Source organism: Arachis stenosperma, chromosome 3, assembly GCF_014773155.1.
Source record: "Arachis stenosperma cultivar V10309 chromosome 3, arast.V10309.gnm1.PFL2, whole genome shotgun sequence".
NCBI classification, from domain to species: Eukaryota; Viridiplantae; Streptophyta; class Magnoliopsida; order Fabales; family Fabaceae; genus Arachis; species Arachis stenosperma.
This window is the reverse complement of record NC_080379.1, coordinates 165870847-165941486: the sequence shown is the minus strand read 5'-3', so window position 1 is coordinate 165941486 and position 70640 is coordinate 165870847. Positions and strand designations below refer to the sequence as shown.

General features: G+C 33.4%; 7 protein-coding genes and 1 non-coding gene across 17 annotated transcripts; 4 read left to right on the top strand and 4 right to left on the bottom strand.

The window, feature by feature from the left end:
• The first annotated feature begins 484 nt into the window (after positions 1 to 484).
• Positions 485 to 6666, top strand: LOC130969657 (E3 ubiquitin-protein ligase RGLG5-like). 5 transcript variants are annotated; one of them, XR_009081903.1, is made up of 13 exons: positions 485 to 790; positions 878 to 1186; positions 2125 to 2209; positions 2296 to 2436; positions 2542 to 2655; positions 2749 to 2846; positions 2962 to 3041; positions 3110 to 3215; positions 3307 to 3434; positions 3533 to 3719; positions 3815 to 3871; positions 3969 to 4104; positions 6456 to 6666. XR_009081903.1 is itself a non-coding variant. In XM_057895493.1 (12 exons), exons 1-12 carry the CDS (start codon positions 779 to 781, stop codon positions 4047 to 4049), a joined length of 1398 nt encoding a protein of 465 aa, XP_057751476.1. In that variant the 5' UTR covers positions 485 to 778; the 3' UTR covers positions 4050 to 4501. The 5 variants fall into 5 exon arrangements, 1 of the variants encoding a protein (XP_057751476.1); XR_009081902.1 differs by lacking the exon at positions 6456 to 6666 and adding an exon at positions 4716 to 4935; XR_009081900.1 differs by lacking the exon at positions 6456 to 6666 and adding an exon at positions 4196 to 4501.
• On the top strand, positions 5315 to 8066 carry LOC130969656 (glycosyl hydrolase 5 family protein). The gene is made up of 4 exons (XM_057895492.1): positions 5315 to 5918; positions 6456 to 6703; positions 6789 to 7309; positions 7384 to 8066. Exons 1-4 carry the CDS (start codon positions 5517 to 5519, stop codon positions 7887 to 7889), a joined length of 1677 nt encoding a protein of 558 aa, XP_057751475.1. The 5' UTR covers positions 5315 to 5516; the 3' UTR covers positions 7890 to 8066.
• Positions 8067 to 8566: 500 nt separating this feature from the next.
• Positions 8567 to 11438, top strand: LOC130969658 (protein SIEVE ELEMENT OCCLUSION B-like). The gene is made up of 7 exons (XM_057895494.1): positions 8567 to 8784; positions 8928 to 9032; positions 9129 to 9577; positions 9665 to 9774; positions 9854 to 9996; positions 10090 to 10587; positions 10666 to 11438. The coding sequence occupies exons 1-7, from the start codon at positions 8599 to 8601 to the stop codon at positions 11290 to 11292; spliced, it is 2118 nt and encodes a 705-aa protein (XP_057751477.1). The 5' UTR covers positions 8567 to 8598; the 3' UTR covers positions 11293 to 11438.
• A 1940-nt stretch (positions 11439 to 13378) lies between these two features.
• On the bottom strand, positions 13379 to 13529 carry LOC130972393 (small nucleolar RNA snoR137). The gene has a single exon (XR_009083573.1). It is a non-coding gene; the product is annotated as a small nucleolar RNA snoR137 (small nucleolar RNA).
• Positions 13530 to 36121: 22592 nt separating this feature from the next.
• LOC130969813 (protein JINGUBANG) lies at positions 36122 to 37815 on the bottom strand. The gene has a single exon (XM_057895706.1). The coding sequence runs from the start codon at positions 37659 to 37661 to the stop codon at positions 36342 to 36344; it is 1320 nt and encodes a 439-aa protein (XP_057751689.1). The 5' UTR covers positions 37662 to 37815; the 3' UTR covers positions 36122 to 36341.
• A 17708-nt stretch (positions 37816 to 55523) lies between these two features.
• On the top strand, positions 55524 to 57683 carry LOC130965829 (3-ketoacyl-CoA synthase 4-like). 2 transcript variants are annotated; one of them, XR_009081237.1, is made up of 3 exons: positions 55524 to 56455; positions 56594 to 56695; positions 56788 to 57683. XR_009081237.1 is itself a non-coding variant. In XM_057890592.1 (2 exons), the coding sequence occupies exons 1-2, from the start codon at positions 55923 to 55925 to the stop codon at positions 56837 to 56839; spliced, it is 585 nt and encodes a 194-aa protein (XP_057746575.1). In that variant the 5' UTR covers positions 55525 to 55922; the 3' UTR covers positions 56840 to 57683. The 2 variants fall into 2 exon arrangements, 1 of the variants encoding a protein (XP_057746575.1); XM_057890592.1 differs by lacking the exon at positions 56594 to 56695 and having other exon boundaries at positions 55525 to 56455.
• Positions 57684 to 57906: 223 nt separating this feature from the next.
• Positions 57907 to 61345, bottom strand: LOC130965828 (50S ribosomal protein L3-2, mitochondrial-like). Of its 5 annotated transcripts, none has more exons than XM_057890587.1 (9): positions 60990 to 61345; positions 60466 to 60675; positions 59900 to 60004; positions 59604 to 59712; positions 59060 to 59484; positions 58894 to 58970; positions 58755 to 58802; positions 58522 to 58671; positions 57907 to 58261 (listed from the first exon to the last, which is right to left on the bottom strand). In XM_057890587.1, the coding sequence occupies exons 1-5, from the start codon at positions 61308 to 61310 to the stop codon at positions 59384 to 59386; spliced, it is 846 nt and encodes a 281-aa protein (XP_057746570.1). In that variant the 5' UTR covers positions 61311 to 61345; the 3' UTR covers positions 57907 to 58261; positions 58522 to 58671; positions 58755 to 58802; positions 58894 to 58970; positions 59060 to 59383. The 5 variants fall into 5 exon arrangements, with proteins under 5 accessions (XP_057746570.1, XP_057746571.1, XP_057746569.1 ...); XM_057890589.1 differs by having other exon boundaries at positions 57909 to 58261; positions 59060 to 59162; positions 59599 to 59712; XM_057890590.1 differs by having other exon boundaries at positions 57910 to 58261; positions 59060 to 59162.
• Positions 61346 to 62988: 1643 nt separating this feature from the next.
• On the bottom strand, positions 62989 to 65168 carry LOC130967227 (protein terminal ear1-like). The gene is made up of 5 exons (XM_057892041.1): positions 64457 to 65168; positions 63737 to 64178; positions 63535 to 63660; positions 63320 to 63461; positions 62989 to 63239 (listed from the first exon to the last, which is right to left on the bottom strand). The coding sequence occupies exons 1-5, from the start codon at positions 64971 to 64973 to the stop codon at positions 63036 to 63038; spliced, it is 1431 nt and encodes a 476-aa protein (XP_057748024.1). The 5' UTR covers positions 64974 to 65168; the 3' UTR covers positions 62989 to 63035.
• Between the last annotated feature and the right edge of the window lie 5472 nt (positions 65169 to 70640).

Below are 70640 nucleotides of genomic sequence, written 5' to 3'. Positions count from 1 at the left end.
CCAAATATTATTTTCTAATGAAGTTTGTCATGCCACGTGTGTTGAAAATAACATAAAAGAAACCTACTCATTATATTTTCTAGATGTTTTACCGTGTGGCCCCTTTTTCTAACAAAATTAAATAAAACAAGTCAACAAATTGCGGTTGAAGAACAAGGAAAGAATAAAAAAATTGACCAAGACATTGTATAGTCTATAGTGTGTATAGTAGAATCATATTAGCCAATAGGTGGCGTTTCCGGAGATGGGTCACTTTCTTGGGCGTCACACATCCTGGAAAATGTACTGGTCAACTTAGACATAGTATAAGTCTTTCTACATTTCCTTTTCACCTGCAATACTGGGAAGGATCCATGAAATATACTTCGTATTTTCCGCTTGTTTTTTAATAAATTAACTTTGCGTGCCAGTTTGTAAGTCAATCATTGTTGTTTTCTATTGCGGATAGAGCCTATGTATATAATTATATATAGATTCTGTATCAAAATATTGCTTAGGGATTGTTGATGGTTTCAAAGACTTTCCTATATTTTAGTGTATATATAAAAATAAAAAATATAAATAAATTGGAATATATGTTTGATTAGGAGGAAATGGCTGAAAAGTTTGTTGTACTTGACTTGACCTTGCTCTAGCTTAGTTTCCTTCCAATTTCTACATCTTCTCTCGATAGATCGATCTATTAATTAGTTGAACAAGGAGAAAAGAAAAGCAAGTCTAATCTACGTGATTAGCGTGAGACATCGATAGTTGTTAATTTCATCACAATTCATCTGCAATGCATCTAGAGGTATGAATGAAGTGATAACCGTTCTTTTACATTTGCAGTATTGAATTGTATTATAGCTCAAGATACATATGATTTTGGAATTTGTAGGCGGAGACTTGGACAGCGTTGGTTGTGATATTGTGTTTCCTTGGTTTGATTCTGAAGGAGTCAATTATGGGAGGTAAGAGTTCAAGAGAATCTGGCGGTGATAGGAGGCATGTGCCGTCGTACGGTTCTGGTGGTGCTTCATCTTCATCTTGGGACAATTATGGATACTCGCAACCGCCACCGTATGCATATCAACCGTCAATTCAACACCGGCCACCCGCCGCTCCGTATTACGATTATCAACAGCCGAAAAGGAGGTTGGATAGGAGATATTCCAAGATTGCTGATAATTACCGTTCACTCGACGAGGTCAGATTATTCATTCATGAATAATGATTTCGTATATATAATTGTGTGTTTAATCATTTTTTGATTGCTAGTATCAATGCCATCGTCTCATGGATCATGGAATCTTGTTAAAGTACTGAATTTTTAAAAGAATAAGTATAGAAAATTAATTTATAAGAGTTTAATTTTAATGCACCTGTAAAACTGTTTTATACAAATAGTCCATCAAAATTAAATTTAACTTTTAATTAGTTTAAATTATCTAACTTTTTTATTGTAAAATTATATTTTTAATCTTTATTTTTTGGACAATTTTGAATTTTGAATTTAGGATTTAGAATTTTAAATTTAGAATTTAAGATTTAGGGTTTAAAATTTAGGATAAAAGGAGAATTTCAAAAAGTTAATTGAAAAATAGTTGATTCCCTTAAAATCTTTTGAAAATATTCTGGACCCAGGTTAAAATCTTTTTCAAATAAAGTGAAACCTGTTCTACTTCCTTCTTTGTAAGATTTGTGATGTTAGCACTAAAAGGTTAAAAGATAACACTTGGAGACCTCGCATGACCAAAAAATTCAAGCTATAGACAGTACAAGGAACAGGAAAGCTGCTAGATGGATCATTAAGAACTCTTTCTAGAATATTTCCTATCAGTATCAGATGTTATCAATTATTATGATGATTTTGGCTACATATGGTCAAAAACTTTAGTCAGTAACCAGTTCATTGCCTAGAACAAACTAGTCCTAGCTTGTAACAAGCTAAGGTTGGTTTTTCATAAATTATATGGATGAAACTAACTGCTGAATTTTTATCGCTTTTCCCCTCAAATTTCAATATATTAATTTACATATTCATAACAAGTATTATTATAGATCTATCAGTATCAACTATTCTTTGGGTTGATCTATTTCACTCAACAAAGAAAACCATTCTGAATGTAATTGTATTGGACACAGGTTACTGCTGCTCTTTCACAAGCTGGCTTAGAATCTTCTAATCTCATTGTCGGCATTGATTTCACAAAAAGCAATGAGTGGACAGGTTTTATATCCTATTTACTTCTTGATCATTGAATCTCTTGTAGTAATTTGTAGTACTAAATTTATACAATTAACTTTGAAAATCAGGAAAGAGATCATTCAACCGAAAAAGTTTACATCATCTCGGAAATGGCCATAATCCTTATGAACAGGCGATCTCCATTATTGGGACAACTCTATCTGCCTTTGACGAGGATAACTTGATTCCATGTTTTGGATTCGGAGATGGTAATGCCACCCAGATTTACAGATAGATCTTCATGTTTTTCCCATTGCTTGCATTTCCAAATTGCAAACTTGATTTTCTTTCCTGTGTTTCTCTCCCGTTGTCAGCATCAACACATGATCAAGATGTCTTCAGTTTCTACCCAGATGATAGATTCTGCAATGGATTTGAGGAAGTTTTGTCAAAATACAGAGAAATTGTTCCTCGTCTCAAACTAGCAGGTGTTGCCCTCACCAGTTATCTTAGTTCTTAGATAGCATTTTTGAATCAGGCCAAGTAGTATGTATAACTCATTGCATTTAATTATGTGACAGGACCCACTTCTTTTGCACCTATCATTGAGATGGCAATGACTATTGTTGAGCAAAGTGGTGGCCAATATCATGTCTTGCTAATAATTGCTGATGGACAGGTAGGTATCTTTCATACATATGTATGTATGTATGTACTTCCATTGCTAATTTTTTGTTATGAATGTTAAGCATAAACTCCAATTTGCATCGATGATACTCAAAATGTTGGCACAGGTGACCAGAAGCGTTGACACAGAGCGTGGCCAGTTAAGTCCACAGGAACAGAAGACAATTGATGCAATTGTAAAAGCCAGGTGATTATTTTTGCTTTCTCTCTTCTGTAATTCCCATTCTCCATTCTTATATTTTTCACAAATTGCAGTGAGTATCCACTGTCAATAGTTTTGGTGGGAGTTGGAGATGGACCATGGGATATGATGAGGGAATTTGATGATAACATTCCTGCTCGAGCCTTCGACAATTTCCAGGTCTTGTAATTCACTTAGACTTGGCCTTAACCTTACTTCCCAAATTTCATATGTTCATAACTATAATGACATGTGTTTTATGTCCTGCCAGTTTGTGAATTTTACTGAAATAATGTCAAAGAGTGTAGATTCAGAAAGGAAAGAGACAGAGTTTGCTCTATCAGCTCTGATGGAGATACCTTCTCAATATAAGGCAACCATAGACCATGGCATATTGGGGTATGAAAATATGGTACCACTACTCCTCATAGTCTTAGTTTGATATGTGTATGTACATGTTTCCCTGAATCTTGTGTTGTTTTAATTGATGAAATTAGTGCTCGGAGGGGATATTCACCGGACAGGGTTGCTTTACCTCCACCTCAATATGACAGGGCTTCCAGCAGCAACAACATATCTTTTCGCAGTAATAGTTTTCAGCAGAGTACTCCTTCGCATACTGTCTATGATAATGCAGTTAGTACCAGTGCAGAATCATCACCGGGTGGCTTATATGATCATAAGGTATTAACATCATTCTATTTAACCTCAGATTCAACTTGACTAGCATATTTTAGTGATTTGATCATCATGATTCATGATCTAATGGTGAATTGCAGCTTTGTCCAATTTGTCTTACTAATGGGAAGGATATGGCCTTTGGTTGTGGGCATCAGGTAAGCAATTATATAATATGGTGATATATAAGTAAACTTGATTATAAGACTTTATGAAATGTTCTAATTCACATATCACCTTTTCCTCACATGACAGACTTGTTGTAACTGTGGAGAGAATCTTGAATTCTGCCCCATTTGCAGGAGCACAATCGATACTAGAATAAAGCTTTACTAGTTAACTTGGCTCAAACCCTTGTTTCTGTGGCACATGCATACATTGTTAGAACAAGGTTAGCTCATATATCATTCATAAACTTAGCTTTCTATTGATGGCATTGAATAAGTAAAAAAAAGTTAACTAACGTGACAGAGTATATGCAGGGGACCTTGATCGATATGTAGTTAGCCTTGTACACAAAACTACGTTCACGATTTTGAACTAATGTTCCAACTTAATCATACTTGTTTATAGAGAGAGTGGGTTTCCTCCTTGTATATATGAAGTTTGATTTGTGTGTTGTGAGAAAAGGACTTGGTTCATCTAGATTTATTTTGACGTATGTATAATAGTATTTGTTTTAGCTTTCTTTTCTTGCGTCTGATTTTGGTTGATGTATCCCGTAGAGAATCAGAAACTAGATCTGTATTACTTGATTTAATTTTATTTGATTAGTTGCATTTCATGAATTTTTAGCATGATATATCCACCTCAGACTACATTCTCAACCTAATAAAAAAAAGGGGTATATATATTTGCACTTTAATAACCATGAAAGACAACTGCCACATGAATAAATATACTCCTGTACTCGATGATTGTGAATAAAGAAGTTAATTTAAAGCATAAGCCCCTGTAGGAAACAAAATAAAAATAAAGGTGTATTCTTTTCTTTTAAAAAAGGTCAGAGAGAAATGAGAGATCAGCAGAGAAGCAAATACACGGATGATGGATGCATGTAGAAATCAAGTAAGAAAGAAAGAATACAAGACGAAAAGGAACGTTGTAGTAGAAGCAATAATAGTCGTATATATGCTCCAAAATAAAAAGCAACAACCCACTGATCTTTCTCCTTCTCTTGAAGCAAACAATTAAGAGTATAAGATGCAAACTACTATATTGGCATTTTCTGAGACGGATGCCATGTTGATGCAGGTCTTTTTTCTTTAACAAATTATATATAGGTTGCGTCTCATATTATTAAGCTTAAAACTAACTGGATGGAGTCACGATACGTTCTGTGAAGTTCTAACATGACATACTACACTTAGCTCTTTTCTTAAACACTTCAGCTTATTAGCCCAACTATATACATTTTCTTTGACGGCAAACATCGTTAATCAATAATTAATCTATTTGAGAAACTGTTGCTTTTACGTCATAACAATATTAAGAAAAACCATGCAGCACTTGCTAGAGTAAGTAGTGAACGGCATCTTATCAAATATACGGTGTGCGGCTTCAATTAATTTGTTTAGTAAAAGAAAAGATTCGGGATTTAAAACCTACCAAACTTATAGATGATTGTAATGAGTTTTTTCCTTTTGTGTAGCTTAATAAGTTTCTTATTTTTCTAGTAAGAAAATAATGATAGGATAAAGTTCAATAAAGAAATGGTGCGTGTTTTATGAGTCATCGAAGTCATAATAAATAGATGGGAAGCATATCCGTCCTTTATTTTCCCTCAAAGAAAAGAAAGAAGAAATGGGAAGGAGAAGATGCTCCACCTTTTTGGTGTTGTTATTGACACTCCAAGTGGTGAAGGCTCTGACGGAGGAGGTTCCACTAAGCACGAATTCACGGTGGATAGTAAACCAACAAGGGAAGAGGGTGAAGCTTGCGTGCGTCAATTGGGTGTCCCATCTAGAACCCGTGGTGGCGGAGGGGCTTAGCAAGAAGCCCGTGGATGTGATCTCGAAGGGGATAAAGTCCATGGGCTTCAACTGTGTGAGGCTCACTTGGCCCATTCTGTTGGTCACCAATGACTCCCTCGCTTCTCTAACCGTTAGACAATCATTTCAGAGCCTTGGCCTAACTGATTCCGTTGCTGGCATCCAAGCCAATAACCCCTCCATCATCGATCTCAATCTCATCCAAGCTTTTCAGGTCTCTAACCCATTATAATATTCCTTAATTTGTTCCCACATGATGCTTTTCTATTATTTATTTATTGCTACAAATACATGCTGACATGCGTGATGCTTATGTGATAGCGATATTCACTATAAATTAAATTTCCTTGTGGCAAGTGGCCACTAATAAAAACATATTATATATCAACAATTATACTCCCTGCTTATTCAACTATGTTTTGTAACATAGTTTAAGAGCTTAATTAATTGGACTACTCTCTCAACCACCTAACATATTAAATACACGATTCGTTTAGTGGGAGGCCATTTCATTTTTTTTATTTCTTCTCATTTAAATTTAAATATTACGTGTGTTTCTTAAGATGGTTTCGCCTATTTTTGACTTACACTTATTTTTTGAATTTAAATAAACAAAAAAAAATTGTAGTAATGTGTAACAGTTTGTTAGTATCAAAATCAAAAGATAGTGTGTCATTTATGTATAACTAATTATTGAAATTGAATAGATGCATTTACTGTTTTGAAAGAATAACAATGTATTGCAAATCAGGCAGTGGTGAAGAGTCTCGGGGACAACGATGTGATGGTGATCTTGGACAACCACATAACCGAACCAGGTTGGTGCTGCAACAACAACGATGGCAATGGCTTCTTCGGCGATAAATATTTCAACCCAGACCTCTGGATCCAAGGCCTCACCAAGATGGCCACTATTTTCAACGGAGTCACCAACGTTGTAGGCATGAGCTTAAGAAACGAGCTTCGTGGCCCTAGACAGAATGTCAACGATTGGTACAAGTATGATATCTGTAAATAACTCTCTTTTAGGGTTTTGAGATTTGGAATTTACGTTATTGTCCTTGCGTTGTTTGTGAACACGAAGGTATATGGTGAAAGGAGCGGAAGCGGTTCATGCAGCGAACCCAAATGTGATTGTAATCTTGTCTGGCTTAAGTTTTGACAAGGACTTATCGTTCGTTAGGAATAGAGCAGTGCAAGTGTCTTTTAAGGGGAAACTAGTTTTTGAGGCGCACTGGTATGCCTTCACGGATGGTCAAGCTTGGGTTCAAGGGAACCCCAACCAAGTGTGTGGACAAGTGTCTGCAAACGTCATCACCAATTCTGCTTTCTTGCTGGACCAAGGATGGCCCTTGTTTTTCAGCGAGTTTGGGTTGGACTTGAGAGGCACCAATCTTAATGATAATAGGTACATCACCTGCTTCATGGCTCTCGCAGCTGACCTGGACTTCGATTGGGCCTATTGGACTCTTGTTGGCAGTTACTATTTTAGACAAGGCGTTGCTGGAATGGAAGAGTTTTATGGGCTTCTTACTTGGGACTGGGCCAATGTTAGAAATACTACGTTCTTGCAAAGGATCTCTTCCCTACAACTTCCCTTCCGAGGTAAGCAAAAGCCCACTGATTTGGCCCATCGAAGTGTGTTTAGGTGTTTAATTTATATCTTGTATTTTATGTAGGACCAGGCATAACACAAGGTAATCCATACAAAGTGATTTACCATCCTTTGACGGGGCTTTGTGTGACAAGGAAGTCAACACAAGACCCATTGAGGTTGGGCCCTTGTTCTAACTCTGATGGTTGGAAGTATACGCCTCAAAAGATACTAAACGTAATGGGAACTTACTATTGCTTACAAGCGGATCAAGAAGGAAATCCTGCAAAACTTAGCATAATTTGCTCTGATTCTAACTCTAAATGGGAAATGATCTCAGACTCAAAGTTGCACCTCTCCTCTAACCTCACCGATGGTTCTAAGGTTTGTTTGGATATAGATTCCAACAATAATATTGTGACCAATGCTTGCAAATGCTTGAGCACAGATCATACTTGTGACCCTGGAAGCCAATGGTTCAAACTTGTTGACACTGGAAGGTCAACAACCTCATCCATGTTGGATTTACCATATGCTTTATGGGATTCATTATTCGAATTAACAAGTCTGCTTTCAAAGGCATATTTGTAAATTTATTTGACAATTTGTACTCAAGTGTATTGGCATTACAAAAATGACATTAATTATGTAGAGTCTTGCTTAGCAAATCATAAATGTACGATAAAAGTATGAAGAAGCAGAAAAATGGGTTGGGGGTGGTGCTGCAACACATGTAAACTAATCATTACTGAAGTGTTGAAAGTTAAATAGTCTGATTCCTTCATATCATAAAAAGTTGTGTGAATTTTATACCTTTCTTATATATCTTAACTTGTAAACATATGATTCCTTCAGTACTAGTAACTTTTGCAAGGTGTGAATCCAAAAGTTTGATCGAAGAATATATAGAGCACTTAGTTACTAGATTACTAATGAAGAACATTTAGCAAAACTTTAAGTTACTCATAAAGTACAACGATACAAATTAAAAAGCTTACACCACTCGTGTGATAATCCATTAATCTTACAAGCGTTTAGCAGAACATACCAACTACAAGAAAGCCATAAAATAAAGATGATCGATACTGGCAAGCCTTTATCTGAAATCTCAGATTCTCCATGGTTACTTTATAGAGGAGTTAAACCCCAGAACAAGCAAGGTAGAAATTTAATAAACTTGGAATGAGTGAATAATTATATATAAGGCTTAGAGGTAGCTAGCTACCATTGCTCCTAACTAGTATCTGTTAAATTCCACTGTGCCTTTTGCTGCAGCAGCATTACTTGAATCTTGTTGAAGATGGCAATGGTGCCCAGGAAGTTGCAATCCCACTTTTTTTCAGCATCAGATGACAGTACAATGACCAAACAAATTCGTGCCACTCATGCTCCTGTTGATGATGAACGCATTGATGTTAGGCCTCTTCTTAATGTGGTTCAACACATTTTCAACTCTGCTGCTTCTATCATCCCTGGCATTGTTCAGGTATATCTTATTTAAATAGTATTCTTTTAAGATTATCTTATTTTAACAAAGACACTTTTCTAATATAATATATGAATATCTTTTGATGCATCTTATTAAAGTATAGTTATTAAATATTTGACTTGTGCTGAAACTTCACACAGGGAAAGCCAGCAAAATTGGATGGCTTAATGGATAGCTTCCAACAATCTGAGTTAACTGACATGCTAGATATCACCTCCCACACAATTAACAAAGTTTCTTGCGAGGTTTTGTTTTTATTTTTTTAATTTTTGAAAAATAAATTGTTTCATATATGATTATATATACACTCAATTCTCTTAATGCCTTCATGGTTGTGTCAGATATCTTGCAAGTGTTTGAGTGGTGGAGATGCACATGCCACAACCATGGGGATACTAAGCATGCTGTCAAGGTATTCATGGGAGGCCAAGGTGGTGATAGCATTGGCCGCATTCGCGACCAACTTTGGCAAGTTCTGGCTTCTGGCTCAGGTTCATGCCACCAACCCTCTTGCCAGGTCTGTTGCAATGTTGAAGCACATCCATGAAACGCTGGAACAAGTGAATGAATTGGGACCCAAGTTTGAAGCAATCAGCCACCTTCTCAAGGCCATGTTGGATGTAACCAACTACATTATGCAGTTCCATGAGCTTCCCTCTCAGTACATTGACCCTGAAGCACCAGAGACACTAGCTGCCTCCAATCTTATTCCAAGTGCTGTCTATTGGACCATTCGGAGTATCATCGCCTGCGCAACACAGATTCTAGGCATCATTGGCCTTGGTCAAGGGTATTAATCAATATAAAATATCCTAGCAGCTCATGATTTTTGAGATGAAATTCAAATTCTGAATTAAACTTGTCTTTTTTGTCTTAGATTCATGTCATCAACAATAGAGACTTGGGAACTTTCAAGTTTGGCTCATAAGCTCAGTAACATAAACAGCCACCTTCTTAAGCAACTTGACCTCTGTCGTCAACATTTAGGTATGCCAGTCTTATTTGCTTATTCACAACAATGATACATATGTTGAGGAAACGCTTGAAAGATCATGTTATGATGCAGATGATAACAAACAACGAGAAGCATTTGAAACACTTCAGATCCTTTTTCAGACATCCCACCCTGACAACATGAAGATTCTCAAAGCCTTGATTTACAATAAGGATGATATGTTGCCATTGTTTGATGGCTCTACCAAACAACGGGTTAACCCTGATATTTAGTTTATGATCATGTTTGCTCATTAGTTCTTACACCATTAGATGTAGTAATGCAATCATCCAATGCTTCATCTTCAGGTTAGCATTGAGGTGCTGCGGAAGAAAATTGTGTTACTCTACATAACAGACCTCCATCATATTTCTGATCAAGAAATCATGATCATTGAACAAATGTATCAAGAATCACGCCAGGAATCGAGCAGGTTTGAGAGCCAATACGAATTAGTTTGGATCCCAATTGTGGACAAGGGAACCCCATGGACAGAAGAGAAACAAAACAAGTTTGTGAAGCTGCAATCTATGATGACTTGGTACTCACTCTACGACCCTTCCATGTTGGAGCCAGCAACCATCAGGTACATAAAAGAGGTGTGGCTTTTCAATAATGCCAAGCCAATAATTGTAGTTCTGGATCAGCAAGGAAAGGTTGTTAACCTGAATGCAATACACATGATGTGGATTTGGGGAAGCTTGGCTTATCCTTTCTCCAGTTCAAGGGAGGAAGCATTGTGGAAGCAAGAATCATGGCGGCTTGAACTGTTGGCAGATACAATTCATCCATCTCTCTATGATTGGGTATAGTATAGTCCTCCAATTCTTTCTTTAGATAATTTCATAATGCACTTCCATGTATGATTTTTAAACTCCTTCCAGATAGCACAAGGCACATACATATGCTTGTATGGAGGGGACGACATAGAGTGGATTCGGAAGTTCACAAGGAAGGCACGATCACTGGCAGAAACTCTCAAGTTACCACTGGAGATGATCTATGTAGGGAGAAGCAACCCAGGAGAAAAGGTTCGAAAAATCAACACGGTCATTGAAGAAGAAAAGTTAAGCAACACACTCCCTGACCCTGCGCTTACCCTTATATGGTTCTTCTGGGTTAGGCTGGAGAGCATGTGGCACTCAAAACTGCAGCAGGAAAAGAAAGTGGAAAATGATGAGATAATGCATGAGATAATGAGGATTCTAGGCTTTGACAACAGTGAGCAAGGGTGGGTTGTGATGAGCAGAGGCACAGAGAATATGATGGCAAAGGGAAAGGGAGACACATTCCTGAATTGCCTCAATGACTATGATCAATGGAAGGACAAGGCAGAGGACAAGGGGGTTTTGCCTGCAATGGATGATTATATTCAAGGATTGCAAACCCCACATCATTGTAACCGCTTGATACTGCCGGGAACCAATGGCAGAATCCCAGATAAGGTGGTTTGTGTCGAATGCGGCCGTCCCATGGAAAAGTTCTACATGTATCGCTGCTGCACAGACTGAAATATCAAATCAACTTCATATTTCATATGTATGCTTACGCCATTTGAACCCCCTTTTTCTTGTTAATTTAGACCCAAGCACCATACAAAATAAAAGTCTACTCTCCAAAAACGTGAGTCAGTAATATTTTTCAATTTAGCATGTTCAAATTTAGACTCCAAGATGTACTTCCATTTAGTCCTACTGTTTTGTAAAGTTTAACCTCCAAACACTGATCAATCTATTGTTGTTTATACTTGATTCCATCTGCATCTATGGCTCCATTTTTTTGGGGGGTTTTACAAGACAAAAGATTGTTTTACTTTTACATTAAAGAACAATGTGCTAAGCTCTAACAAGTAATTAAGAATGGTAAAATAAGATTAACAAGGCAAATAAATGGTCATTGTGGAGTAGATTTAGTGGCAGTGGTAACAGAGTTCCATATCTGTGCAAGAGGGGCAATGATAGCACCCATTCCTCTAAGTGTGGCAGCAGAGGCAACTCCAATTGCAACAGTCTCAACATAACAAGGCTTTGAATCAAGCTTCATGTAACATATCACTCCGGATCCTCTATCCATCCCTTGGGATTCATATTGTGATATCAGCTCCTTTGGCGACGGAATCTTCCTTTTCGGGTTTGGTTTCGATGAGGGTGATGATGCATTTGGAATTGGTGGCTTTTCCATCTCTAAGAGCTCTTCACAGTTAAGTCACCAGAACCTGTGCGGATCCAGTGTCATGAAATCATCAGAAAGATGTCACTTTTGCTACAAAGAGTCAAATGCTAAAGAGTAAAGAGCAATACTAGGTGAACATCAAAATTTATTATTTTTTGTCATCATTTAACTAGTAATAACTTGCATTTATATTTATATGTATTTATATATAAAAAATATATAATTTACACTTATTTTATCAAAATTTACACAAATAAATAACAATTTAATATTTGTGATGTAATTGTAAAAACCAAACCGATCGATTCGATTGAAAAATTGGTGAATAGAATTATGAACCAGTTTAATTCGTTCTTTGGACTATTTAAAGATGAAAATCGACATAAACCGAAAAAAAACCGGTCCAATTAGTTCGGCAACGGTGGACTCTATAGTGCTCCATAGCATCGCATCTTTACCTGTGATCCAGGGCATCCTACGGTCCTTCAACGTGTCACTTGTCCATCTGTTAGCATTTGTTAGTTTGGAAAATTCCAAAATATTAGAAGCAGGGTTTGAACAGAAATCTCTTGAGTGCAATTCACCGCCACTTTGTCAACATAGTTCTTATTCTTATATGTGATAAACATTAATTATATAGTAAATTTTTGAATTAAATAATTATATAAATATCTAATTTAATTTTAATTTTGTATTTTTTATTTTTTGAATTAATGATATTTTTAATTATGTACTATTATTAATAGAAATATAAACTTTACTAAAAATTTATTAATCTTTATCTATTTTAATGTTAGTATTGTGATTAAAGTTATTTGTTTTGATACTAATATTAAAATTTACTGGTATTATGGATTGGTATTCTTATTGTATCAAATTAAAATACTATTGTAGTAGTACTAACTAATTTTATGTCTATATTTATATTAATTGTCTTTAAAATTTGAGACTTATTTATTCTTAAAATATTGGTGAAGATGTGTATTTTAAAATTTTTAAGATTTTTGACTATTTTTTAATTACATATGACCGATTTTACCGATTTAAATAGAGATTTATCGGTTGAACTAATAAACCAATAAAATCGATTCGGTTCTTTTGTGATAGTTAAATAATGGCCAAAATTATTAAGATACCCCCTAGAGTTTTTTAATACTAGAAGTAACATTTTTCTGCATTTAAATTTTGAATTTAATTTTTTTAAATTTTAAATTTTTATTTAAAAAATTAAAATATAATTTTTCATTTATAAATATTTTTTCTTTGGTCTTTTTTTTTTTTAGATTCTACCTATCAAATAAATGATATATTTTTTCAATCATATTTTTTTATATTAACTATAAAATAAATAATAAAAAATTACACTTTATTCTCTAAAATAAAAGTTAAAAGTTAAAGAATCCAAATCACAAATAGTCATACTTTGATTGTACCAGTAGACAGGTAGCATAATGTAACTCAAAAAATATTACAGCACGCTGTTTAAAACTGTTTAATTAAGAAAATTTGATATAGACTTCGAAAACATGAACATCCCCAACTTCAATATAAAAAAAAATTTACCAGAAGAAGCAACCATACAAAAGAAAAGTAAAAATACAAATAAGTGAATGTGTGTAAACAACACGACCGAGAAAGAAACTACGATAATAAGAATGCGTAGTTAATTAGTGGAGACATGAAAGACTCAAAGAAGTTTTCGTTGAAGATTGATATACGCTTTCATTGACACGTCTTTCTGCAAAAACAATTTAGACGAAAAATGTAACGCCTTTCAAAAGCGACGACAAAGAATGTGAAATTTGGAGCTCCTTCTGATTCCCATGCCATAAGCCTAGGGTTGGTAATGAGTAGGGTAGAGTTTGAACTCTACTCTAATTCTATTCGCGGGTTGAAAATTTAAAATTCTACCTTACCTTACTCGCAAATTGAAAATCTCTCAATCCTAAGCATATCCGCACCCTAAAGTTCTAAACCATACTCTATCAGGTTTTATCCGCAGAAAAATAATTTTCCAGCAAACATAAAATTCAACCATTCCAAATTTCATACATATTAATAAAATGAAAAATAAAAAACTAAGTTCAAATTAATAAAATCTTAGAAAAATCCAACATAATTTTATAAATAATATGATCATCAACTAATTTAGTGATTATTTTAAATTTTTATAAGAGAAAGATTGTGAGTTCAACACTCACTTTCTTCATTATATATATAACTTTTACATATATATTATATAATGTATTTGGGGTACGGGTATGGTAGAATAGGGTATACCATACTCTACTTTATCTGTAGTAGATCGAGTAGACAACCCTACTCGAACGAATTGCTCCAGATTAAGTACTCACAGGTAGAATATATATTGCCAGCACTACCTAAACCTTGCTTTGCCCTACCTGCTCCTCTTTGGGCTTAAGCCCTTCTTCTAATCGGGCCTAACGCACTACAAACCAAACATATCCAATACCATTGCTCTTAGAGAAAACAATAAAGAGAAAAACCAACAAAAAGAATACAATTAACATTTAAAATAAACATAGACAGTATAGAAAATTAATTTCTAAGTAGTTAATATTATCCATTTTTTATTTATAAAATTATTGTTTTAACCTTCAATTTTTAGATGATTTAGAATATTTAAAGTTATATTTTAGAATTTAGACTTACTAAATAAATATAGACTTACATTTTTTCTAACAGTTATTATCTTTCCAATATTTGGATGACATGCTGATGGAATTACGTGGAGTTTAGAAAATGACATCCTTCTCCAGAAGTTTGATTCTGCCAATAATTTCGTGTATGTTTAGTAATTTAGTTTAACGTTCAAAAAGTTTACACGTTTAAAAGTGTTAAACATTAGATTAAATTTGTTTGGATTATTTATTTAAAAAAATTCTAAAAAATTAATTTTATTATAAACCAATTTAATTAACTCTTTTTTATTTTTAGTTTTGAAAATCCAAAAGATAGGAATAATAAAAGGTTGTTTTATCTTTTTTTTATGTAACTAGTATATTTTTCAATTAGTTTACTATAATTGGTTATATCCTAAATTAGTTTTCTAGTAAAATTCTTTTTTTAACATGATTTTTACTCTTAAACATATTTTTACTTGAAGCAATATATTGTAGTTTTTATTTTTAGTTTTTATCATTGATAATTGATTGCAAAATTTATTTTTTCATTTATCCTTCTTCACTTTCTTCTTTTTATACATACACCGTCTTCTTCATTTTATTTCTCAACTATCATTCTTCACCTTTTTCATCTTTTCTACATATAAGATTATCTTTATTTTGTTTTTTAACTATCTTTTTTTATTTTTCATCTTTATTTTATTTTATGCATCTTATTGTTATTTTTGTTTAATTTATAAACCTGTTTGCCTTTTATTATTATAGTTTATAATTATTAGATATTATCAGTTATATATATATTTAATATTATGTGTAATTTCTTATAATATGCATATAATATTTAAGATGATATTTTATATAATAATATATTATAATTTAAAATGTTGCAATATAAAAAATAGTTAAAATAATAATATTAAAATTTTGATCTAATTTTTACTTTTTTAATAATTTCACATCTAAAAATATTTTAATCATTATTATTCAAATAATATTTTATCAATTATAATTATTTTTAAATTAAAATATTTAAATATAAATCACATTAAAACAAACTCAACTTTAATCAAAATCAATTTTACTATAATCAAATTAAATTAAATTTCAATTTACAAAAACTAAATCAAACACACGCTATTGGGATAAAAGCATGCGCAAGGTGCTTGCAATTATTGGCCTGTTGATGCAATTGCAAAATTTAATCTCTAGTAGTATGTTTTCTTTGTATTTATTTCGGGGGCACAGTTGACTATATAGGAAAGCATTGAAAATTTTTGTCCATTAGCGAGTAATTTGTTAATGACAGAATCTTTGCTGAATTCAGCAGGCATCACTCAAATTTGAATACATGTATACATTATATATTTAAATGTGGAATCAGTCTTCGGTAGAAAAATCTCACTCAATTATAGATAAACATATTCGTCAACTGCTATGCTGCTAATAATATATAGTATATGTTACGGTGGGTAAACGGAGATTGATGGGCTGGATGGCGTCGGTTGGCCTAAACGTATGAAGGAGGAGGCTTTCAAGTGGGTCTGCAACTCGGGGGCCTCCGTCCGACTTGTGTTCGTGAAGGAATGGGGGGTGGTACCTGCAAAGACACTCTGATGCCTAAGTTAGCAAGAGTGTAAGCAGGTCTAGAGAATATTGGGACTTAGAGATACCTGAGGGGTGTCAGTGTATTTATAGTGGTGAACCAATAACCACCGTTGGAGTAGTGCCATATTTTTAGGGTGTTAACCGTCCCATTATCTTAGGGAGGTTAGGATATGGCTCGTGGAAGTGGTTAGAGAGATTCTAGGGGCAGTTACTCATTTGAATGAGTGTTTATCCGCCAGCTAACCCTCGTGCCCGACTTCTTTAGAACAAGTCGTAGTGAGTACTGACTTCGTAGGATGAAGATTGGTACTGGTGAGGCCCAACCCTTTGGATTAGGTCTTTTGCTTGATCCTGGGCCTTTATTATTGGGCCAGGGTATGAACAGTGCCCCTACTCGAGCCCAATTTTTTCAAGATTCGGATTCGAGTATTCTACTCGGGACCGTAGCCGACTTGTTGGAGGGCCGACGTGATGGTCTGAAACCGACGTGACTTTCCGTGTCTTTTTGGTTCTGACAGTTACGTCTAATCAAGCGTTGTGTCCGTTAAGGATGTGCATAGGGATTGATGGTCTTGGTAACAGTGCATTCTCATTAATGACTGCCCCGCTTTTACCATTATGCCCCTTAGCATGTTTATAAATACTTTCCCTCTCCTTCATTTTTTCGTTTCTGCGATTTTTCAAATTTCCTCTTCCTTCGTTCGTACTGCACTCTTGTGTTTCGGAGACTTCTGCTTCTTCCAACCTTCATTTTTTGGATAAAGGTTAGTTTTTCTTCTTTCGTAACATACCTTATATTTGCATGCTTTTATTTGTAGATAGATAGGTTGGTTTGTAGACTTTAGTTCCGTATTCCCTCCCTTTAGAGACCGTGTTTTTTATTTTTCTTTTCTTTTCCTTTGTAGGTTTTTGTCACCCTTTTTAAGAAAAGAAATGGCTTCCATAGATGTTCTTTCTCTGTGGGTTGATGTCACGGTCCTAGGGGAGGAACCTTTGGTCGATACCGAGTTTATCACTCATCTTCGTACTCGCCACAGAATTTGTACCTCTGAGGAAGACGAGCCGAAGTATGAATTGGTGGTCCCGGGTCCGGAAGACCGGGTTTGTTTCGGGAGGGCCAATGAGGCGGCCCCTCATTTTTTCTTTATGTATGAGTGTATGATCACCCGTTTGGGTGTTTTTCTTCCTTTTTCAGATTTCGAGATGTCTGTTTTGCATCACTGTCGAGTTGCCCCTACTCAGCTTCACCCCAACTCTTGGGGTTTTTTGAAAATTTATCAATTTATTAGCCATGCTTTGGAGTTCCCGACCTCTTTGAAGATTTTTTTCTATCCTTTTCATATGACCAAACCCTTTAGTGGGCTAAACAATAAGCAACAGTAGGTGTCTTTCCGAGCCATACAAGGTCGGAGAGTTTTCACCCTTTTTGATGAATCTTTCCATGACTTCAAGAATTATTTTTTCAAAGTGCAAGCTGTAGAGGGTCACCACCCCTTTTTTCTGGATGATAATTCTTCTCCCCGCTTTCCTTTATACTGGCTGGAGGCCTCCCCCTGTGAGAAATACGGTCTGGACGACCTGGATGAGGTAGAAGCAGCCATTGTGGGGTTCCTCCGAGAAGCGTGGGGGAGGGTCCCATATTTGAACACTAAAAAGTTTCTCCAGGGGTCTCCGACCTTTGTTCAGGCACAGCTAGGTAGCTTTCATTTGTTTGTTAGGTTTCCGACTTGTCTGACTGACTTTTCCGACTTGGCTTAATCTATCATCTATTGTTTTTTCAGAGATGGCGAAGACAAATGCTCAGGAGTCTTATCAGAGAGTCCAGGAGGCTAGAGCAAGGTCTCATGCCAGGACTGGTGGTGCTAAGGCAGTTATCTCTCCTCCTCCTCCTCCTCGGAACGTTGGGACTCCTTCCCAGCCCATTGTGATTTCTTCTTCGGTTTCCTCTCAGCCGCCCCCTCCGCCTGACCTTCTCCTGAGCCAGAGAAAAAGAAGCGCAAGACCTTAGAGTCTGGCTCTTCCTAGGTTAAGGCGGATGCTCTTGCATTTGTTCGAAAGAACATCTACCCCCATGTTTGCATAAGCATGTATGATGTTTCTGTTCGGAGCCACCTTACCACTCTGGTTGAGGAGAGCCTTAAGGCGGCGGGGGTTTGCGGCAAACTCTTAGACATTTTTGAGAAGGTTCCCCTCAGCTCTTTGGGAATGACCTCGAAGGTCGAAGAGCTGGAAGAGGCTTCTTATGTTTCAAGAGCATGAGAGGGAGTTGAAGGAGGAAGTCGCCAAGTTGAAGGGGGAGAGAGATAACCTCCGGGAGAAGGAGAGGAAGTTGCAAGCCCGATGCAACATAGAGATGGACTTGAGGAAGACAGCGCAGGCCAGCTATCAAAGTTTATTTGAAGATCTTGTGTCTGTGAAGAATGATCTGCTGAATTCTCGGAAGGCCTATACCGAGTTGGAGGACTCTATTGCTGATGGCGCCGAGGAGGCTTGGAGGATTTTTAAGGAGCAGGTCGGAGTCATTGCCCCTGACTTGGACCTTTCTCCTTTAGATCCGGATAAAGTTGTCATTGATGGTGTCATTGTGGATCCTCCTGCCCCCGTAATCGTTTCCGAGTCAGAATTGAAGACTCGGGGGCAGAGGATTATTGAGTCCCCTCCTCGTTCTAAGGACGCTCCGAGCTCTTCTATCGTTCCTCCGACTTCCTCTTCATCTCCTATGGATGCCTCTCTTCCCGGTCCTGGTGGCGCTCTTCGTGACTCTGGTGGTGGTGATCCGTCTACTCCTCTGCAGAAATAACTTTATATGGCTATATGGGGCTCGGCCTGTGGGTCTCCCCTTTTTTAAACTCTTTATATTTGTTTGTTGGTGGTGACGTTTGTTGAACAATTTTTTTTGGCCTTTTAAGGCCGTAAACAAAACATTTAAAAGTACCCTTTCTTAATAAGGGTTTAAATTAACGAAATAAATACCCTTTTTTGGATAAGGGTTTAAGTTACCTTATGCGTGCATGCTTTTCTGATTTTGATTTTTCGGAATCCTTTTGATCTTTTTCTGAAAACCTTTCCTTTGACTTGTCCGTTTTTCTGAGCCTTTTCGTTTTAAGAACTTTAGGATGGCCTTTAAGCTTTTTCCTAGGTTTTTTCGATCTCTTTTTTGTTATTCCTTATACTCAACTTTGTTTTATTGAGTTCTTATGACTTAGGTTATTTTTGCGATTCGTTTTCTTTTCTACTCAGTTTTTCCTTTCGACTTATGAGTCGGGATGTCTCCGAGTTTCTCATCAACTTTTATAACCTCTTTACACCGACTTGTACCTCGTCGTTTTATCCTGACGACCATCTAGGTCGGTTCATGGGATTTTTAATAGCCTATTTTCCCTTAGCCTCTACTATGATGCCTCGTTAAAAACCCTTCTCCAGAAAAAACCCTTTGATTTTGGAAAAAAATCATGAAGTTGGGAAAAGAGTACATCAGGGAGTAGAGTTCGCTTTTTAACTGTAGTACCTTTTCATATTACAAGCATGCCACGACCTTGGAAACTCGGTGCCGTTCAGGTCGGTCACTTTATAATAGCCTTTTCCTAAGACCTTATTGATTTTGTATGGTCCCTTCCAATTAGCGGCGAGTTTTCCTTCCCCTAATTTGTTGACTCCAATGTCGTTTCTGATTAAGACCAAGTCATTTGGGAAAAATGTTCTTCGAATGACTTTTTTGTTGTACCTTGTAGTCATCCTTTGCTTCAACGCTGCTTCTCTTATCTGGGCTTCTTCTCAGACTTCTGGGAGCAAGTCGAGCTCCTCTTTGTGTCCCTGTATGTTTCCGATCTCGTCATAGAGAATTACCCTTGGGCTTTGTTCATTGATTTCTATTGGTATCATGGCTTCTACGCCATAGACTAGTCGGAAGGGCGTTTCTCCAGTGGCGGATTGGGGCGTTGTCTTGTAAGCCCATAGCACTTGGGGGAGCTCTTCAGCCCAAGCTCCTTTTGCCTCTTGTAATCTTCTTTTTAGCCCTGCCAGTATGACTTTGTTGGCTGCCTCGACTTGTCTATTGGCTTGTGGGTACTTGATGAGCGGATAATTTGTACGCTTTTTGGCATTGTTTTTAGTATGTTTTTAGTATGATTTAGTTAGTTTTTAGTATATCTTTATTAGTTTTTAATTAAAATTCACTTTTCTGGACTTTACGATGAGTTTGTGTGTTTTTCTGTGATTTCAGGTATTTTCTGGTTGAAATTGAGGAACTTGAGCAAAAATCTTATTCAGAGACTAAAAATGACTGCAGATGCTGTTGGATTCTGACCCCCTGCACTCGAAGTGGATTTTCTGGAGCTACAGAAGCCCAATTGGCGTGCTCTCAACGGCGTTGGAAAGTAGACATCCTGAGCTTTCCAGCAATGTATAATAGTCCATACTTTTCCCGAGATTTGATGGCCCAAACCGGCATTCCAATTCAGCTCAAGAATACCCGGCGTTAAACGCCGGAACTGGCACAAGAATGGGAGTTAAACGCCCAAACTGGCACAAAAGCTGGCGTTTAACTCCAAGAAGAGTCTCTACACGAAAATACTTCAATGCTCAGCCCAAGCACACACCAAGTGGGCCCGGAAGTGGATTTTTATGTCATTTACTCATCTTTGTAATTCTTAAGCTACTAGTTCCCTATAAGTAGGACCTTTTACTATTGTCTTTATCATCTTGGTAGCTATCTTTAGTCTTATGCTATCTTAGATCATTTGAGGGCTGGCCTCACGGCCATGCCTAGACCTTGTTCTTATGTATTTTCAACGATGGAGTTTCTACACACCATAGATTAAGGTGTGGAGCTCTGCTGTACCTCGAGTATTAATGCAATTACTATTGTTCTTCTATTCAATTCAGCTTATTCTTATTCCAAGATATTCATTCGCTCTCAAGAACTTGATGAATGTGTTGATTATGTGACGCTCATCATCATTCTCACTTATGAACACGTGACTGACAACCACTTCCGTTCTACAAGCAAACAAGGCTCTAATGTTTATCTCTTGGATTTCCTTAACCGGAATCTTCGTGGTATAAGCTAGAATTGATGGCGGCATTCAAGAGAATCCGGAAGGTCTAAACCTTGTCTGTGGTATTCTGAGTAGGATTCAATGATTGAATGACTGTGACGAGCTTCAAACTCGCGATTGTGGGGCGTTAGTGACAGACGCAAAAAAATCACTGGATTCTATTCCGATATGATCGAGAACCGACAGCTGAATAGCCGTGCCGTGACAGGGTGCGTTGAACATTTTTACTGAGAGGACGGGACTGTAGCCATTGACAATGGTGATGCCCAACATACAGCTTGCCATGGAAAGGAGTAAGAAGGATTGGATGAAGACAGTAGGAAAGCAGAGAGACGGAAGGGACAAAGCATCTCCATTCGCTTATCTGAAATTCTCACCAATGAAATACATAAGTATCTCTATCTTTATCTTTTATTCATATATCATCCATAACCATTTGAATCTGCCTGACTAAGATTTACAAGGTGACCATAGCTTGCTTCATACCAACAATCTCCGTGGGATCGACCCTTACTCGCGTAAGGTTTATTACTTGGACGACCCAGTGCACTTGCTGGTTAGTTGTGTGAAGTTGTGTTTATGCCATGGTATTGAGCACCAAGTCTTTGGGGCCATTACTAGGGATTATTTGAGTTGTGAAAAGTAGTGATCACAATTTCGTGCACCAGTACTCCACCGAGGTGAACTGGTGTTTTATTTTCATACTGGCTACTAGGCTTCTGAAGGTAGAATCGGTGAATTGGGTTCCATTGTCTGTAGTAATGGAATAAGGTATCCCATATCTTGTGATGATATTTTTGTAGAGGAACCTCCGACTTCTTTGAGCAGTGATGGTGGCCAATGGTTCTGCTTCTATCTACTTTGTGAAGTAATCTATTCCCACGATAAGGTATTTGACTTGTCCTGGTGCTTGGGGAAAAGGACCTAACAAATCCATTCCCCATTTTGCAAAGGGCCATGGAGAAGTGATACTGATGAGCTCCTCTGGGGGAGTCATGTGGAAATTTGCGTGCATCTGACATGGTTGGCACTTTTTCACAAATTCTGTGGCATCTTTCTGCAAGGTCGGCCAGTAGAATCCAGCTTGGATTACTTTCCTGGCTAGTGACCTTGCTCCGAGATGATTTTCGCAGATTCCACTGTGGACTTCCTCCAACACCTCGGTGGTTCTTGAGGTCGGTACGCACTTTAACAATGGTGTTGATATCCCCCTTCTGTAGAGAATACTCCTCACCAAAGTGTAATGTTGTGCTTCCCTCCGGATTTTTCTGGCCTCTTTTTCCTCTTTTGGAAGGATGTCAAATTTTATGTATTCGACCAAGGGGTTCATCAATCCGAGGTTTAAACCGACTACCTCAAGGACTTCTTGTTTGTCTTCTATTTTTACCACTGAGGGTTCCTGGAAGGTTTCTTGGATCAGGCTTCTATTGTTCCCTCCTGGCCTGGTACTTGCTAACTTGGATAGGGCGTCTGCTCTGCTGTTTAGATCCTGAGTTATGTGTTTAACCTCGGTTTCTACAAAGCGCCCAAGGTGCTCCAGAGTTTTTTCCAAGTACCTCTTCATATTTGTGTCCTTTGCCTGATACTCTCCGCTTATCTGGGAGGTCACCACTTGTGAGTCGCTGTATATCATCACCTTTGTAGCACCGACTTCTTCTGCCAGCTTCAATCTAGCAATCAAGGCTTCATACTCTGCCTGATTATTTGAAGCTGGGAATTCAAATTTTAGGAAAACCTCTATCTGGGTTCCTCTTTCATCTACTAATATTATGTCTGCACTGCTTCCTGTTTTGTTGGAGGATCCATCTTCGTAGAGTTCCCATGTAGTTGGTTTTTCCTCCTGGTCCCCTGCGTATTCTGCAACGAAGTCGGCGAGGCATTGGGATTTAATCACCGTCCGAGTTTCATATCTTAAGTCAAACTCGGAGAGCTCTATTGCCCATTGAACCATTCTCCCTGCAACATCCATCTTTTGGAGGATTTGCTTCATGGGTTGGTTCGTACGGACTCTTATTGTGTGAGCTTGAAAGTAAGGCCGTAGCCTTCGTGAGGCTATTACTAAGGAGTAAGCAAACTTCTCTAGTTTGTGGTACCTTAGCTCAGGGCCTTGTAGAACTTTACTGATGAAATATACTGGATGTTGTCCGACCTCATCTTCTCTTATCAGGGCTAATGAGACAGCCTTGTCTACTACAGATAAGTATAGGACGAGGTCTTTTCCAGATACGGGTCGGGTCAGAATAGGAGGTCGGCTTAAGAACTTTTTGAACTCCTGGAACGCCTCCTCGCATTCAGGGGTCCATTCAAACTGACATCCCTTTCTCAATAAGGAGAACAGTGGAAGGGATTTTAGTGCGGATCCTGCCAAAAATCTGGAGAGGGCTGCAAGTCGGCCATTCAGCTGCTGGACCTCTCTCAAACAAGTCGGACTTTTCATCTCTAGGATGGCTCTACACTTATCGGGATTGGCTTCGATCCCTCTTTGTGTTAGCATAAATCCTAGAAATTTCCCTGCATCCACCGCGAAGGCGCACTTTGCAGGATTTAGTCTCATCTCGTGCAACCTTATGGTGTCAAAGACTTGTGAGAGGTCTGACAAAAGGTCGACTTCTTTCTTGGTCTTTACCAGCATGTCGTCGACGTATACTTCCATTAGGCTCCCAAGGTGAGAGGCAAACACCTTATTCATCAACCTTTGATATGTGGCTCCTGCATTTTTCAATCCGAATGGCATGATCACGTAGTAGAAATTAGCTCTGGGTGTGATGAATGATGTCTTCTCCTGGTCTGGCTCATACATTGGGATTTGATTATATCCCGAGTAGGCGTCCATGAATGATAAGTATTGATACCCCGAGCTGGAGTCCACTAGGGTATCAATACTTGGCAGTGGATAAGGGTCCTTGGGACATGCCTTATTTAAGTCGGTATAGTCGACACACATTCTCCATTTGCCATTTTGTTTTTTAACTAGCACTACATTGGCTAGCTATGTTGGGTACTTGACTTCTCTGATGAAGCCAGCTTCCAGGAGCGCCTGTACTTGCTCTTCTACTATTAGGACTCGTTCTGGGCCGAGCTTGCGTCTTCTTTGTTGTACAGATCGGGATCCCGGATAAATCGAGAGTTTGTGGGACATGAGCTAGGGGTCTATCCCAGGCATGTCGGAGGCCTTCCAGGCGAAGAGATCGGAGTTATCTCTTAGGAGCTTAGTCAACCCTTGTTTTAGGGTTTCCCTTAGGTTGGCTCCTATATGAGTATTTTTTCCTTCCTCTTTGCCGACCTATATCTCCTCGGTTTTTCCTCCCGGTTGTGGTCGCAGCTCTTCTCTGGCCCTTGCACCGCCGAGCTCTATTGTGTGAACTTCTCTGCCCTTTCCTCTCAGATTTAGGCTTTCATTGTAGCATTTTCTTGCCAACTTTTGGTCTCCCCTTACCGTTGCTATCCCCGCTGAAGTCGGGAATTTCATGCAAAGGTGGGGAGTGGATACCACTGCTCCGAGTCAATTAAGGGTAGCTCTGCCGATTAAAGCGTTATATGCTGACCCCACATCAATGACTATGAAGTCTATACTCAGATTCTTTGATTTTTCCCCTTTTCCAAAAGTGGTGTGGAGGGGCAAAAATCCCAGTGGTTTTATTGGCGTGTCACCTAATCCATACAAGGTGTCGGGGTAGGCTCTTAATTCTTTCTCATCCAACCCTAGTTTGTCAAAAGTGGGCTTAAAAAGGATGTCCGCTGAGCTTCCTTGGTCTACTAGGATTCTATGGAGATGGGCATTTGCTAGGATCATAGTTATTACTACTGGATCATCGTGTTTAGGGATTATTCCTTGCCCATCCTCTTTTGTGAATGAAATGGTAGGGAGGTCGGATGATTCTCCTCCGACCTGGTAGACTCTTTTGAGATGTCTTTTGCGAGAGGATTTGGTGAGTTCCCCTCCCGCGAACCCCCCTGAGATCATATGGATATGTCTCTCCGGAGTTTGCGGTGGTGGGTCTCTTCTATCCGTATCATCTCGCTTTCTCTTTCCATGACTGTCCGACTTTTCTATGAGATACCTATCAAGCCACCTTCTCTAGCCAGCTTTTCTATCACATTTTTAAGGTCGTAGCAATCGTTTGTGGAGTGACCATATATTTTATGGTACTCACAGTAGTCGCTGTGGCTCCCCCCTTTTTTTATTTTTAATGGGTCTAGGGGGCGGCAGCCTTTCAGTATTACAAATCTCTCTGTATACATCCACTATAGAAACTTTTAGAGGAGTATAAGAGTGGTATTTTCTTGGCCTCTCGAGACCGAGTTCTTCCTTTTTCTTGGTTTCCCTCTCCCTCTCTTTTGTTGAGGGAGGGTGCCCAGGTCGCCAACTCAGGTCTCTCAGCTTAGCATTTTCCTCCATGTTGATGTACTTTTCAGCTCTTTCCTGTACATCACTTAGAGAGACGGGGTGTCTTTTAGATATGGACTGTGAGAAGGGACCTTCTCTAAGTCCATTGACTAACCCCATTATGACTGCCTCTGTGGGCAGGTCTTGAATCTCTAAACATGCTTTGTTGAACCTTTCCATATAGGCTCGTAAGGATTCTCAGACCTCCTGTTTTATTCCCAGGAGGCTCGGTGCATGTTTCACTTTGTCTTTCTGGATAGAGAACCTCATCAGAAACTTCCTTGAGAGGTCTTCAAAACTGGTGACCGACCTCGGGGGGAGGCTGTCGAACCACTTCATCGCTGCTTTTGATAGAGTGGTCGGGAAGGCTTTGCATCGTGTAGCGTCTGAAGCATCAGCTAGGTACATCCGACTTTTGAAATTGCTTAAGTGATGCTTCGGATCCGTGGTTCCATCGTAGAGGTCCATATCAGGAATTTTGAAGTTCCTCAAAACTTTTGCCCTCATTATGTCCTCGCTGAAAGGATCCTCCCCTCCTAGGGGCGGTTCTTCTCGCTCGTCACGAGAGTTGTGACCTTTGAGGGAGGATTCTATCTTCAAGAGTTTTCTTTCTAACTCTTTTCGTCGTTCCATCTCCTCTTTTAGGTTCTTTTCAGTCTCCTTTTGTCGCTCCCGTTCTTGTTCTAGCTGTTCCAGGCGACTGTGGACTAATCCCATGAGTTCAGTTGCATGGGATGGTCCCTCTTTCTCTGATTCACGCCCTTCTGAAGAGTTTACCTTTGGATTTTTTACTCCGGAGGTACCTTCCCTGTGTTGATCGTTGGTTCCCTGGTGGAGGGTGAAGTCTGCATCGTTATTACCTGTGTCTAGATTCTCTTGTTCAGAATCTGACTCCATATGACCCTCTTCGGGGGATCTGTCCGCCATCACTGGTTGATCTCTCGGGTCCCCGGCAATGGCGCCAATGTTACGGTGGGTAACCGGAGATTGATGGGCTGGATGGTGTCGGTTGGCCCAAACGTATGAAGGAGGAGGCTTTCAAGTGGGTCTGCAACTCCTCCGTCCGACTTGTGTTCGTGAAGGAATAGGGGGTGGTACCTGCAAAGACACTCCGATGCCTAAGTTAGCAAGAGTGTAAGCAGGTCTAGAGAGTATTGGGACTTAGAGATACCTGAGGGGTGTCAGTGTATTTATAGTGGTGAACCAATAACCACCGTTGGAGTAGTGCCATATTTTTAGAGTGTTAACCGTCCCATTATCTTAGGGAGGTTAGGATATGGCTCGTGGAAGTGGTTAGAGAGATTCTAGGGGCAGTTACTTATTTGAATGAGTGTTTATCCGCCAGCTAACCCTCGTGCCCGACTTCTTTAAAACAAGTCGTAGTGAGTACCGACTTCGTAGGATGAAGATTGGTACCGGTGAGGCCCAACCCTTTGGATTAGGTCTTTTGCTTGATCTTGGATTTTTATTATTGGGACAGGATATGAACAGTATACTTATAGTAATTATTAATTAATGATCTATAACTATTAGAATTTAGATCTTACGGGAGCATTAGTATAATTATATTGATTAAATTAATTATATAGATTATACAATGTGATGATGATGATTGATGAGACGAGGACAGCACCATCACTCCTCGTGCTCAACTTGCATGTCAACTTGAATTTCCAATTCACACAGCAGCTTCCTTCTAAGTTGTCGTCCGCAGATCATGCATATACTTTGAGGAATAATCTAGAACATGTATACACTCATTTACATCAAATTTGACTTATTAAAATTAGAGTCTAGTTAAGGTGTTTAATATAAAAAGAATTTTTGAAAATAAAATTTTCCATGTTTTTGTAATCTATTTATTTAAAGAAAAAAATTAAATACTTTAGATAATCTATTAACAAGTGCAAAATACCATTAAAAAAATACTCTAAAACACTGTTAAAAAAATTAATTATTAAAAAAATTTTGATACTAAAATTATTAAAAAAAATTAATGTTTATAATAGTTAAAAAAATAACCAATTGTTTTATAAAAAGATAAATATATCTTTAACTATTTTTTATAACTTTTATAATAACAATAAATTTTAGAAAAAAAATTCACTTCCCTCTTCTGAAAGATGTTAAAATAACACTCTTTTCTTCTATATTTGTAAAATGTACATTTTTCTTCTTTATAACTTTTAAAAAACTTTTTTTTAATCCATTTAAAATTTTTTTTGTACTAATGTTAATTTTATCCATTTTTCAAGAAAAATAAATTACTTTTTACAAAAATACCTTTTAGTAAAAATTTTATTTTTTTGTCATTAAATTTTACTTACTAAAATATCCTTTAATAAATTATTTTTATTGATTAAATTATATTTTTACTAAAATAATTTTTAAAAAATTTTAAAAATTAAATTATTTTTTTAAGAAATTCTTTAATAATTTTAATTATTAAATTATAAATTTACTAAAATTTTTATTAATAATTATTTTTATATTTACTATTAATTTTCTGATATCAATATATATTATTTTAACATTAAATAAAAGAAATCTTACCAATTTTAATATGTATAAAAATTAATATATATTGATATCAGAAAATATTTTTACCAATAATTTTTTAATGTTAAAATAATATATATTGGTATTGAAAAATTAATAAAAAAATATAACTATAATTGTTAAAAAAATTTGGTAAAATTACAATTTAATAATTAAAAAATTATTGAAAGGTATTTAAAAAATAATTTAATTATTAAATTTTTTAAAAAATATTTTGATACAAATACAATTTAATTAATAAAAGATAATTTATTAAAGATTATTTTAGTAAAAAAAATTTAATGACAAAAAAATAAAATTTTTGTTAAAGGGTTTTTTTATAAAAAAATAATTTTTTTTTTGAAAAATGGATAAATTTAACATTATTAATTAACACAAAAAAATTTAAAATTGATTAAAGAAAAAGTTTTTAAAAGTTATAAGAGAGGGGAGTGTATATTTTACAAATAGAGAATGGAGTATCATTTTAGTATCTCTCAAAGAAAAGGAGCGAAATTTTTTCTAAATTTATTCTTTCTAAAATCTTAGCCATTTACATGAGACAATAATATAAAAAAATAATGTTTTTTCTAAATGACATAAATAATAGACTAAAAAAAGTTAATTTTAATTTTAAAATTTAAATTTTAAATTAATTAAATTAATTCATGTTTAATAAGTTTAAAATGTAATTTATTATTCATATTATTTATAATTTTTGTTATTTACCTAACAGAATTGCATCTACATAATTATTTATTTTTTTATTTATGCGGTCTTTTTTTTCTATCTTCCTCCTTCTTTTGGTCTCTCTTTCTCTTCACTTCCTGGAATGGATCTCATCTAACCCTTGTGATTCAGTTTGGATAGTTATTAATGTAAATAGAAGACACTGCAATTCGGTATGTATGTGGTATATGACTTAAGTAGGGAATATTAATAAATATTATGCTAGGTAATCAATAATTTTTTTAAATAATATAAATAATTACTAATCAAATTAAAACATACTACATTTTTAAATTACTCATTTAAATTTTAATATTAAAATAATCATTTATATAACTAGTGAAATGAATATTCAAAATATCAATTGTTCACATTATTTAGTATTTTCATTATCTATCTATACTTTTCCTATTAATAATGCTTCGCAAATAAATCGGTTCTTGTCAGCTTAAGATTTAATCTAATACTAAAACGTTTACTAGACTAGTAAAGTATAATGCGGATAGCAAATAAAGCAGAGATAAACAAAAGATTTTTGGCAGAAGGTTTTAAAGATTGTGTCTAGCGACGATTTTGGAAGATTACTTCGCTAATGGCTCTCGGGTCTTTTCGATTTAGATCACAATGTTAAAAAAAAAAAAAAATCTACATATTAACCTTTTTCAATACAGGCATTTATGAATTTACAAAATTTTCTTTTCAACTGATCAAATATAACCCTAACTAACTGTTATTTGACCAATGGCTAATAATAAATTAGTCATTTACTAATCAATAATATTAGAGAAAGAAAAACAGTTAATTTTTTTTTATTTAATATTCATTAATTACTGTGTTTTGATTGATTTTAACTAAATTTTTTTTATTATGAAACATTTTTGTTTACTGATTTACTCTTTTGATCATCCTTAGTCCTTAAAGCCAAGGACACAAAACTAATGGCATATTTGTCTCTTGTTGTACCCCATTCTCATTCCAATTTCTCACTCTCTTCGTTCAAGTTTTTTCTTACTCACTGTGCCTACGCCGATGTCACTACCACTGCTGCCTCATGTTCAACAAACCAGCCTGAACCAAATGATGAAGAAATAACTAAGCAAAATGTTATAACTTATAAGCATAACGAGTGATTAATGAGATCATTTATTCATAATATCCGCAACAATTAAACTATATAAAATGAGGAGTAAAAAAAGGGTATAGTTTGTAATTGGACAAAATAATCGGACAAAATGCATCGAACAATAATATAGTCTGTAATTGGACAAAATAAGCTTCCTTATCTCCTCTCGTTTGCTCGGAAGCAGTACAATAATATAATTCCTTCAACAAATTGAAATACTTACATGGTTTAACGATAAGAGAAAGTTGTTTTTGAGCTCACTACTACGTCACCAACAAATATTATTAATTTAAATTTATATTTAATTAATAATAATTTATATTTATATTTATTATAATATATATATAAATTAATAAAATTTATTTATTAAAAATAATTTAATATTTATACTGATGACTAAATATTAACCAAAATTGATAAAAATTATTTACTCTTAAGAGTTTTTATATTTTTTTATTCTATTATTCATTCTATTTAAAAAAAATAGTACAATAATAATTTAATATAGTCAAATACGACTTACAAAGAAACATGTTAATTAAATTATGAGTACAATTTTGAAATAACAAATTTATATTACAAAATGAAATAATTATCCATAAATTATTTTCTAATGCTAATGGGGAAGGTCAACATTTAACCCATTCCGAAGTCCAAACTCTCTTTTTAAATTCTGCAGCCCATAGTTTCAATCAAAAGAAACCGCCGGTGTGAACGGATGGTGCTGTGCATGCATATATATATTAAAATTTAAAACTGGGACGAAGCGACGAAGTCGAATAATTAACACCCAACATAGCCCAGGCACAATGTTTCGCCGTTGGAAAAACCGGAAAACAGTAAAGCTTTTGTCGTTTAGCATAATTTATATTTTAATTATTTATTTAATTTCTTATTTATAAATTTTATACCATCCAAAAATTGTTCCTGAATTCATTACAATAAATAATAGAATTGAAGAGAGTCAGAAATTGTAATTAACGTTGATGATACTCCAATTGCAATAACAAATTATTAATTATGAGTTGGTTGTTTTATTATATTTTTACTAGTGTTTTTGCCCATAATAACATTACAGAAATATTAATATTTTAAAATTATATTGATTTTATCCTGATATTATAGATTATGGCAAAAAATTTATAAAATCAAACTATTTTTATAAAAAAATCGTAGGGGATGAAAATTTCTATCGGCTAAAAAAATCAGGTTTTCGTAAATAAAAGTTTAATCTTTTACTAATAATTAATCTTAATATTTATTATCTAAAAATTAAAAGAATTTAATATGTATATTTTTATATTTGATTAGGTATTAAGTTTATTACACACAAAAAATTATGTTTGTTATTTAAAAATAATATTATATATATATATAATTAAATATTAATATAAAAAAATTATATTAATAGTTATAAAATTAATTTAAATTTATTTTTTTTAAATTGAATATTAATTCTAATTATTCATCACAACATTAGTATTCTTTTTAAATTATATATAATAAAAATTTGAAAGAAAAGAGGTACAAATATAAATAAAAAAGATAAACGATAAAAATTTAAAACTAAATATAAAAGCTAAGAAAGTATGAATATAATAATAATATATTTTTTTATGTGAATAATATTACAGAATTATTTTTAATTATATTTAATTATAAATTTAATATGTTTTTTATAATTTTATAAATTTATTTGAATTATATTATTTTATTAATTTTATTTTTTGTAGAATAAAAAGGTAGAGAGATAGAGAATGAGGGAGAAAGATAAAAAAGAATGCATTATAACATATTTTGTTTTGTCAAATTAGTAATATAAAATATAAATTATAAGTAATTGATAATGATATATAAAAGAAATAGGGTGGGCGAAGAAATGAGAGATAGGAAGAGAGAACTCTTTAATTTAAAAAAAAAATTGATTTTAATTGCAATAAGAAAGTGATATATGATATATTTCGATTATAAAATTAGTAAGTAATTAATCATTAATAATGATATATAACACAGATAAAGTGGATGAGTGAATGAGAAAGAGGAAGAGAGAACTTTTTAATTTAAAAATAATTAATTACAACAAAAAAATGACATATAACATATTTTTATTATAAAATTAATAAAATATAATAGATAATAAATTAAAATGAAAACTTGATCGATTCAAATAACATTTTTAATTGAAATTAGAAATTAATTTTTAATTTTACTCAATAAAATTATTCAAATAGGAATTGAAACGTTTAGTGCATGGCTTTTTTTAAACACAACAAACAAAATATACTTCCATACAAACATTAATTTGGCTTAAACATAAGAGATGACATAGTAAATTATGAATGCCTATTCATTTTAATTATTTAGTGGGCGCTAATCTCATAATTGACTAGAGGTATAATTAATTTGGTTTGGTTTGATTTTAGACTAAAAATCAATTAAACTGACCTATTCGATTCTTTCACTATATTAGTTTGTTGTTTGTAGGATAATTAAATCGATCTAATAATAGTTTGGTTTGGTCAATTTTTTTTAGTTTTTCAAATACTAATAGCCAGAATTTTAATCACTATAAAATAAAATTTAAAACAGTCAATAAACTAAAATAATAAAAATACATCACATTTAAATTCAATATAATTTTAACTGATCCTAATAATTAAACATAAAAACAAAGACAATTAAAAATGTATAATAAACAATAAAACAAATACACACTTTAAAATTAAATAAAAACTAAACCAAATCAAACCGGAGTTGCATCTACATTAGTTGAATCAACCTTCCTCTTCTTTGATTTAGGATGGGGCGGGGGTTTGATAAGCACACCGTTATCTGTTGAAGAACATACCACAAACTATTTTCACCTCCAACTTCAGGCGTTACGGGTGTTTACGGGTATCGGACACCCAATTATCCGTCCGAATCCGAATCGAACCAATTAAGTTGGTTCAAAAATTAATTAGTAATCAGGTACAATCGGAACCGGATCGACAACACTTTCTGTTAATTGGTTCGGGTAATGGTTTTAAGAATGCGGAATTCAAACTAACCTGTAGACCCAAACTTTTTATTAATTAAATTAAAAAAATTTATAAATTTAAAATAAATATAATTTTATTGATTATTTACGGTAATAACTTAAGTATTTAGCTATAATTGTAGATTATTATGGATATTTTATTATTATTAGCATATTAATGACTTGTTTATTGATTTTACATATTTATTAATTATTATATTTATATAATTTTTAAAATAAAATTTTTATTTTTTTAATTGTTTTTTTTATAAATTTCTGTTTTATTGGGTATCCAATTACCAAACCGAATCAATCCATTCTTAATCAGTTTCGTTTGGTTCGGGCACATACATAAAAAAATGTAAATTCGAATCAATTACAATTCAATTAGTTCGGTTCTAATTTCACCCCAAATTCGAACCAACTCAACCCGTAAACATTCCTATCAGGCTTAGGTCATTGGCCTATTCATTGCTTGTTGGCTATATATATATAAACATAACAATAAACAACAAAATACAACAATTTTATTAAAAAAAAAATTATTCAAACTCATCAACCTAATCAAGAACAAACCAGCAACAACAATTAGAGACATTAATTTTTTTCAAAAATTTTATTCAAGTAAGTTGATCATCAACCTAATCAAGAACATACCAGCAACAATGCAACAATTAGCGACAATCATTTTATTCAAACTCATCAATGTAGGTGTAAAGTCAAATGAATCAAAAGTATACCATCATTCAAAACTCATATTTTTTCCAACCGACCAGCAACAACAATAAAATTATAGCCATAATGAGGTTGAAGATTCTATTATTAACTTATAACATTAAAAAAAAAAACTATTTTTTCCAACAGACCAGTAACAACAACAAAATTATAATCATAATGAGGTTGAAGATTCTACCATTATCAACTTATAACATTAAAAAAATTTGTTTTTTTCAACAGCAACAACAATTTTTTTGCAAAAAATTGTGAATATACTAAGTTATTAATCTCAGAAGAAGACATTTTTTGAATTGCAGGAGAGGGTTCGGATTGAGGCTGTTGCTCGGTGACACGGAGAAGAACTGCTCCGTTTAGGGTTTACTGCGACGGCGCGAACTGAACAACGGCACTCGCTAGCTCTCGGCTACGCCTGCGATGGAGATGACTATTACAGTTGCGACGACGTCCTTGATGATGGACGACTTGCAACTGGAGAACGGCGGCATGACGCTCTCTGGTTCTCTCAGGCTCTCCTTCTCTTAGGCATGGAGGAGGAAGATGGATGTGAGTTGTGCTGCATGAAAGGGAGTTAGGGATTTGGATATTTTATTACTAAATTAAAGGATAAACTGGTAAAAAGAAGCATTACTGAACACCTTTTTCAGTTTGGTTCAATTTTTACTAAATCAATAAAAAACCGAACCGAACCAATCGATTTAGTTAAAAAAAATTAAAAAAAGAAAATTTTTTTCATTCAATTTATTTAATTTTCAGTTCAATTTTGTGATAAATTTTGGTCCAATTCTACAAGTTACAGTGTTTTGGTAGTATTTCAGTATGAAAGTTCAACAGCTCTACGGTGGTTTGATTTTTGGACAAAAAAGCCGTTTTTGTATGAAGAGAAAAAAAAATGAAAGAAAGAAAACACTTATTTATCAGGTTCAGGTCATCATAATTGGTACGGCAGGGTAGCTAATTAGCTCTAAGCTTTTGTCGTAACCAAAATTCCAACGTGCGCTAATAGTCTGCCAATTGTTGTAATACTTTTGATGAGTCTCATCGAAACAAAATATAGTTTTTAAAAAAATGAAAGGAAAAGGGTAATTGTGACAGAATATGCAATCATATAATACAATTTTAGTATGACAAAATATGCATCGTTCTATTCATTATCACTGTTCCCATCCAAGAATAATAGTTTGAATGACTTTGAGCAATTTTAATTGGATAACATTTAGGTATACTTTTTATATTTAGAGTAATTAAATTTATTTAAAATTAAAATTAAAATTTATATTTGATATAATATTTAAAATGAGATCAATATTAATAAAAAAAGATGGTATTATTTAAAAAAAGACTAATTAAATACTGCTACTCGAATAACCTCTTAAATTAAATAATTAAAAATATTATAAAAGCATTTCAAATACTTTGTTTTAATTCAATTTTATTTTGAGTATTACAAAATATCATATAAATATTTGTTGGACCATATATATCATAAAAATTAATTTGAGAATTAATGTAAAATTTGTTGTTTTAATATTTGATCTCAACTCAATTTAAATTTTATATCATTTTCAATTATTTCATTTAATAGGTTACATGATACAAGTAATAATATTAATTGGTCTTTTTTTAGACAGATACGATATCTTTTTATTAATACTGATCTCATTTTAATATTATATCGAATATAAGTTTTAGTTTTAAATAATTTAGTTATTGTAAATGTAAAAAATCATACTAAAAAATATTCGGTAAGGCTATAGAAAAAAAAAATAATCGATTTAAATAGTCCAAATTTATTTTATTTAGCATTTATTTATTACAAAGTACATTAAATAAGATAAAAAATAATAAGTTTTACAGTTTTTTATTAATATTTTTTAGTTATCAAAATATTTTTAAAAAATATTTCATTAGAATTTATTTAGAGTTTAATTTCATTTGACATTAAAATATTGGAGTGACAAATTTTACTTTGTGTCCCAAATTAATTTTTATGAGATATAATTTCAAAAAAATCAAAACAAAATTAAACTAAAACAAAGTGTTGAAGATGCTCTTATAAGTTATAACGAAACAATATGTCAAGAGCAAAAGATAAACATGTTTTAAGAATACATGAATATTAAAATAGTACAGATATTAAAAAAACAGGTTTAAGGGTAAATAAAATTTGTTATTTTTTTTTCAATATTTTTAGTTATGAGTTCAATTATTTTAATTTAATAATTTAATAATATATTTTTAATTTATTTTTTAAAATACTAATAACTAACTGCTCCTTTTCTAACATTTTTCACATAATAATTTAACAAATATTAAGAAACTTCTACAAAAAGTAATATTAATTTAACAAATCTCACAATCAACAAAAAAAAATGTTGGAGTTTTCTTAGCCCTTGCTAATGTCACCGAACCAAGACATAGCTGATAGATGTCAACATATACATTTTTTTTTCCAAACCAAATAATTTCTGCTGATTATTTTTCACTTCTTTTTTATTTTTTTGAAAAATAAAAAAAAATAAAGCTTGTTGTCTAAGTAGAGCTAGCAATTCAATTTCTGAGAAGGTCCGTTGGTAGTGAAGCTAAGGAAACCTTCCAAATCTTGATCTCGCCATCAAGTGATCCACTGAAGACCGAAACGATATCATTTTGGGAATCTTCGTCTTCATGACGCACTTGTACTGATGCTGCTAACGACTTCACTGGTTTCCGGTGACCGTCAAGAACCGCTAGGCAGCAGAACTGCCCATCAAAACCCCGCTTCCAAATCCTGACCGTCCGATCAGCTGACCCACTCAGCAACAAATCAGAGACGTTAATCAAGCACAGTATAGCCTTCTGGTGTCCCCTGAGGGCCCCACTAACCACCATGTGATTGGCGCTATCCTCTCTCTCCCACACCAATATGGAACGATCGCACGCACCCGAAAACAGAACCGAACCATCGTCGTTTAAGGCAAGCGCATTAACCGCTGAACGGTGCTTCTCCAACGTCGCCACCAGCGCGTGACGCTTCTCCCCGTTGGCTCTTGCCCACACCCTTATTCTCCTGTCTGCGGATCCAGTATAGACGGTTCCATCTTTGGACACTGCGACCGCGTTGACCGCGTCCTCGTGAGCCTTCACTGACTCCAAACAACGTAGGTCCGAGACTCGCCACACCTTGAGGGTTTTATCCCATGAAACGGAGTATATAAAATCGTTAAATTTTGAGACGGCGAGTCCGGTAACGGCGTCTGCGTGCTCAATCCATAACCGCTTCTGGTGGCGGCGCACCGTGACGTAGTTCTTGGGGAAGAGGAAACGGCGTAGACGGTCGTTGGTGGTTGGAAGAGCAGTTAACATGCGGTGTTTATTAGAGTTCCATACGCGGATCTTGCAGTCTTGGTGGGTGGTGAAGACCATTCCATTGCAGAAGGTGATGGCCTTGGTGGAACCTGAAGACGGATATTCTGAGTTTAGGGTTTGGAGGGTGGCGCACGTGTTAAGATCGTAGACGTTGATTTGGTGTGCGGTGGCAGCGTAGAGGAGGTGGCCGTGGAGAGCGAGGGAGGTGACGGGGCGAGAGTGTTCCCGTTGAGGTTGCAGTGTGAAGGTGGTTTGACAATGGTGGGAGACTGAGAAGTTAAGGTTTTGAGGTGTGAGTTTCTGAAGAGAAGGAAGGGATGGGAGGGTCTGTATGGAGAGGTCACTGAGTAGGGTGGGGGTGGTGCTGCTACTGCTTTCTTGAGAGGTTGTGGAAGAACTGAGAGCTTCGGATCCGGAGGAATAATACCTGCTGCTACTTGTGTCTATGGGGATGGTGGATTGCTGCGTAGCGGTGGCCGTGGAGCATGTTTTTAGCCACGATTGAATCCGCATGCTGCTCATGCTGTAAGCTTTTAATGGATAAGGTATAGTGGTGAGAACAAATACAGCTGATGATGATTATAATTCAATGGAAATAACTAAGCTATGGTTTGGAGAATGGGACGATCATGGAGGTGCAAAGAGGTTACGATGGGTCCTAGGTTCTAATAGGACAGTCAAGGGTATCCTCTTTAATTATTTATTTATTTTATGCATAGAAATAGGGAGCATTTAACTACTCTGATCTGCTGCCGGAGCTACATCACAAAAAGACATATTTTCAGGGTTGGGAGAACCAATAACAATTTTTCCACTTAATTTTTTACAACTAAGATACATATACGCTCAAGTCTAAACTCTAAATTCGCTTATCAAAATTAATTTATTATAATTAAAATATAAGATAGGTATTAAAATTAGTGTTTATTTATTCTGTATTTTAAGAAGATATATTAAGATTATAAATTAAAATTTTTTTATTAAAAATACAAAAATATAAAATTTTAATATATTTATTAAATAAAAAATTTAAAATTTTTTATTAATAATAAACTTATTATATGTCCTTAAATAAAAACACATATTAACCAAACCCTTAAAAATAACTTAAACTGCATATATATTTTTTCTTGGTTAGGTAAGTGGTGAGTTTACTTTCGTTGTATTCAACACTGTTTTATCCGCATAAACCTAAATTAATTTTACTATATATTAAGCGTATTATTCAATTCATACTTAAGCAGCCCAGCAAATATAATAAAAATTAATCAAGATAAGAGTTTGACATGATGCTTAATAAATTATGAATTATATATTTTAAAACGGGAATGCTAATAAGTAATTAAAGAATTATATATAATATAAAAATATCACAAAAGAATCTTATTTTTTGATAAGCGTGTGAATAATATAAATTTTATTATCACTCGTCTTTTTGTAAACACTTAGTGACATTAATTTTTTTTAAATTAATTTTAATTTCTCTCAAATTGAATTCTTTAACATTTTTTAATCATATTTTTATCTATTAAAATATAATTTTTTTTCAGAAAATTAATATCCAAAAATTTCATCACATTCAACTCAGAAAAACATTCATATTTTTCAAATTCTATTTCAACCATAATCTCATAATTAAGAAAGAAGAATGAAAAAACAAAGAAAAAAAAATCTCAGAACCTCATAATGAGAGCATCACATAGCATTATTTTTTATTTATAGAGGTATGTTATCTATTTACGTGTTTTGATTAATTGGCATAAAAGTATTTTAACACTATCCCTGTTTTCGATGATTTGTTCCACACAATGCACACACTGATTTTATTTTATTTTATATTATTTTATTTAACTTTTTTATTTACGGAAACAATTTAGTGACATTTAAATTCATATTTTAGAGATTAATAATGTTAAGTGTAACAATGGAAAAATAGACATTGGATTCATATTGGTTAAAAATTATGCATTTAGTTCATTATTTTATTTGGAGTGGATCTTTTATCTTCGTGAGTATGATCGATCATGCTATTTGGTGAAGTACTGGCAATTAGATTTGGGCATAATTGTGATCGTGACTTGTTTAAGAAGACCTTTGTATTGGACAAGTGATTTCATTTTGTAATTCTTAGGACTGACGCTCATTGTGGTAAGAATTGAACCAGTAATCGAATCGATTAAATTATTAGTTTATTAATTTATTAGTTCAATCCATGAATTTTTAGTTAAATTGATAAAATTTGTCTTATATAAATAAAAATATAAAATAATAAAAAATTTAAAATTAAAATTTAAAATATATATCTTAACTAATATTTTAAAAATAATTAAATTTTAATAATTTATAATCAACAAATTATAATTTGTTATTATTAAATAAATATATAAATTTTAGTATTTTTTTATAATAAATATTTTTTAATTTTAGTTTCATATTAAAATATTTTTATATTTATTATATTGTTATATACTATGTCTATTTATTAAAAAATAATATTAATAAATATCATATAATTATAAAAAATATTTATATTATAATTAATTTAAATATAAGTGAATATAAAACTAAAATAATATCTAAAAAAATTATTGTGCAATTTTACTATATAATTAATAATTAGCATATGAAGCTAATGAGTTATAACTCAAATGGCATAGTCTCCCTATACTCACTTAGAGGTTGCAGGTTCGAGTGTTCTTATCTTTAGTAAAAAAAAAAAGCATATGAAATAACAAAGAATAATATAACTTAGTGGTAAGGGAAGCATTCAGTACAAGGAGGACTTAAGTTCAAATCACATTTTCATCAATTTTAAAATTTTCTCTTAAGCGATTCGGTTGGGCCAAATTTTCACCGATTTTTATCGATTTTCACTAATTCTTTACTTTAAACGGTCTTTGGACTGGACCAGACCAGTTAGAGATTTGATTCATCAGTTTTTTTATCGAACCGATCGATCTGGTCTGCTTTTTACAACTATGGTTATGCTAGTTATATTAAGTAAAGATGTTATTGTAGTTATGCTAGTAAAAAATTTTGGGATGTTATATTTAAGTTAAATAGTTTAGTTAAGTTGTGCTGCTCTTGATCAGGTATTCAAAAAACAAGCATTAAGAATTGTTCATATCAAGAGCTAAAAAGATACACATATGCGTAATACTCTCCAGAAAGAGCACGGCTAAAAAATTCTGGTGGACCAAAAAAGTACAGTAAATGGTTAGGGGTAAATTAGCAAAAATGTCAATTTTGAGTAGCTATTACGTAATTAATAAACTCAATAAGCTAAATTAACTCGGAGTTGTGTGCATTAATTATGAAGCATTCACAGTCGCATATAAAGAGGTCTAATTTATCAAAAAATTACAGTTGCATATCAAAGAGAGAATGTGTTAGGAAGAAAATAAGGTGTAAGAGAAAGACATGTAAAGAAACTCCCACAGAAATGAGATGGAGACCGATACACGAGTTGGACATGCATCAACTAATAAATTTGATGAAAATCCTTCAGAGAAAAAGTAAATTAATAGTTTTTCAGTTATAATACAAAATTTTATTGCTCTAACATGCCTCTTTTTAATAGTATACTAGTATCAAATTTTTTTAATTTAGACATCTATATTAAAATAATTAATTAGTGATTTTAATATACATTTTTTAGATATAATGTTGAGCATAGTTGCTAAAGATAGAAATTATAATTAATTTTTTTATTTAATTATAGAAGTATGATATCATTTTTTTTAATTTGTAGATTTATCTTTAACTTTTTTTTATAAACATCTACTTTTTCATTAAAACACTATTGCAGTTATTTATGTTAAGCATGATAATTGACCTTATACATTTAGATGTATTATTTTATTTTTTAATTATTCACTTTATAAATTAAGAACTTTAAAACTGATGTGAATATGGATGGATTAATATGTAAAATATCATGTCTATTCTACCTCATATGCATAGTTTAATATTTTCTTTTTTAGCTGCTTTGGGTTTAACATATAAGTTGTATGATAGTTTGTTTAGTGGTACTGCAAATGAATAAAGATTTTATTACTGCTAATACTGCTTATTTTAAATAGGAGTTCGAATAGCTAATATTTTTTATTTTGATTCGGATGTTATGCCTAACACATGATGTTATTTTTGTGGTCATATGGATTTTAACTATTTAAAATTGCAAATGTTATTATTCATTTTTTATTTTACTTTTGCACCTAAAAGTTTTGGAGAAAATTTCAAATTAAAATTATATATACATTTGAGCATACTAGATTTACTTGATTTTTGCATTAGGTACCATTTTTATTATCTCCTACTCAACTTCCAATTTATTTATGTAACAGTCCAGACCACCCGCTAGCACGATATTGTCCGCTTTGGCACACAAGGCCTCACGGTTTTGCCTTTGACGATAGGGATGATAGCCTAAGCCCCCCACACTCACTCGTCAAAACGCGTCATGCTAGGGAGAGGTATCCACACCCTTATAAGGCATGCTTCGTTCCCCTCTCCAACCGATGTGGGCCTTACAATCCACCCCCCTAAGGGAGCCCAGCGCCCTCGCTGGCACATCGATTCGGGACCGGCTCTGATACCATCTGTAACAGCTCATACCACCCGCTAGCACGATATTGTCCGCTTTGGCACACAAGGCCTCACGGTTTTGCCTTTGACGATAGGGATGATAGCCTAAACCCCCCACACTCACTCGTCAAAACGCGTCATGCTAGGGAGAGGTATCCACACCCTTATAAGGCATGCTTCGTTCCCCTCTCCAACCGATGTGGGCCTTACATTTTAAATAGAAATTGCAATCAAAATTTCAAAAAGAGATGTATTGAGGGGAAGACAGTTGATACAAAAATAAAAGGATAAATAAGACAATAATTGAAATTGAATAAAAAAGATACATTGAAATTGAAATAGAAACAAAAATGATAGATTGAAATTGAGTACAAAGAGAATCACTTTACTTCTACCTAATTTTTTGACGCAACAAGAGAGGGACTCCTCAACCTAACTTGTTAACGCCATAGTTTGGGAATTGAATCAAAGAGACTCCTCAACCTTCTACCCAATTTCCCGATGCAACAAAAGAGGGACTCCTCAACCTCAATTGTCCACACCATGGTTTCATCACGAAATCAAAAAAGGTTTAAAACCTCTAAATCATTCTATGCTACGACTACAATAGTTAAGGAGGTATTTATAACCTCTTATTAGGTTAAAACAAAGAAAAACCCTAAAGCCCATAAATATAAGGCCCAATCTAGTAATTAAATAAACAAAATCAAAATACATTAAATTAAAATATTCTAAAAATGTAAACTAATATCTTTTAAATAACACTTGAACTCTTCATATCTACTCGAACATTTAAAGCATGTATCATTCTCTTCCTCTTCAAAAAAGATTCGTTCTCGAATTTTGTAAGTGAAAAAATAGTATATGAAAAGTACAATAATTACATGAAAGATATTTTTTTTTCTTTTTTGTATATATTTCTTTTTTTTCCTCCTTTTTTTTGCACTATATGATTTTTTTATTTTTTTAAACAATAAAATCAACAATGATGACAAAACAATAATAAAACACAAACAAAAAACAAGAACACAAGAGCTTAAAGAAAGACATGACAGACGCTGGATTCTTTTTTTTTATGATAAAAGAAGAACAAATATAGATTAATAAGAATTAATCTAATACCTGAGTTCTGATACCAAATGATACGAAAATAAAAGGATAAACAAGACAAGAATTGAAATTGAAATAGAAATAAAAATGATAGATTGAAATTTAGTACAAATAGAATCACTCTACTTCTACCCAATTTCTTGACGCAATAAGAAATGGACTCCTCAACCTAACTTGTCAACGCCATAGTTTGGGAATTGAATCGAAGGGACTCTTCAACCTTATACCCAATTTCCCGATGTAACAAGAAAGGGACTCCTCAACCTCAATTGTCCACATGATGGTTTCATCACAAAACCAAAAAGGGGTTTTGAAACCTCTAAAAATTCTATGCTACAAGCCTACAACTATAATAGCTAAGGAGGTATTTATAACCTCTTATTAGGTTAAAACAAAGAAAAACCCTAAAACCCATAAACATAAGGCCCAATCTAATAATTAAATAAACAAAATCAAAATACATTATATTAAAATATTCTAAAAATGTAAATTAATAAATTTTAAATAACACTTGAACTCTTCATATTTCGAATATTTGAAGCACGTATCAAAAGTGTATATGAAGAAGATATGTAAGAAAATGTCCATGGGAATGAGATTATCCCCGACACACCTATTGGAAAGGCAACAGAAGATAATGTTAATAAAGGATCTTTAGAAAAAAGGTAAGTTAGTTGCATTTAGCCTTAATACGAAATATTGATGTTTAGAGTAGATGCATGACTTTTTACTTCTGATTCGTTCCAACTTTTCGAGTGTTATGTGTAATCAACAAATGATGTTATCTATATAATCTTATGAATGTTACTCTTCTTTATTTACTTTAGTCTGCGCTAAAATTCTTTTGGAAATACTGTTGGGTTTTTTCTCTCCTTTGTGAGGCCCAAGCCCAACATTTTGAGGGTGTCTCTTGCACCCATTGTGCCACAACCCTAATCAGTTTTTGAGTGTCATTGAGAGTGATAGAGAGTAGCCACAAAAGAGAGAAAGAAAGGGAAAAACAGAATTTTCGTTTTTGTCCAAAGCAGCAAATTTCAAATGGCAGTTTCTCAGTTGTTCACCGTTGGATCGGCTTGAAATTTAAACTGCGTGTTCCTATCATCTTGTTCTTCATTCTGATCGGTGGAGATGTTGATTGGAGGTTTACAGTAGGAGAAATTGGTTTCGCAAGAGAGAAATTAGGTTTCCCATTTTTACACAGAGCAGCAATCTTGGAACGGCAGTTTCTCATTCTTTCACCGTTGGATCGACGTGAAATTTGAACTGTAGATTCTTCACATTTTGGTCTTCATTCTGAACGGTGGAGATTTTAATTGGAGGTCTGCAGAGGGAGAAATTGGCTTCGACATCTGCTCTGTTTTTTTGGGTATATTTCATCTTCTTGCCTATTATTTGTGAGCTTTGATGCATTGATGTTTTGGCTGGTTATATGCACGTTTTTGTGCTTTGTTTGAGACTCTCTTGTACCTCATTTGATTATAGTGGAGCTATTTCATTGGTCTGGACGACCCGTGATTTTTACCTCTCACATTGAGGGGGTTTTCCACGTTAAAATCTCGGTGTGTTCTTGTTATTGCTTTACTTACTATATTTGCTTGTTATAGTTGCTGCCATATTGCGTTGTGAGTGCTTCCATATTGTTCTTGCGTTGGACATTTGTGTCGTTTCCGCTGTTAGGCTCTTTCATACTGGTATCAGAGCTTGTTGGTATTTTTCTGGGCTTGTGATTTTATGAACAATGGAAGCTAATACTAATACTAGTAGGATGATCACTCTTAATGGTCTTAATTATGATTTGTGGAAGTCAAAGATGGAAGATTTGCTTTATGTCAAAAATTTTCATCAACCAGTTTTTGGTACAGAGAAGCCTAATGATAAGTCTGATGATGATTGGACTTTGTTGCATAGACAAGTCTGTGGATATATTAGGCAGTGGGTTGACGATAATGTGTTGAACCATATTATTGGAGAGACACATGCTCGAACCCTTTGGATTATGCTTGAACAGTTGTATGCTCGAAAAACTGGGAATAACAAGATGTTTTTGATCAAGCAGTTGTTGGCTTTGAAGTATACAGATGGGACATCAATGACAGATCACTTGAACAATTTCCAAGGAATTATGAATCAGTTATCTTCCATGGGTATCAAGTTTGATGAAGAGGTTCAAGGATTGTTACTTCTTGGCTCCTTACCAGACTCGTGGGAAATTCTCAGAATGTCATTGTCCAATTCTGCTCCTGATGGTGTAATCTCTATGGATCTTGCCAAGAGCAGTGTTTTGAATGAAGAGATGAGAAGAAAGTCACAAGGTACATCGACTACACATTCAGATGTTCTTGTTTCTGAGTCTAGGGGGAGAAGCAAAAGTCGAGGTCCTAAAGGTAGAGATCAAAGCAGAAGCAAGTCTCGAGGAAAGTATAAGAATATTGAGTGTCATCATTGCGGTCAAAAGGGACATGTGAAGAGATTTTGTTGGCAGCTAAAGAAGGAGAAAGCCAAGGCAAGTAAAGAAAAGAGCACAAATAAAGATGATGGTAACAAGGAAGACAAGGTTAATGTAACTCATGATGATTTTCTTGTTGTTGAGGAGTTTGAATCTGTTAACCTTGTTGATAATAGCACTAGTTGGGTGATTGATAGCGGTGCTTCTATTCATGTTACATCTAGGAGGGATTTGTTTACGTCCTATACTCCTGGTGATTTTGGTGATGTGAAAATGGCTCATCAAGGTGTTGCAAAATGTGCTGGTGTTGGACAAGTTTGTTTAGAAACCTCCAACGGTACCAAGTTGACTTTGAAGCGTGTGAAGCATGTTCCAGATATTCGGTTGAACTTACTTTCTGTTGGTAAGTTGTGTGATGAAGACTTGAATAGCTCATTTTCTCGTGATAGCTGGAAGCTCACCAAGGGTTCCATGGTTGTTGCTAGAGGTACAAGACACTCTACTCTTTATTTAACTCAAGCAAAGATTATGAAAGATGTTGTTAATGCTGCTGAGTTTGTTGATGAAACTGATTTATGGCATAAGAGATTATGTCATATGAGTGAGAAAGGCATGAATATGTTATCCAAGAGGAATCTTTTATCTGGTTGTAAGGTTGCTTTGCAAAAGTGCAATCATTGTTTTGCTGGAAAACAAAACAGGGTCTCTTTTAAGAGCCATCCACCTTCAAGGAAGCCGGAGATACTTGACTTGGTGCATTCTGATGTATGTGGGCCGATGAAGACAAGAACACTTGGAGGGTCTATCTATTTTGTAACCTTTATTGATGATCATTCTAGAAAATTATGGGTTTACACTTTGAAGACCAAAGATCAAGTTTTGAATGTGTTCAAGCAATTTCAAGCTTCTGTTGAAAGAGAAACTGGGAAGAAGTTGAAATGCATTCGTACTGACAATGGTGGTGAGTACTCAGGTCCATTTGATGCTTATTGTAAAGAGCATGGTATAAGACATCAGAAGACTCCTCCAAAGACTCCTCAGTTGAATGGCTTAGCTGAAAGGATGAACAGAACACTGGTTGAAAGAGTTAGGTGCTTGTTGTCACAATCTGGATTGGCAAAATCCTTTTGGGGTGAAGCTTTGAGCACTGTTGTTCATGTCTTGAACCGGACACCATGTGTTCCCTTGCAATTTGAAGTGCCAGAGAAGGTATGGTCAGGTAAAGATGTTTCTTATGATCATTTAAGAGTCTTTGGATGTAAAGCTTTTGTTCATATTCCCAAAGATGAGAGATCTAAGCTTGATGTAAAGACTAGGCAGTGTATTTTTATTGGCTATGGCATGGATGAGTTTGGTTACAGGTTTTATGATCCTGTTAACAAGAAGGTGATTCGGAGTAGAGATGTTGTCTTTGTTGAAGACCAAACATTGAAGGATGTTGATCATGCGGAGAAGCCAATGGTTCAGCCTAGTGATGATTTTTCTGACTTGGATATTACTCCCTCTATGCCTATGGTAGAAGATGGTAGAATTGAAGCTCAAAATAATGAGCATGATACAAGTGCAGGTGAAGATGGAACAGTTGATCCGATACTTGATGAAGTTGGTGATGATGATCAAGATGAAGAACCAGCTTTAGAAATTCCTGCAAATGCACTTAGAAGGTCTACAAGAGAGAGAAAGCCTTCGTCAAGGTATTCTCCACATGAGTTTGTTTTGTTGACTGATGGGGGAGAACCTGAATGCTTTGGAGAGGCTGTTGAAGATGAAAGTAAAGCTCAATGGCTTGAAGCTATGCAAGAAGAAATGAAGTCCTTGCTTGAGAATGATACCTATGAGTTGGTGAAGCTACCGAAGGGTATGCGAGTTTTGAAGAACAAATGGGTATTCAGAATCAAGAATGAAGAACGCAATTCTAAGCCTCGGTATAAGGCTAGATTGGTTGTTAGAGGTTTTAGCCAGAGAAAAGGTGTTGATTATGAGGAGATCCTTTCTCCTGTTGTGAGGATGTCATCCATTCGTGCTGTGCTTGGATTAGCAGCATCTCTTGATTTGGAGATTGAGCAAATGGATGTGAATACCGCTTTTCTTCATGGTGATTTAGATAAGGAGATCTACATGGAGCAACCGGAGGGCTTTGTTGTTAAAGGAAAGGAAGATTTTGTGTGCAAGCTTAAGAAGAGTCTTTATGGGTTGAAGCAAGCTCCAAGACAGTGGTACAAGAAGTTTGAATCTGTTATGGAGAAGCATGGTTACCGTAAGACAACTTCAGATCATTGTGTATTTGTGCAAAAATTTTCTGATGATGATTTTATCATTCTTTTGCTTTATGTGGATGATATTTTGATTGTGGGCAAGAATGCTTTGAGGATTAATGAGTTGAAGAAACAGTTGAGCAAGTTCTTTGCTATGAAGGACTTGGGTCCTGCCAAACAAATTTTGGGCATGACTATTACTCGTTATAGAGATTCCAAGAAACTTTATTTGTCACAGGAGAAGTACATAAAGAAAGTGCTTCAAAGGTTTGGCATGAATGATGCCAAATGTGTTGCTAGTTCTTTTGCTCCTCATTTTAAGTTGAGTACCAAGCAGTGTCCAACCACTGATGAGGAGAAACAAGCAATGGATGAAATTCCTTATGCCTCAGCTGTTGGAAGCTTGATGTATGCTATGGTGTGTACTAGACCAGACATTGCTCATGCGGTTGGTACTGTGAGTCGTTTTCTCTCTAATCCAGGTAAAGAACATTGGAATGCTGTTAAATGGATTATGAGATATCTCAAAGGTACAACTAACTTGAGTTTGAGTTTTGGTGGTGAGAAACCTTTGCTAGTTGGCTTTACTGATGCAGACATGGCAGGAGATATTGATTCTCGAAAGTCTACTTCAGGTTATTTAGTCAAGTTTGCAGGGGGAGCTATTTCATGGCAGTCAAGGCTACAGAAGTGTGTTGCACTTTCTACCACAGAGGCAGAGTTTATTGCAGCAACTGAAGCATGTAAAGAGTTGTTGTGGATGAAGAAGTTTCTTGCAGCACTTGGTTTTAAGCAAGACCGTTATGTCTTGTTGTGTGATAGCCAAAGTGCTATTCATCTTGCCAAGAATTCTACTTTTCATCCAAGATCTAAACATATCGATGTTAGGTATCATTGGATACGGGATGTGTTAGATTCCAAGTTGTTGGAACTTGAGAAAGTTCACACTGATGACAATGGTGCTGATATGATGACAAAAGCATTGTCAAGAGAAAAGTTTGAAACATGTTGTTTGATCGCCGAAATGGCGAGGGCCTCCACCTAGTCGAGAAGGGGGAGATTTGTTGGGTTTTTTCTCTCCTTTGTGAGGCCCAAGCCCAACATTTTGAGGGTGTCTCTTGCACCCATTGTGCCACAACCCTAATCAGTTTTTGAGTGTCATTGAGAGTGATAGAGAGTAGCCACAAAAGAGAGAAAGAAAGGGAAAAACAGAATTTTCCCTTTCTTTCTCTCTTTTGTGGCTACTCTCTATCACTCTCAATGACACTCAAAAACTGATTAGGGTTGTGGCACAATGGGTGCAAGAGACACCCTCAAAATGTTGGGCTTGGGCCTCACAAAGAAGAGAAAAAACCCAACAAATACATGTTTCCTACTAAAATAAAGTATAAAAGACTTGTACGAGAACTTGCAACATGCACTAAATTAAAACAATTTAAGTGCTAATTAAAATGACTCAAATGATTCTTTAGATTTGGATTCCCACACAATCCTTTTCATGCATATGCTGAGTTGATCGAAATGACGGTAATCTAACTGCTTTTGTGATAACTTCCTTAGGATATGCCATATGCCCCATTTATTGGGTGTGTTTGGCAAGGTGGCCTCTAACGCAAAATGCATTTGAAGGTATTAGTATGTTATGATACAAGCGGAATTTTTTCCATGCACTTCATCTAAGTATGGAAAAGTTATTAGAATGTACTAGTATCTTCATTGCGGAATAATGCACATCCAAGAAGTATAGACATCCTATACTGGTTGACACTTACGAAATACCCAAACGATATGTCGTACCTTAACAATGAAAATATAAAAACATGTAACATAGGTGTAAAATCCAAATGTCTTAACTGAAAAAAATCTAATTAAGTCGAACAAAAAAAAAATAACTTGATACCTATTAGTCTTGTAAGTAGTGTCAAACGTCACAACATCATTGAAATATTTTCATGCATCTCTACACCGAACATCGGTCCAAAAAAGATTTTTGAGACTATGATTTTCGTCCACATCTATTTCAAGAAAAAATTTTGGGTTTAGCTCCTTCATCTGTGAGAAGTGCTTAAGTAACTCTTTTGGATCTGTCTCACTTGAAAACATGTAAGCAATGATTAATGTAATTCTAACATTCTTTGCTGTAAAAGTGAGGTTGGCAGGGCCATTGACGGCATTCGCTAGTTCCTAGTATGTCTTATTTAGTCTAATGCCAATTTGGTCGTTTTGCTATTTCAGGTCCTTCACATGCATACTTAGTTGACAATTTGCTGAGAACACGCCAGATAGCTTCGGATTAAGCAGGTGTGTGTGGGATAACTCTACTCGAAAAATCTTCCACTGTCATGTCATTTTGTCTAATGCTACATAAAAACAGGCTTTGTAGTTTGTTGAGGACATTATTTGCCTTCTCCTGTGTCTCTTTACACGGAATGTGCGGTATTCATCTTTATCACAATGCAAAACCTGATTAACAAGTACCTTCTGACCATTTTTAGTCTTCCAGTCGATGGTTCTTATATTGACAACAAAACTAATTCTTGCCGCATATTGGTAATAATATGCGTGCACGTCTTCTAATGTGTCGAAACACATCCCCTCCTCAAACACTAGTTGCTCGTCACCAATATCTTGGTTTATGACTTGGAAAAAAAAAAGAAAAAAACAACAATCCAAACTCAACCTGATAGTTATCTATGCAATAAGGGCTAGTTTCAATGTCAAATATAATAACTAAAACACACTACTGTAATTTTGGATATTAATTTCATGTCATTATAGATGTTATTTATGTTAAAATGGATGTTAATTTTATGTGATTATGGATGTTAATTTGTAAGAATTTGTGGATGACATAAAGCATGAACTTTATAAATGTTATGTATTAAATAAAGTGTTAAAATTGGTAGTACACTACTTAATATAGTATAATTGTAACCGCACATAAAAACACAAAAAAATTAAATCGGTTTATTACCGTACCTCATTAGAATTAATATGATTTTTCATATTCTTAAAAATTGGTTGATTGAAAATAACCTTATCGAGTGAATCTATTTGTTGTTCAAATTATTCAACTCCTTCTGATATAAACACCGTATTAAAATTGAATTCAAATGCCATATTATTTAAAATGATAACTACGACTTATTGTGAATTTATTTACCCTATCCTAATTGTGCTTCCAATTGCCCTAAAGTTCATGATTTTTAGGTACTTAAATACTTAATATTGACATTTCTGATTGTGTTTCAATTACATTAAAGTGATTTTTGCCTCTGAACCTATGCAACATTTACCTTTCTTCTGCTCCTGCAATGATAATGAAATGAAACAAAGGAATTAGTTGCTATATGAAACTTTTGTCTTATACAAACCAATTACAATTAAAGTCACTTAAGGAATATTATTAGTATAATTCTTTATTCTTTATTATTATTAGTCTTTATTACATTCTTAAATATGAAATTCAAATCGTAAAAGGGAACAATAAGTGGTGATTCGAAGGATGCCTTAATAGTTAGAAATATGATATTATAATTAATATGTGAAACCCCTTAAGAGTGTGATAAGTGGAAGAAAGCGAGCTAAAAATTAAAATGTTATTAAGTTTAGGTTTAATTATTCTGCAAGTCCTTATAGTTTTATCGAATTTTTAATTAGGTCCCTATATTTTTTTCTTTTTAATTGAGTCCCTATACATTATATTTTTTTAATTTAGTCCTTATTAATGTTAAACGTAAAAAAAATATTAGTGAATTGTGAAATTACTTTTATACTCTTAGGGACCCAATTAAAATATATATATATACCTAATTGAAAATTCGATAAAATTATAAATATTCAATTAAAGATATTTCTATAATTCCTATTCAATGATTCTTTAAACTCTTCGGATTATTGAAGCAAACTAATGAAAATTTTTAAAATTGCATGATACCAAATTTTTTAGAAAAAGCTTGATTGCCCTTGCATTCATAATAGACCATATATACCACTGCGGAAAATAAAATGACCCCAACCATCAAAGAGAAAAAAGAGGGGTGGGAGAGATCCAGAATGAGTGCAGTAATTCTGAATTGCTGACCAACAAAACACCACATAAGAGCCAACATTCCAAATACTTAAAAGACTCATAAATCATAATCATAAATCTTGGGACTTTCATTTGAAAAAGAAATGCAGTAAACTGTTGGGACATGAGACAGGTCAATCAATTCAAGAGAATTCTCACCATTTCACTTATTAGTAACCAAAGTAACATGGCTTGGGCCATTTTTGGTCAATAGATTCAACAACTGAAAACATAAACAAACACAAATTAATGTTTAGGGACCTAGTTGAAAAAAAAAAATAATAAGAACCTAATTGAAAATTCAATAAAATTATAGAAATCTATCGAATAATTAAACTTAAGTTTATATAAATGAAGTTAATTTTAAAAAATTTTAATTAGTCATGGCTGAAAAATTTTAATTTATCTTAAAATATAATTTAATTTAACAATTAATTAAGCATGATTAAATCCAACTAATAATGGAGTATCACCGGCCAAGAATTTCTCTTGTACTGTACAGTATAGATATACTTGGTAGACACAGTTTTGGGGTGTAGAATACGCATTCTTTAATCATCGTTGCCAATGTCCATCACTCCATTGTCCAAGTTGAGATTATTTTAACACTTCTCACACATGCAGTCATGCAGATACAATTGAGAAACGAGAGGAGTGAGACTTGGCACAGCGCAATTCCATTTATTTAATAATTAACAATAAATATATAGTAGGCCAAAAAGGCGAATTTTGTGGTTGTCTTATTATTGTTCTTGGTTTCTCCAGCGATGCTAGCTTTATCCATCAATTGAAGCTCGCTCTTTGGTCTCTGCCAGTTTTTGTGATACTAGCAACCAATGGGAAATCGCCTTTTGAGAAATAATGGTGCGAATTTGATGCATCATGCATGACATGGATAAATTGACTAGCAGGATATAAAAACTCAAAATAGTGAACCTTTTTTGGTCCCCTCTCCGTCGATAATTGCATATTAAATCAAAAGGAGGCTTTTTTAATTTAAGGTAGATATTTTAACGAAGATTTTATAATTTTTTTATATTAAAAGAAATTTAATTCTTAAACGATGAATTATAAAAATATTATTTTTATTTAAAATATAATAAATAAATGAAAATTCAGGTGTAGTCGATTTTATGTGAAATTGATAGCCGAGAGTCGTTAGACAAAAATTTAGTTAAATCAGTCAAATCATCTAACGACTCTCAGTTATCAATTTCACATAAAATCAATTGCATCTGAGTTTTCACTAACAAAATATATAAATTAAATTTTATTACAAAATATTTTTATAAAAAAATATTTTTTACATCTTCATTTCAATAATTCTCTTAGTTTAATGTTCAAATTAAAGACAACTCTAAAGACAAGTTACGTTATCTCTATGTTGCATTATTGAGTCCCTATAAACTATAAAGTGTTATTACTTTTTTAACACATCATACCTTTAGAATTGGAACCATTTATATTTGTCTCCAAATTCCAATTATTCCGTCCCATTATAGCTATACAATTTATCATGTCTGCTTTTTTCATCACTTATTATAGTTGTAATTTGGAAAGATTGAGCTTTTAATTTCTTTATTCAAATAAATTTTACAAGTATTGTTGGCATCATTAATTGGGGGGATATTTTGTTGATGTTTGTTTCAATACGAAGATAAATTTAAAATAATATTATATGTACAAATATTTTTTTAATTGAATTTAATTAAGTTGATGTAAGCTCAATAAAAAAATACAGATACAAGTACTATTTCATTTTTTTTACGTTTTATGCAGTATATAAATTTTCGTTGTAGAACAAAAATTAAAATTTATCGATATAACATAAAATTTTTTAAAATATAATATATAAAATTTTGCACATAACACAAATTTATCGATATAGCATATAAATTTTTATATATAACACACATTTTTGTACATAACACAAATTATTGCTACAAATATATTTTATTAGTTAGGGAGTCAATGTTCTGGGTATGTAGTCCTCTAAAAATTTATGTGCACAACAAAATTTATGTATATATTATGCATATTTCATTGGTATAGTATAGCACACAAACTTTTTGCACATAACATACAAGTTTTGTTATGCTCCAAAAATTTGTGTGATGCACTAGCGGTGTTCATGGACCGGGCTAGATTTAAGTAGACCCGAACATGTCTCTAAAAGGTCACCGGATCTATTTTGACATGACTCGAAAGTGATCCAAAATAAATCGGATTAAATCGGATCAATCCTATGTGAAATTAGAATATACAAATTTGTAAATTTTATATATTAAAGTAATAAAATTTTACTTTTAAAAATTAAATCTAACAAATATTATATCATATTTATATTAAAATAAATTATTTTTAAAACAAAAACAATACCGAATAATATAAAAAATATTAAAGTATAATATGATATTACTAATTTCACTCTAAAATATATATATTTTTATTATAAAAAGCAATTTCGGACTAGGTCGAGTAGCCCAAAGCATAACCTAAACTAACCTTAAAAATAACACTAGATAGAAATGGCGAATCGAAACCCGGCAAAATATGCCTCGAATTTAGCAAGGTCTTGAATACTCTTATGTTGCACATTAAAATTTTTGTGTTATGTATCAAGATTTTATGTTGTATATTAACATTTATGTGTTATACATATTTTATTAGTTGGGTGTCAATATTTTGAGCATGTAGTCTTTCAAAAAATTTTATATTGTATATTAAAATTTTTGTGTTATGCATCAAAATTTTTATATTCTAGTTATCCTAATATTTATAGGAAAAAAAAAGAGGAAGACAAGAAGAATAATGATAATAATAATAAAAGAGAATAAAAAAATAATTAAACAACAACATAAACAACAATAAAAAAAAGACAACGACAATAGTAATTACGATGACAATAGCAGTGATGACAACTCAAAACCAAATATAAGCTCACACCTTCATAAGTGTACTGGTGAGAAATATATATGGCTCAAGTTGAGCTTGACACTGTTGGGAACATAATTGTAAGAACTGAATCGTTTGATTTGATCGAAAAAATAGTAAATTAAAATTCAATCGGTCCAATTTAGTGCTATGACCATTTAAAAATGAAAATTGGTAAGAATCGATAAAAAAAATTATCTTTTATTGTTTCTTATCATTAATATGATCATTCATATTACTCAATATCAAAATTGCTGAGTGATTATTTTTTTAAACATGTTATGATATTAAGTCTATAAAATAATTTTTAATAAATTTGTCTTTAATTATTAACTTTTAAGTTTTTTAACTGAATCACTTTATTATACATTTTTTTGGTGAAACAAAGTATTATAATTATTTTACCTAATTTTTTAAAAAAAATTTCTAAAAATTAAAAGATATTAGAATATTATAATGGTTTCTTATTCAAATTCATATTGGAGTATTGTCGACAAAGAAATTGAACAAAAACTCACAATACATTTTTATGCGTAAAATATGTCTCATTATTATTTTTCTAAAAATCACCTACACTTTTGATATTATTATTATTATTAGGTCCAAATGTATTGCCTTGCTCCACCCACAAAAGAGCCCAACAACCTTCAAGAATGTAGCCCAATAATTCAGATCAATAAAAGAATCCATTAAATGGCATTTTTTGAAAAATATAATTAAATTTCAACTAAAACATATTATTATCATTAATGCTGTTTGCTGTACCGATACATTTAAAATGTGGACAAATAATAATAAATTATGTGGAATTTATTTTCTACATCAACATTTAATTTTTTCTTTTTTTAAATATATAGTATATCATCATTTTTACTAAAACACTTTTTTAATTAAATAAAAATAAAAAATAAATTTTATTTAATTTTAATGAAAAGACTTAAACATTCTTCCTTTATTTGATTAGACAAAAGTACCCTTTAAATACCCCTATCTTAACAGCTTCTCCCCTGAACCCTAGCTTCTCCACCACCGCCGCAAGGACTGCCGCCGTCCGTCGCTCTCAGACACTACCATCGTCGTCTGGTCGTCCGTGCTTCTTCCTCCTTCAAGAATCGCAGCTTCTTCTTCCTCGACCTCGGCGCATCAGTTCCTGGTATTCATTTGCTCCATCGCGCTCCTGCCGCCGTCCGTCGAGCGCTCAGTCACCATCGTCTTCGTCTGGTCGTCGCATATTCTTCCAACCCACCACTGTCTTTTGAGTTGTGTTCGTCACCTGGCCTCTGTCTCCGTCACGATTCTGCCCCCCTCTTCTCAGACTGCTCATTGGAAAAACCAAGAACAAAATCTTAGACTTCGACGGTCAGTATGTAACCGAAGCCATGCATCATATCCCTCCAACTCCTTCCATGGCTGCTGCAAGAGAAGAATTTGAGAATGTTATGTTTGGTGCTTTGGATAATCTCTTTACTAATACAAAGATTAAGCCTAAGGATATTGGTGTTCTTGTTGTGAATTGCAGTTTGTTTAACCCAACTTCTTCATTTTCTGCAATGATTGTGAACAAGTACAAGCTTAGGGGTAACATTAGAAGCTTCAATTTGGGTGGTATGGGTTGTAGTGCAGGAGTTATAGCCATTGATCTTGCTAAGGACATGCTTCAAGTTCATAGGAACACTTATGCTGTTGTTGTTAGCACTGAGAACATTACTCAGAATTGGTACTTTGGGAACAAGAAATCTATGCTGATCCCAAATTGTTTGTTCCGTGTTGGTGGTTCTGCTGTTTTGTTGTCCAACAAAGGCTCTGTTAAGAGAAGAGCAAAGTACAAGCTTGTTCATGTTGTGAGGACAAATAAGGCTGTTAGAAGATTTTTCCGATCAAGTTTTGAACATTTGAGTTTCCAGGGCATGAGGTTGTGAATTACGCTGAATTTATTGTCTAAATTTCTTTTGTTCTGCTATTTTCTAAAATCATGTTAAAATTTTTCTACAATTTGATTTTCTAGTTTATAATACCCTTTATTAATCTGGGGATAGATATTTGGCTACAGGTAGATAGATGCTTGCTTTCTCACTTGTGAGACAAACATTAAAGGAACTTACATATGTTAAAGAATTTGGTAGCCAAGACTAGTGAAGCTGATTGCTTCCTTGTATTTTTCTGAACATATGCTCAAAATTTGAACTATTTCAAACCATTGATAGTGCTGTTGTTCATAACTGAGGAAATATGTCTCATTTTCAGGACTGGACTCAGAATGGAAATGAATCCTTTCAAGTGCACCTCAGATGGCTGATATGGCTAGAACAATTTCGAGAGATTCTGACAAGCACCAAAAAAAGTGTGTTGCATGTCAGTGGTTTTTCTTCAATTGTAGCAATTGGAATGCAACAGAAACGTTAATCTAGAACCAGGGGGCTTCACTCTTTTTTATTTTGTTTTAGAGCCATAAGTAAATGCAAACTCTTAAGTAAATAAATTCAGGTCCACTTTGATATGATGCACAAAATCTGCTCCTTTTTTTCTTTCCTGGTAATATTTTGATCTATTGACTCTAGAAAAGAGGGGAGAAGTTTAATATGCACAAGTACTCTCAAACATGTTACATACTAAGGATGGGCACTGACTCAAAAAGAGGAACCCAATATTCCGCTTTGTTTTGTAATTTATTCTTTCTTTGTTATTTTCCTGTTGTGCCTTATAGTTTAAACAATTTGATGCTTAATAGGATCAAAATTGTTATGAGCTTTCAGCTGAGTATGAAGGGAAGCATAAGACTGAGAAGTTGGAGGAACTTGGGAATATGCTAACTGGTCTTGATGCTGGGGATTCTATTGTCATTGCCAAATCATTTTCCCACATGCTTAATTTGGCTAACTTGGCAAAAGAAGTTCAAATTGCCTACCGAAAAAGTTCAAATTTGGCCCTTCCGCAAGGCACTTCAATGATTCACCTTCTTCAATCCACACACAAGATAACTTTAGTTAAACAGATTTCTTTTGTTGCTGACAGTTATTAGTTAGTAGTGTGGTCCGTTACTGACATTTGCAGACTTAGAGTTAGTTATTAGTTAGTTAGGAAAATTGTTACTAGTTCATTTTGGGTACAGACTGATACCTTGTTCCTTATTGTTCTCCGAAGATAACGAATCCGAGTTAATATACCTTGATTTCTTAGTATAAGAGATAAGACCTAAAGTAAATGAAATTTACATTCCATCCACCAGTGGGTGTAAAACAAGTAGCATTGATCAATGAAATGAGGAGCAGGAACATTCACTATTTGCTGCTAAATAAGAGAGAAGAGTGATTATCATTTACAAGTAAATTAGATCCTGATGGATCATTCAGAAATATCCATGGAGATGATTACACAGAATTAAAAAAAAAAACCACGATTTACATTTCTTAATGGCACATTACATTAGAGTAGACTGAAGGGTGAACATGTGATTTAAGTGAGCCAGTTAGCTGTACGAGGATTTATATCTATCTAGAATAACGAGGATTGATATCTATCTAGAAGTTGTGGATTTAGATCTAGAGAGACCAAAGCATCCTAGGAAGGAGAACTCAAGTCTAGGCACGACTGCCGGTTGATGGTTGGTCTCGGAATCAGGTGTTTGAGGATGATAATGTTTATAGAAGGCTGCAACTGCTCCTGCCACCCCATCTTCATGTTTCATGGCATCGGCAAGTTCTTCGGCATTCCTTTTTACCTGTGAGATGTAAGAACGATGTAAAACATGTAGTGCTAATAAAAAGCCAAAATTGTGAACATAACTTGCATTTGTTTTATTTATACTCTCTTCTGTATGATTCCATGCTGTATTTTAGGAGAAAATTATAAATGGATCTTATGCTTGGCTTTGTCTCTGATGATTAGTTCCCTTTACATCTAAAAGCTTTCTCTACTTTCCTTTTTCTGGTACATATGGTATGAGACAAATACTAACCACTTTGATCGCATATATATTACCTCTGGCTTCAGCATATAGTTTATAGCATCAACCAGCCTGCCTAATGTAAATTCATCCACTGGAATCGGTGCCCGGCCTACTCCTCTGGCATGCACTCGCTCTCCCCAAAATGGCTGGTCCCTAAAGAATGGTACAATTGTTGTTGGGCACTGCAGAAACAAACAGAGATGTTCTTGTTGTAAGATGAATACACCACTTAGATTACAAAATTCACAAATGCAAGATACATTACTGCAGCTCTAAGACCAACAGCAGTTGTTCCAGCACCCCCATGATGCACCTGGAAATATTTAGAACATCTTACAACCAGGTTTCAATGTTATGCTCAAAACAATTGACTTCTAAGCCACTTAGAGAAGTTGTATACTTACCACAGTCTTGCATTTTGGGAATTGCCAATCATGTGGACAGTTGTCCAATAAGGTCACGGATTTCTTTGTTTCTACCACTGAGAAACAAAAATTACTATATGCTTCACAATGAGGTGAAAAATGCAGTATACTGCTGGCATGATACAGGCAGAAAATCAAGACTCACAATTCCCAAGTCCATCCCAGCCTTTGTTGATGATTCCTCTCTACCCGGTTTTATCCAGAGCTTCAATTATAATTTTTGTCATTTTGTCTGGTTGCTCTAGAGGCTGCTCAAAATAAGATTAAAAAAGAAAAAGAAATTACATTAGAATGGGTTTGCAGACATTTTAGTAGTGGCAAATATTTTGACAGTTAACTAGATCAAGTGTAGAATGACAACATAAAAAAAAAAAGAGTAGCTCAGCGGTTGTCTATATCTGCTTTCACTATTGCCAAGCATTTAGCTTCTAGGGCCATCCTTTCCTGATGTTTTGCCATCCAAATAAGATTAATCCTTATACACCACTTGTTGCAAGAATGCTTTTGGCTCATTAAAAATTCCATGATAGTCTATACTATGAATGTGATGTGGATTGGAGGACACCAACTCTAAAAAATTTAGAGCAATCATGCACAAGTGACAGATGTGTACATCAGATATTTTATGCTATTTAGCTCTATTCACACTTCACTGTGAATAACCAAAAAGTATTAAGAATCTACCTGACCTTTCACCCACATCAAATTCCTTGCTGGACAAATTTTGTAGACCCACACATTTTTAACTGTTCTTTGCTCCCCACCCATGCGTCCAGGCATCTTTTTACCTTTAAACACCTGAAATGTGATGGTAAAAATAATTATTTAGAATGATAAATTAATAACAATAAGCAAACAACATTCTTCCAAATAAAATCAGTTTATTCATGGAATAAAAAAATATTATCACATATGAACATGAAAAAACAGAAAGCTGTGTAGTAAGAAAGCAAAAAAATGACCAGTTTACAGAATTCTGACTTACCTTTCCAGGAGCGTCCCTTTGACCTGTAGAACCAATGCTTCGATGTGATAATGATGCACCATGGGATGCAGGCATTCCCTTAAATCCATGCCGCTTCATTCCACCCTGGTAAAAAATGAAAAATGGAAATTGAAAATCATATAACTAAGAGATTAAGGTCTATAAGACCAATAGCAAACAACTGTCCCCTTTGAGTACAAAGAAGGATTCAACACACAAAGGACTATGCATATACATATCCAATGAATAAATAATATAAAAACAGCAAAAGGAGAACTACAAAGACCCTTGTTTCAAGATTTGTTGGATTTATTAACTTATTCTTGCAACTTCAGGACTTAGATAATTGGTAGCATCAAAATCAATATTTGAGCTTAATTACAATTTTCTATAAGAACTTTCACCATTTTTTAACCAATTGAAAATGGGAGGAATGGTAAAAGCATTACTAAAAACAAAAAACAATAAAAAAAAGATGCCATGCACTGTCCTATCATTGCATGAGAATAAATCCAATCACACTATACATATGAGCAGTATTTAACATTAAGATAAGAGATAATCACCTGAAAACCTTTTCCTTTTGTGATTCCCGTTATATCAACATACTGGCCTGGCACAAAATGACGAACATTAAGCAAAGTACCAATAGAAAGAAGTGCATCTTCTGTCACCGGAAACTCCCTTAGCTTCCTCTTCATTGGAACTCCTTGAGCCCGAAAATGACCCACTTCAGGCTTGGTCAAATGCTTCTCCTTCTTCTGCCCACAACCAATCTAACTAGAAACAAAGCAGCAAAAAACTTTATAATTAGATAACACAAACTTAACCCTCATGCAACTTGCCAAGACAAAAGAATACTACTCCAGTGAGAAAAACAAAATCATACATTGAATTTCTGCGAGTTTGAGCTAAATTAACAATCAGGACATCGTCCTTTATTTACACTCTACTCTTCCCTTTGGTGTAAATGACTCTAACCTCAAAATCAAGAACAAAATAATATATGATCTAAACTTTTTACAAGCAGAAACCACCAAAAGAATGCAATTTTGTTTTTAACACACACAAAAATGACAATGCTACGCACTTGGAGGGCAAAGATTCCTTCCTTCTCCGGAGTCTTAACCTGAGAAACGATATTATCATCGACCCAAAGTACGGTTATTGGAATTCTAGCGCCCCATTTATCCCAGAGTGCACTCATACCACACTTGAGGGCTATAATCCCGGTTCGTTTGGAATTTGGGGTCATCACCCCTGGCTTCGCATCGATAATCCGAGACTCAGGGGCGGCATCGAAGCTGAATCCCCTCAGAAATCGAACAGGAAATGGTGTCGCCGCCACCGCCGCCGCATCGGTTGCGAAGAATTGAAAATGAGAAACGAGGCCTCTCGAAAGGGCCAGCATCGCAGAGCTGCATAGGAAAAATAGAGAAAAACCAAATTCAGAAGATGAAGAACAATTTTAATTTTTTATTTTTTTAATATGTTTAATATAGATTTAGAATAATTTTGATTTTTTGTTTTTTTTAATATATTTTTATTTTGTCGTTTCAATTTTTTGAAAAATTTTATAATTAATTGAATTTTAAAATTTAATTAATTTAAAAGAGTATTTTTGTCTAATTAAATAAAAAAAGAATATTTAAGTTTTTTTTATAAAATTGAATAAATAAATATTTTTTATTTTTATTTAATTAAAAGGATGTTTTAGTAAAAATGGTGATATATTACATATTTAAAAAAGAAAAAATTAAATGCTGACGTGAAAAATAAATTCCACTTGTCTTATTGTTATTTGTCTATATTTTAAACGTATCGGTACGTATTAATTTATCATTGTACCGTAACAAATACCATTATTAATTATCCATCTAAAAAGAATAGAAACCGCGTGGCATAAGCACAGAAACTAGAAAGAGCGGGAGAACGTAGCAATAATTGTCCGAAAATGTGTCAAGTTTATATTGTGCCACGTCTGTTCCTCAGCTGAGGGAAAAAAAAATAGTTTCTCAATGGATAGGGTAGCTAATTCTAACGGATTAGTTAAGATTTTTATATAAATTCAATTAAATTTTATTTACAATGTGAGAATATTTTTATTTTAATTTTTAATTTATTTAATTTTATTTATAAATTATTAAATATAATATTATTATATAATTTAATAATTTAAAATAAAATTAATTTTTATATTAAAAAATATATTAAATCATTAATTAATGACTTTTTCTTATTGGTTAAGCTCAGAAATCCTACCCTTACTACTTGTTAACATTCCATAAACAATTTTGTATTGTACTCCCTTAGAAATGGCTCAGGGGTAGCAGTCAATGCACTTGGTTGGCTGAAGTTTGTAGCATGTTAGAGAGCGCAATTAAATGAAACAACATTTCAACATAATTTAGTAAGTTATGGGCGCGTGTTTAGTTTTCAGATGGCTCATTCTTGTGCGCACAGTAGTTATTCTAAAGACACAAACTTGGGTACAAAAATTGTGTTTCCAATGCAAAACAATGGTAGTAGTAGTACTAATGGAAACTAGCTTAGCCACTGTTTGTTCTAAATGCGAGATAGTAATAAGGTATGGGGGTGTGAGTGTCCAACCAGGTTGACGCTTGAGAGAGACCATCAAATCCTTTGTCCATACCATAAGTGCACCATGCTCTATTATCAATTATGTCACTCCCAATCAACCATCTTGTCTTGTCTTTCACTGCTTCTCTTTTCTATTTTATTCCTGCACCTGGAGCTAATGATAATGCCACTGCTTTAGGTATCATTCACTCCATTAATCCCATCATTTATTTATTATAGCAAGAGTTGGCTCTCAGATTTATCAATGGTAATGAATAACAACGAGTTAGGAAGGTACTCCTACTACTTTCCTCTTTAATAATAATAAGTGTATGTCACCTAAATAGAACCTCCTAAATATTAGCTAATATTTTTCTTATATTCATTGATCCCAAACCCTACATAAAAGTTAAAGATAATCACTGTAATATTATCTAGGTCTCCTAATAAGAGTAAGTAGACATGGAGTAAAACTAGAAATTCAGCAAGTTACAAATATTGACACAAAATGGAATCCATTATACAGTAGTAGTTTGAGTGAGTATATATGTCAGCGTTATGATGATGATTGACCTTCAACGCCGTCACTTTGGGTACTACTACTAACAATGAGTGATTGGTGATGAGCATGAGCAACTATTGCAAGTGGCTCTGTCAGCTGCCTCCCATCTCGAGGAGGTGAAAACATCACTGGCAGGCAATTCTCCATCTCGTATCCCAACTTGGACTTCTTGAAATGCTCCTTCAATGCTTCCAATCCCTTTATGCATAGGCTAGGCTATTAAATAAATCATATTCTATTCTACTACTGCTATAACTATCTAATAATAATAATAATACCTGGACCCTGGCGTAGGTAACCTCGCAAGTTTTTCTTGAATTGAAAACTTGCCAACGTTGGCCATGGAAGGCCTTGTAGAGTCTCATTGTTGCCTCTGGAGACGTCATGTTTACAAACCCGTATCCCACATTGCACTTGTTCCTGCTTCATTCCAATTCACCATCAAATTCTCCACACAAACAAATTAAAGACTACTGAACGAATAAATATATACTTGAAATCAATTGGAAGGTAGAGGAAGTCATAGGAGGAGAAGGGCTGGTGGTCACGGCCGCCTTCCCGAATCTTCTCATTGCAATGATTACAGTGGTTATCCAACATGCTCAACAGTAGCTTCTGGCTGCATAATAATCCAACAAGCAATCTCAACAACCCTCCTCTCCTCCACTCAAGTTGAATAATGAGATTAAATTTACCTGTACTTATTGGGTATGTTCTTAATCATGACGGTTGTTCTAGAGTCTCCATCATGTGCAGAGATTAAGAAGCGGCGAGTTTCATCATGATGATGCTGCTTCTTTGCATGCTTTCCCTTCCTATGACGCCTACTTGACTGCTTCGTGTCTCCGACAATGGACTCATCATCACACCGGTTGTTTCTCTCTTCTTCGCCCCCACTATTCCCCACTAATTCTTCACTAGGATTATCTTTATCATCATAACAACAACCCTTGGTAACAATACTTGATTTCCGGTACTGTCCTCCTCCTGGCCGTCCGAATTCAATAATGAGGGGTTTCCCATGAATGTGGTTGCCATTCATGTGCTTCAAAGCCCTTGCTGCGTCTCTTATGTCAAAGAACTCTACGAATCTTTGGTTCTTTTTCAGTGGGGTATGCCTCACCTCCTTTACAGCACCTTATTCAAAATAATAGCATAAACATAAATCAGAGTCAAACACACCAAAAGTTAAAAGTGTAGTCATAAAGATTTTGGATAGAGACATGTCACTATCATATGTATATGTATGTATGTATGTAACATGTTACATGTCATACCATATCATATCATATATGCGTGCTAATTAATGGTACACTACCCCTCCGGTCCACTTAAAAGACATCAAAAACATGGCCTTTGGCTTCATAAATTGATAACTAAATCAGAACTAAAAACAAGAAAAATAATGAAAATACCAAAAGGCTGGAAGATACTAGTGACAGCGATAGCGTCCATATGTAAATCCAAATTAAAAATCAGCAGCGTCCCTTGGTTATCCCCATCATCACATGAGGGCACCATGTACTGTGCCCACAACACACCACCCGCCATGGCGTAGTCATGCATGTTCATGTGGTGGCCCAGAATGGCGGTGAACGCAGCCTCCGCGTGTCGGAGGTCATAGAAGTCAACCATGGCAATCACCATTCCCTCACCAACCCCTTCCATCCGAACCCCTCTCACGTCCCCGAACGCTCCAAGCTCCTTCATCAACCATGCTTCTGAAACCACCGTCGCGGAGGGTACCAAGCCTAGCATCAGCGACCTCGTAGGAGATGACGTGGGACACCGAACCCCAACTTGATGACCTAAGTAAGGGTACCACGGCTGAGGATGAGGTGATGCCGGTGGCCTCAGAAGAGTTGGAGGTGGAGCTCCGTGGGTATAGTTTCTGGGCCTGAACTCCTGGGCCGTGGGGTCCAAGTTTCCCATTAGAGAGTGTAAATTAAAAGCAATTAAGGAGAAGAAGGAAGAGAAGAAATGGTAATGGGTTTGTGTGTGTTTTGTGGTTCTTCCTTCTTTGTTTGATGTGATTGCCTTTTATTTCCTTCGGAACCCAAAGTTGCGAGAGAAATGCACTTTGTCTCTCTCTGTCTTTCTACGTGTAAGTGGAAGACATACACTATATGTGTTGTGTGCAGTGTGCACCCACTTCATCGTTTCAGAGTTTTATACAAGAAAAAGGATGGTTACATAATTAATATTTTTTGTTTTTATTTATATTTAAATTAGAGATAATTAATGTCCCATTTACTCTCTCAAATTTTTAACACTCCTTAAAATTGACGTCATCAACAGTTTATGTTAGTAGTGCATTAACATAGCTAAATTAAAGATAAAAAGAAATTTGTAAATCAAAGATTAATTTAATAATTTCTAAACTTAGGTCAAATAATACCTAATTTGACTCTTAGATTTATACGTGAATTTTAATTTAGTGTCTGAAGTTTTAATTGTCTCTATTTAATATTTAAATTTTATAATTATAATTTATATTAGTCCATAAAATAATTTTTAACATGTTAACAAAATATTAAATAAATAGTTAGGTACTATTTTAAAATTTAAATTCTGTTATTTTAATATTTAAATAATCAAAAAATAATTTTATGAAAATAATATTTATTAGAATTTTTTTCTTTTAAAATAAGTAACCTGACATTATTTTTAAATTATTTAAATGCTAAAATCAAATTAAATATTATCTTAAATAAATACTAATTAATTTTGTCTATCTTTTTAACGATAAAAGATATTGATCTTTATTATTTTCCTTGTATATAATTAACTCATAACCAATACTCAATCAATAATTAGTAGAATTCAACTAAATAATTGTAAAAACACATCTTTAAATTTAAATACTTTCGCACATTTCGTGGGGTTTGAGAGCTGGTTAGCTAAAGAAATGGAAAGTGAATATAGGATATTAAGATCATTGAAGGTGTGTGTGATTAGAAGATTAATTTTTATGCCTATGGATATTATTAGAAATATAATTTTTGTAATAATATTATTAAGTATATATTATTATTATACTATGTATGATTTATGAAAATAAAATTCATGAAATATTGATAATAGACTTAGAAATGTGTTAATTTTTGTTTGGTTTAAGTTTATTGTCTTTGAAAATTTTGTATACTTTATCTAAAATACCCTTAAAATTTCCAATATAAATAGAATACTATTATATCTTTATATTATTTTTTAAAATTTACTAAAATACTTTTGAAATTAAATATTTTTAATTAAAATTGTCAAACTCAAATTTTTTTAAATAAATAGAAATAAATAAAATATTTTTTTATTTTATTTTTTAAATTTATTAAAATATTTCTAATATCAGATATCTGTAATTAAAATTTTAATAACTATGTATTTTTTAAATATAAATAAAATAAAATACAATTATTTTATTTTTTAAATTTATTAAAATACCTCTAATATTAAATATCTTTAATTAAAATTAATATTTTCACAATTAAAATGAGTACAAAATTCTTAGATAAATTTTTAAAGATTTTATAACCCATAATAATTTGTTTCATAATCTATCATTGAAAATAATATCACCAATTTTAATATTAACATATCTATTAAAAATTCATAACCTAATCATCCAACTTTTATTATATCTTCAACGCCTATATCAAGAATATTTTTCAACAGTACCATTAGTTTCATTATGGGTTCAGCTCTAAAACAATAAACTATTTATATTAACTAGAACAATTAAGTGTTCTTAATAAACTCTTTTTATATCTTTACTTGATTCTGCTATTATGTCAATCACTTCCTCACTACTGTAATTCTTTTTTCTTTGAGAGTATAATAAGATGGGAAATGATATTTTCACACTCTTTTTATAATATTATTTCACATATAATATTTTTATATTATATATTTATATAAATTTATAAAAAAAGTAACAATATCTATTTTCTAATAAGATATAAAATTGTTATAATTACTGATTGCCGATTGAATAATTATTGCCTAAATGTTTTTTTTCTCATATTCCATATGTTGTGAATTTTTTGCGTCAAATTTAAATAATTATTTTATTATGTGTATATAAAAAATTAATAATAGTCACCAAAAAAAATATAAAAAATTAATAACTAAATTAGTTATCTTCATAGATACATATTAAATATAAAATATATATTAAATATAATTTAAATAATATATATGCATATAAAATATATAATAATTAATTTACTAGCTGAATTTTTCTGTACATAAATTTTTTGTTGTTTTATACAATTATACTAAGTATTTATAAAAAATCAGCTATCAAAATTAATAATTTATATAGACCATATTATGACATGTTAGCAATATGAAAAAGAAATTGATTAATTTAAAGAATGCTGAATTTGTTTAAAATGATTAACTTTAATTCTATGCAACAAGACTAATTATTTATATTACTTATGTGCCACAATATAAATAGAATAGATAAAAGGTTATTGCTTACCATAAAACATTTAAAAAGCTTCATACTCTTGGGGGTAAAAAGACTTATACAAGTGAATGAGAGTAAAATTTTTTACCAATCAGCCAAAAGCAAAAATAGTTCATTAAAAGACATAAAAAAAAGTGTAATTTAAATTAGCCTAATTTAAATTATATAGAATTATGTCTCTGGTTTATTCATGAACCATTTTTATTTTTGGTTAAATGGTGAAATTTTGAATTTAGAAGTGCTAAAAAGTTAATAATTTTTGTAATTTATAGTAATTAAATAACCTTTAATAATGATTTTAATAGTATAAGATTGATATAAAATTTTATCTAAATGACTCATTTTTCTTTATTCGATACAAAATTTAATAAAATTGCTAACTTTTAAACTTTTCCTTTTAAACTTTCATTGACTTATACGAGTTATTTACCCTACTCTTTATATACTAACGCCTTTTTCCCTTATCATTTTCCATCATATACTTTTAATATTTTTCTACTTAAATGTATATAAAAAGAGGTATACATATTATTTTTCTACTTTAACATTATATATGTTAAAAATATAAAAATAAATTATTGTCATGTTTTTAAAAATAGAGTGAAATATGTTTGAATGTGATGCCAACACAGTAATTCTATTGAAGAACATTAGTTATGAACACTATAGTGGCTTGGCCGGCTGGCTGTTGGACCTTGGAACCTGGACTGGCATGTCTTTTTTTGTGGTGTTGACTGTAATCCGTACACGTGGCTCGTGAAGAATGAGAATTGATTGCAATTAATGCTAGTCGTACACACACATAAGGCGGAAGCAGAACCATAATAATTGAGATGCTTCTGTGTTGCTCTTGCACAGTGTCTCGTACAAATATAATTTCCATGAATTTGTGAACCCCCTCCCTCCTTTGCTGGGCCCTAATCCGATCTTAGTCTAATGATAGCTTCTTTTGTTATCACCATGCTTTATATGGTATGGTATGGCATGGCATCAAATGTAAGACAATGTATGTATTTGGTTACTGTCTCTATCTTTAATTTTAGGGGTGGCTTGAACAGTGGAACTTATTATATGTTTGGATTCCCTGCAAGAGTCTGTTTCCTCTTCACTTATAGTCTCCGACCGACACAAGTGGTGTTCTTGGTTTTTTTTTTTACCCATTGACCACATGTACTATACTTAGCTTCTACTTGACTACCGTTCGTTGATTTAATTTGCCCATACAAAATGATGATTTATGTAGTGTTGAGCTTTAATTAATTAATATTATTGCGCTCATATTTTTATATAAAAAATATTAGACACTAACAGAATTTATTTTTAGTCAATAATTAATTAATAATATTTAAAAATGTAAAAACTAAACATATATGTTAGATTATTACACTAAAAAATATTAGAATAATGATTAAAAGTGTTGATAAAAAATAATAAATTTTATTAGCTCTTAAATTTTTCTCTTATCATATATTTAGTTAATATATATGTTAAGATTATTAATTGAAATTTTTTATTAAAATATGTCAAATTTACAAAATTAATTTTTTATTTATAATAAGATTAACATATATCCTGTATTAGCCAAACCTGATATCATTTTTGCTGTTGTTACAAAGAAGCCTCCATCCTGAAGACATAGTTATTGGCTTTAAATTAGGGATGTAAATTAGGGGTGTATGTGGATCGTATCGGGTTGGATATGACCGAAAATTTGATCTAATTCGCACAATTTTCATCGAATCGGATTGGATATGATATCTGCATTTTGTAATGTTAGATCCGATTCTATCTGCAAATGTGCGGATCGGATCGGATCGAATATCGGATATCGGATATATCCGCATAATTGAACTTTTTCTTTTTAATCATATTTTTATGTAAAAAATTTAATAAAAATATCTTTTTTGCACTTTTAAATTTATTTATTCCTAAAATATTTTTAATCAAATTTTTTCTAAATAGCAAAAATAAAATAATATAATATATAAATAATAATTACTAACTAAAACATATAAACAAGTAAATATAATACTAAACATATATATTTATTTATTTTTTATTATTATTATTATGCAGATATCCGTAGATCAGATATACGGATGTAGAGCAGATATTCACAATCATCGGATCGTATCTGCAAATTTGTGGCATGAACACCCTACTTTAAATTCATATATGAGAGAATTAATAATTAATAATCAATGGTCGTGGTGGAGCACCTCCACACGTCCGCGAGAATTCCCAAGTTATTGTCCTAGCCTGAGTCTCCAGTCTCCACAATCTTTTACCAAAAATATTTTGATTCCGATAGTGTTTGATGCTTTGGATGGTGTTGTCTCTTCTCCACGTATTTCCGTTGTCCTTTAATAGTTTAATTTGCCCAACCATTCCTTAGCTTCTGTCATGTTGGGTTGAGCTCTCTTCCACTCTCTCTTTTTCAATGTTTTACCTTATGCTTTATTTTGACTGATTTTCATCATATTATTGGATTCTTCCATATCCATACCCTAGAGCCACTACCCGTGAAACAATAACTAAATGTGATATATTTTACATAATTACTTAACATTAGATATGTTTATTATTTTTGTATAAGGACATGAAATTGATTCTTGCTGGTTGCATAGATATTTGACTAGTTAATGGCATAATATTTTGTTAGCAAGCAGCCAAGCACCACCAGGGAGCTAACGAAAAACAGGAGGACTGCCGCCTATTTGTAGGATCAATTTTAGTTTTCCTTTCTTTAGGAAGTATCTATGATGTACGGACACTGACACGGACACGGGATACGATACGATATGAGACATGTGGACACACGAATTTTAAAATTTTATAAGACACGGGACACGGCATATATATAGAATATAAAGTATCTTTTAGATAAATTACAATGAATTTTTGATATTTTATTGCTGATAAAATATAAAATAATTTTTTAACTATTTTTAATGTCTTTTTTTAACTATATAAAAGTATCTAAAATATTTTTTGTTTTAATAAATAATGATATATATTATTTCTAAACTCATTTCAACGATATATGTTAAGAATAAGACTGGACACGCAGACACATGATGGTATTTAGGTGTGTCCAAGTGTGTCCGGAGAATAATTTTTTATTTTTT

Bases quoted from the DNA above. Each gene is read 5' to 3' on its own strand.
- LOC130969657 (XM_057895493.1), top strand. The intron at 2,847-2,961 runs GTAGGTATCTTT...ATGTTGGCACAG, and splicing joins TAATAATTGCTGATGGACAG to GTGACCAGAAGCGTTGACAC. The intron at 3,435-3,532 runs GTATGAAAATAT...TGATGAAATTAG, and splicing joins ATAGACCATGGCATATTGGG to TGCTCGGAGGGGATATTCAC.
- LOC130969656 (XM_057895492.1), top strand. From the start codon at position 5,517: ATGGGAAGGAGAAGATGCTCCACCTTTTTGGTGTTGTTATTGACACTC. The intron at 5,919-6,455 runs GTCTCTAACCCA...ATTGCAAATCAG, and splicing joins ATCTCATCCAAGCTTTTCAG to GCAGTGGTGAAGAGTCTCGG. The intron at 7,310-7,383 runs GTAAGCAAAAGC...TATTTTATGTAG, and splicing joins CCTACAACTTCCCTTCCGAG to GACCAGGCATAACACAAGGT.
- LOC130969658 (XM_057895494.1), top strand. From the start codon at position 8,599: ATGGCAATGGTGCCCAGGAAGTTGCAATCCCACTTTTTTTCAGCATCA. The intron at 9,033-9,128 runs GTTTTGTTTTTA...TGGTTGTGTCAG, and splicing joins TTAACAAAGTTTCTTGCGAG to ATATCTTGCAAGTGTTTGAG. The intron at 9,775-9,853 runs GTATGCCAGTCT...GTTATGATGCAG, and splicing joins CCTCTGTCGTCAACATTTAG to ATGATAACAAACAACGAGAA.
- LOC130969813 (XM_057895706.1), bottom strand. From the start codon at position 37,661: ATGAGCAGCATGCGGATTCAATCGTGGCTAAAAACATGCTCCACGGCC.
- LOC130965829 (XM_057890592.1), top strand. From the start codon at position 55,923: ATGCATCATATCCCTCCAACTCCTTCCATGGCTGCTGCAAGAGAAGAA. The intron at 56,456-56,787 runs GTTGTGAATTAC...TCTCATTTTCAG, and splicing joins TTGAGTTTCCAGGGCATGAG to GACTGGACTCAGAATGGAAA.
- LOC130965828 (XM_057890588.1), bottom strand. From the start codon at position 61,310: ATGCTGGCCCTTTCGAGAGGCCTCGTTTCTCATTTTCAATTCTTCGCA. The intron at 59,713-59,899 runs GTAAGTCAGAAT...ATCACATTTCAG, and splicing joins AAAGGGACGCTCCTGGAAAG to GTGTTTAAAGGTAAAAAGAT. The intron at 59,485-59,603 runs GTCAGGTAGATT...TAAATTTTTTAG, and splicing joins GAATTTGATGTGGGTGAAAG to AGTTGGTGTCCTCCAATCCA.
- LOC130967227 (XM_057892041.1), bottom strand. From the start codon at position 64,973: ATGGGAAACTTGGACCCCACGGCCCAGGAGTTCAGGCCCAGAAACTAT. The intron at 63,661-63,736 runs GTAAATTTAATC...ATTATTATGCAG, and splicing joins AACATACCCAATAAGTACAG to CCAGAAGCTACTGTTGAGCA. The intron at 63,462-63,534 runs GTATATATTTAT...GGAATGAAGCAG, and splicing joins TACCTTCCAATTGATTTCAA to GAACAAGTGCAATGTGGGAT.